This window comes from Pinus tabuliformis, chromosome 3_2, assembly GCF_031772625.1.
Source record: "Pinus tabuliformis cultivar Carrire ecotype Pingquan chromosome 3_2, CPIR1, whole genome shotgun sequence".
NCBI lineage: Eukaryota > Viridiplantae > Streptophyta > Pinopsida > Pinales > Pinaceae > Pinus > Pinus tabuliformis.
The window spans coordinates 515,278,922-515,351,010 of NC_142302.1; the positions used below are offsets into that span (position 1 = coordinate 515,278,922).

The 72,089-nt window shown below is 39.0% G+C and overlaps 1 protein-coding gene across 3 annotated transcripts; it reads right to left on the bottom strand.

Annotated features, from left to right (window-relative positions):
• Positions 1-22,369: 22,369 nt before the first annotated feature.
• LOC149181589 (uncharacterized) lies at positions 22,370-48,184 on the bottom strand. Of its 3 annotated transcripts, XR_016257015.1 has the most exons (4): positions 47,085-48,184; positions 46,360-46,653; positions 22,918-23,454; positions 22,370-22,773 (listed from the first exon to the last, which is right to left on the bottom strand). XR_016257015.1 is itself a non-coding variant. In XM_089416650.1 (3 exons), the coding sequence occupies exons 1-2, from the start codon at positions 47,287-47,289 to the stop codon at positions 46,370-46,372; spliced, it is 489 nt and encodes a 162-aa protein (XP_089272776.1). In that variant the 5' UTR covers positions 47,290-48,184; the 3' UTR covers positions 22,370-22,773; positions 46,360-46,369. The 3 variants fall into 3 exon arrangements, 2 of the variants coding, with proteins under 2 accessions (XP_089272776.1, XP_089272775.1); XM_089416650.1 differs by lacking the exon at positions 22,918-23,454; XM_089416649.1 differs by lacking the exons at positions 22,370-22,773; positions 22,918-23,454 and having other exon boundaries at positions 46,013-46,653.
• Positions 48,185-72,089: the final 23,905 nt, after the last annotated feature.

Here is a 72,089-nt window from a genome sequence, read left to right on the forward strand (position 1 = left end):
CGATTCTAATCTTCCCGGATTGGAAGAAGGAATTTCGTGTACATGTCGATGCGTCATGTATAGCGCTGGGATCAGTATTGACATAGGCTGGCGGAGGAGACTTGGACCATCCTATCGCATTTGCAAGCAGAAGGTTATCCAAGGCGGAGAAGAACTATTCCACCACCAAGCACGAAGGGTTAGCCATGGTATACGCGCTCCAGAATTTTAGACACTACTTGTTGCGAGGCCATTTTAAGATCATTCCATGCTGAAATACCTGGTCAATAAGTTTGTGCTGGGGGGGAGAATCTGCAGATGGCTATTATTGTTCTAGGAGTATGATTTTGAAGTTATTGTGAATCCTGGACGACTGAACGCGGGATCAGACCATCTCTCGTGCATCAAGACAGGGGAAGAGCCCACTAATTTGGAGGAAGGATTGCCCGACGTGCAGCTTTTTACAGTGCCCATCGCAGATGGTGATTTTGAGGATATCACACACTTCCTAACCACAGGACTGCCCCAGAGGGATACACCATCCAACAAAAGGAGTTAGTGGTGCGCGCGGCAGAATTTTTTGTCATTGCCAGGCATCTGTACAAAATGGGGACTGATGAGATATTGTGACGATATGTACCCAAGTTTGAAAGAAGCAACATCCTCACGAATGCTCATGGGGGTATCGTGGGAGGACATTATGCAGGGAGAGCAACCGCGCAAAAGATTCTACGTGCAGGGTTATGGTGGCCAACCATCTATCAGGGTTCAAAAGCTTACTGTAAAGCGTGTGATGTGTGCCAAATAACTGGCAGGCCATCGCGGAGGGATGAGATGCCTCTGAATCCACAGATGACGTTACAACTGTTTGACAAATGGGCGATATATTTTGGGGGACCCATCCAGCCCCAAGGAAAGACAAGAGCGAGGTACATTATCGCCGCAACAGATTATTTGACTCGATGGGAGGAGGCACAGCCTGTAAAGGATTGTACAGGCGCAACTGTTGCGAAGTTCCTCCTTGAGTATGTACTGACACGATTCGGTTGTCCAAAGATTTTGGTGAGTGATCACTGTACGCACTTTCTGAATGAGACTATCAACACGTTAACGAAGGAATTTCAAGTATATCACTAGAAGAGCACACCTTATTATCCGCAGGCTAATGGGACGGTGGAAGCATTCAATAAAGTGCTAGAGAATGCACTGACCAAGGTGTGCAACACTTAGTGAAGTGATTGGGACCTACGCATACCCGCGGTACTATGGGCCTATCGAACGACATGTAAGAAGTTGACTAGGAAAACACCCTTTAGGCTTGTCTATGGTGTTGAAGCGATAATTCCTATGTAATATATTGTGCCTAGTATGTGCATAGCCGCACTCACAGGTATGATGGATCGCAGAGCCCTAAAGGAGAGGCTCGTGCAGCTGGTTGAGCTTGAGGAAGAGATATTTCTCGATGGATTTCACCAATAGGTCCAAAAGCATCGCAAAAGAACATGGCATGACCGGCACATTAAGTTGCGCACCTTTAAGGTAAATGACATGGTTTTGTTATATGACAACAAGTTTGATAAATTTCCAGGGAAATTTAGAATGCACTGGTTAGGGCCCTATGTCATTAAGGGGATTACCGACAAAGGAGCAGTACAGCTGGTCAAATTGAATGGAGAACCCTTCCCAGGAAAGGTGAATGGCAGTCGATTGAAGCCATACACTGGTGGTCCGGCCATGTGACTACATGAAGGTAGCATAGTCTTAATGCTCCAAGCAGCTAAAAAGAGGCGCGAGACTATAAACTACACTGCCCAGGTTGGGGAGCTGCGCGATTTGAGGACTAAGAAAAGCAAGGAAGTGTCACAAGGTTCGCAACAACGCGAAGGGAGTTGTGCTACCTAGGGAGAAATCATGCAGGTCGGCAGGAAAGTGACCATTAAAGTCATTGTTCATGATTTGACGGTAGAAATGTAGCCAAATGGAGTGGGCGGCCAGCATTTAAGACAAAATTTATGGCTCAGATCTTTGAAAATTTGTCGCCAATACGACATTAATGAATCGAATTTTGGGGGAGCAGTCAGATTTGAATTCAAAATGTCCTATAAATTGCAAGTGGTTGTCCAGCGAAAAACACTTGGCATTTTGAGAATTGAGTTATTGAGCTCTCAGGCACACATGAACTGATAATTCTTTGAGGCTTTGAAAGAAACTCCAGTGTTTGCAAACTTACTAGAGGCGTCGCGAGTACTGTTGGAAAGTGTTATGTCGGCACCCACAGAAGCTATAGATACCGAAGTAGAGGAGTCGGTGCCAGAAACTGAGATGGAGGTAGAAGTAGTTGCTCCAGAGGTCGTTGAAGTGCTAGCCGAAGTCCCTAAATCACCAAGGATGCCGAGACCAAAGCCGACCCCAACCAAGGAGACTGCCAAGGATAAAAAGGGCAAGCATCCTGCCATACCGGTGCACGCATCACCAAGGAGAAACCCACTGAATCCCACTGCATAGGAGAAGGGCAAAGCCATCAACTTAGAGCCGGAGGAGAAAGAACCCGAAAACATCCCGATGGATAACGAGAATGTCGGAGTCGAAGTGGAGGAAGTTGAAGCCCAGGGTGTTGACCATATTACCCGGTTGCCTAAGTATGTCCCTTCACGCAAGGGCAAGACCAAGGTGCCGAAAGACATCGATGAAAGCAAGACCCCCTTGCAAACCCCCTTGCTACCAGATGAGATTGTTTTCGAGGGACCGCGCTTGGCGCAGGTGCCGCTGCTAAAACTTGAAGACTGGGACTTGGCTGATCATGAGAAGTTCTCACACCTGGTGACCGAGCAGCTGATGCGTTGCATCATTGATACAAACATCGAAATGACCACATTGGAGCCACGAAGGTGGCTCAGAGGAGTAGACAAGGCCGGGTTGCTCAACCTGCCTTGGGTGCGACACTACAACCACACCCCGGTTACAGTATTGTTCATCAAGCAGCTGTTATGCTTGGTGCATGATGGGTGTATGTGGTTGGAGGATCCAATACCCATCACGGATAGATTGATTCACAAGATAACGCGGTTGCCTTACACTGGAGAAAATCTAGCCATGATATTTGGCAGAAAAGGCGGTGAGCAGGCCCTCGCGGAATCCATGAAAGAAAAGTTTAAACTGGTGAAGAAGCCGCACGAATATGCCATATCTAGCATTTGTGACCCTGCTGTAAAGGTAGCCACGCAGATTCTAGCAGGGAAAGTGATGAGGAAGTGTTGCGTCGATGAGGTTTCGGCGCCTGTCATCACGCTAGCAGCCCAGTGCGCCGAAGGAGTCTAGTTCAACTGGTCGGACTATCTTCGCAGAGAGTTCCTAAGAAACTACCACGAAGCACAGGAGCTCAGCAAGATCTTACACTACGCCTGGCTCTTGCTATCAATTGTGTTGGTGGCATGGGAGCTGCCAAAGGATAGTCAATTCCCTTCTGTCGCGCCAGACCTCCCAGAAGCAGCAAAGTATGCTTCATTGTGGGCAACCAAGGACGCGCAGCGCGTCAAGGACAACAAGATCTTCTGGATCTTGATGAAGATGAATATCTACATGGCCATTAATCACAAACCGTGGTTGTCGCCTACGGTGTACGCCAACCTACAGGGCTATGCAGAATTTAAAACATACTTTCATCATGTGTCCATTAGGGCGTGGAATGACCTGCACATAAATAGTACAACTTGCCTTACCTGGAAATGGATGACGCCATTGATGTGGTACTTGATCAATGGCCGGCAGAGTGGTGCGCTACAACAGACTTGGCGGTGGGAGGAAGCAAGTCCGTCACGCAGAGAAAGAAGGAAGAGGCCAAGCTTAAGATGACATGGCCGGCCGAAAAGAGGAAAAAGGAGGATGTTGGAAAAGCCTGGGCGGAGCACGATGCCGCTCAGTAGACAGGGAAGCAAATAGGTGGCACAAAGCGGGGCTCTAACAAAGGCACGAGGTCGCCCTTACCTGAGACAGAGGAGGAAACAGAGGAGCAGACTGAACAGCACGGTGCGGACCCTCAAGAGACATCCACCCGCATCAAGCGCCAAAGAGAGCAGGAGAAAGGAGGGTCCAGGAAGAAATCAAAGGCTATCAAGACATCATTGGACCCTATCACGCTAACAAAGGGTGATCTACATGACATTGGTGACAGTGTGGGATGTCACCACGGAGGCCCTACAACAGTTTGAACAACAGCAGCAACTAGTATTGGGAGCTATCCAAACACGTCTGCAGGAGCTGCAGACCTGCGCGGCACAGGTTGGCACGATGTCTACTAGCCTGGCTATCGGCACTTCAGAGGCTGCCGAGATGTTGAGCGCAAAGGCCTCCAGTGCGATAGCGCTGCCTAATGGAGCACTGACCACGGAGAACAAAGCTAACAAACCCACTGTCAATGCCCTAAAGGGAGTAGGGTTGAATCTGGCAGTGCTCCCGGGAGAAGCGTTCCACCTCTTGCATGATGGAGTGATTGCAGAGTTGAGGGCTCGTGAGCACTGCACCCTCCAGGTAATTAGTGAACAGCGGATCAACAACGAGCAGATGGCACTACAGTGAGACTCTGCCATTGCCACTATGACCAACGCGACCAATCAGAACAAGCATATTATGCAGGTCGTCGATGAGGCATGTTGAATGGTTCCAGAGCTGGCCATTCTTGAGAAGGAGCTAGTCGAGGTGCGCATCCACAAGCTGGCTACAGGGGTGCGCGACGCTCATACCAAGATGGTGAAGATTCAGTTGGAGTTGAACCTGCAGATCACAGAATTACAGTTGAAGGCCCAACCTTCAACTCCGCCAAAAGTTAAGGAGCAGCAGGTGATCGTTGTCACAGAAGCAGTAGCGGCGTTAGACAATGTTGTAGCAGACTTCACGCAACTTTTGAGCAGTCGTTTGAGGTCCTGACAAGCTTGCAAGAGGACCCCAATGTACAATGACTAGAGACAAAAGTGCATGAGCTACAGCAACGCTATGATGACGTCAAGGGCACAGCGCGAACCGTCATGCTGACACAAAGACTAGCAAAGCCACAGGAGGCCAAGCAGTGGAAAGAACAGGTGGATGCAGCGCTGTACAAGGAAGTAGTGCTGAAGGCAAGACTAAATCCCTCGCTGGATGAAGCTTACATGGTGACAAGATATATTGAAGAAAATCTTGCGACTCTGCAAGCAACACAGCAAAAGCTTCAAGCCGATGGTTCAAGAGTAGTGACCGAGCAAATGGTTGAAGACACGAAGTAGGCAGCCGCACAGTGCACGGCTGAGGTTGTGGTCATACGATTTGAGCTGGAAGAGCTTCGCGCAAAGATCTCCATGCCTACTGAGTGACTCGAGGGCGAGTCACGATGTTTGTGTTGGGGGCTTGTTGGGAACAGGATCCCCCAAGGACAATTTTGGGGCTAAAAGCCCGTATTTTGGGTCGAATTTTGTAATAAACTTATAAAGACTCCGCATTTTGTGGTCGCAGAGCACAAAGGTGTCATGAGTCATAAAGGGTTGTCTGTCCTTATTTTTGTAAAGTAAAGTGGGTTGTAAAAGATCTACCCATGATTCACGGACCTTGGGATTGTATAAAAAGGGATAAGTAAGTAAGCTCTAAGTAGTTCAGATAAGTCAAGAAGAGAGTCGTAGCTCTGAAGTAAGAAGTCTAAGTTTCGGGTTGTAGCGTAGGTAGAGGCTTTACAGCTGAGTGCGTAGAGGCCTAGGGTGGAAGTCTGCAGCTGAGTGTGCGAACCCCTGCAGCTATGTGCGCAGGGCGGATAGAGTCTGTAATCACTTGAAGATATCAATGAAAAGAAGTATTCTACAAATTCTGTCTTTGTTCTTATTAATGCATCTTGTCATGTTGTGTATGAATTTCATTTCTAATGCTTATGTGATGCACGAATGTATGTAATTACGTTGGATAATTGAATGCAAATAAGGATATCTGCTTACGTGGTGCTAATGGTGATTATCTAATAAGATAAGTAAGATCCTTAAAATAACTTGACAATCTGTGCAATTCTTTGCCTTAGCAACACGAGAGTATCTAAAACAAAGGTTAGGGTTGCGCGAAGGTCAGTCATACGCTTTCGCGGAGGTATCAAAGAGAGGAATAGAGGGCTAGTCTGGTAAGCCTTAGAACTAAGTGACCTGCATGGAGGCAGGAGTAGAAGGAATAAACCGACATCACGACCATCTTAGGGTGCAAAAACTTAGTTCTAGCATCCCCCCACACTGCTTCGGGTGAGACTTCGGTCCGCGCTCTGCGCGCTGATGCCGAAAGGGCTAATATTGTAGGGATTTGTTTGGCTAATTAACGTTGAACCTGGGTCAGGCCCCCTCAAGCCAACACTAGGTTCGGTCTTCATAAATATAATTTTGATCTTTATATTTATAAAAGAAAAGAAATATTTTTTTTGTTATTTATATCAATGAGTTTCTTTCTCATTGGATAGGTCTATCACATGTCAAAGTGTTATAGGGAAGTCAAAGAGTCAAAAGAAATGATGAATACCCTTAAGGGCATGTTACACCATGTATATTTATGTATGAGAGTCCAAGAAATACCTCCAAACCAAGTCACAAGCCTCCTCCATGCAACGACATCAGAAAAGGAAGCAATCTGAAGCATAGAAGTTAAGTTGGCCTCAAGAAGGAGCAGACCTCTATATATAAGGGTCATTTCACCCCTCCAAAGCAATGTAATTCACCTATGAAATCAGCGAAGGAAAAGGACAAGTATAGGTACGAAAAAGGATGAAGAAGGAACCTCTACTGCAGCGAAGAAGGAAGGAATAAAACCGAAGTTAATAGGGTTGTCTTAGGGCCTATTACAGTCACACGTGCAAAGAAAAGGAGGCTCTCTTCGATGTCATAACAACCCTCCTATTACAGTCATAAAAGTTTGTTGGTTGGGCTAAGAAAGGAGTGCCTATTAGGCCTCTCACTCAAGCGAAGAAGAAGACCACACAAGTGAAGGAAGGAGAGAAATCTAGCATCAATTCCTTGAAGGAATCCCCTCACATGTTCGAAGAAATAGGGCCACACTATTGTTACATCAGACCTGCAACTATATCTCAAGGAAGAGCTCGATTGTAAGAGGGATAAGGTACTCTTCATAAGGGAAGGAGTCTACTCAGGAACAAAGAAAAATATCTCTTCTATTATAAGCATAACTAGGGTTGCTATCAGTGGCCAGAAGAAGAACAAAGTGTCAAAAGGAGGAGGACGAGTGTCGGAAGAAGAAGGAAAAAGACTTGACCTGTGCTTGGAGGATCTTCTTGTCAACAATCTAGGGTTTGGAATTTATCAATAGAAGCTTCAATAAGAGAAATTTCAAGAATGGTTTTCCTCTCTAAGAGAGAGAGGTTCTGCCCTGGCTGAGAGCCAACATCTTGTGTTCTTATCTCTTGTATTTTGGTAATTGTTTGATGAAGTAAGAGAACATACATTAATAATAATAAGAAGAATATTGTGTTAGCAAGAAAAGTAAAATTACTTCACAAATTGTTATCATTGCTAGAAGAATATCATTATAACTCAGGTGCCTTAGATTCTTCAACAGTTGGGGCATATAGTCTCAAGGGAGGAAGTGAGAATTGACCCCAAAAGGGTAGAAGAAATCAGTACCACCCCCCTGCCAAGAAACAAGAAAGAGATATATATCTTCTTAGGGAGGATAAACTTCTTGAGAAGGTTTGTGCCCAATTACGCTGAGTTTGTGAAGGAGATTACAGACATGCTAAAAAAAGAAAGGGAGGTCAATGGATTGGAGAGGTAAAAGAATTTTTTGCCATAATTAAGAAGGCCTTTGGAAAGGATCTAGTCTTGGCTAGCCCTGATTACCAAAATCCATTTCTTATCTTTTCTTTTGCGTCCCTTAACATTGTTGCAGTTATCTTATTGCAAAAGAATGAAGAAGAGAAAGAACAATTGGTGGCCTTTTCCAACCAAGTACTGAGGGATGCGTAATTGAAGTATGGCATCTTGGAAAAATAGGCCTATGCACTTTTTAAGGTCGTGAAAGCTTTCAAAACCTATGTTCTACAGTCCAAAATTACTTCCTATGTTCCTACAACAGTTGTGAAGGACATTCTCACAAAAGGGTACATCGAAGGAAAAAGGGGCAAGTGGATAGCCAAAATTCAGGAGTGTGATATGGACATCAAGCCAACTAAACTAATAAAGGGGCGGGGTTTAGCCAAGATATTATCAAAGGAAAATTACAAGTCAATGGGAATAAATATGTTGGTTGAGATTTCTGCACCAAACGTAGCAAGTAAGGAGAACCAATCTATTGAACAAAATGAAAAAATTCTTATGAATACCTTTGTTCAGATTGGTACAAAAACATTATCCACTATCTATTGTTTCTTAGTTGCCCAGCTGGTTTTGATAGAGAAAAATATAGAACTCTAAGAATGAAAGCCTGGAAGTATGTAATCACATATGGCTCACTGTATTGGAAGGATCATGTTGATGTTTTGCTGTACAGAAGATGAGATTCCTAATATTATTAATGAATACCATGGTTGTGCTTGTGGAGGCCATTATAGTTGGAAGGTTACAGATCATAAGATCATGAAGACTGGTTTTTACTGGAAAACCTTGTTTTTTGATGTTTACAAGTTGGTGAAATCTTGTAGGGAATGCCAGATTTTTGTTGAGAAGAATAAATTGCCTCCATTGCCATTGATCATTGATTTTGTGGAGGAACCTTTTAAGCAGTGGGGATTGGATTTTATAGGAGAGATTAACCCGCCTTCTAGTGGGCAGCATAAGTGGGTTTTAACAGCCACTGACTACTTCACAAAGTGGGTGGAAGTCATTCCTACTCGGACTGCAACTGATTCAGTGGTCATAAAGTTTCTTGAAGAAATTATTGTTGTCAGGTTTAGATCTCTGAAGAAGATAGTCACTGATAATACCCAGGTGTTTAAGTCTACAAGACTCATTGATTTCTGCCAAAAGTACAATGTCATACTTGGTCACTCTACCATCTATTATCCACAGGGAAATGGGTTGATCGAGTCATCAAATAAGACTTTGGTGAGAATTTTAAATAAAACCATTGCAGAGAATAAGAAAAACTGGGACTCCCAGCTTAAATTTGCTCTTTGGGAAAACAAAGTCACAACAAAGAGATCCACTAGGAAATCACCATTTGAATTAGTATATGGTATTGTTGCATTGTTCCCTAGTCAATTGGTTATGCCAATGTATAAGTTAATTCAGGATGCAAAGGAGGAGCCCAATCCATTAACCAGAAGGATAAACCAGTTGGTTGAATTGCAAGAGAACAAAGAACAGGTGACTCAGAATCTGCTCAAATACTAGGATAAGATGAAGGCCTTGTTTGAAAAAAATTCCAAAGATAGAATTTTCCCGTCAGGAGACCTTGTGCTTAGATGGGATGTCAGGAGAGAAGACAAAGGCAAGCATGGAAAATTTGATCCTTGGTGGTTTGGGCCATTCAAAGTAGTTGAATCCAAAGGTAAAAACACATTCATGCTGGAAAACTTGGAAGGTAAAGTGTTTGAGATGCTTGTCAATAGATAGTACCTCAAGCACTACTTTCAGTACTAAAGTCAGGTATCCATTTCCATTGTAAATGTGAGTGAGCCATTGTAAATACCGGAGTGTTTGTTTCATTTTCAATTTTGTATATATCTATATTACTCCATGCCCAACAAAAGGCTACTAATCTACAGGTTATTAGTGCCTTGCCAGCAAGACATTGTCCCCAGTTGGAGTCGATGTTATACCCTCCTCTTATGCTCTCTTTAGTTTCATATTACTAAGAGGTTGAGGTGCAAACCATAGTAGAGTTTGGAGCCATTTTCATAGCAGTAGATGAGCTGAAAGACCATATTGGACCCAGTTAATCATAAAGTGATATGGAATAGCTTTCCAACGGTATAAAGAAGTCTTAAAATGGCCTCCCGGATCAAAATAAGGGAAGTCAAAGTTGGTCCCATAAAAGTCGAAATCTCAGAGACCCCGCAGCCCCGAAATCCTGTAACTCATTGGAAAATAAACTTCAAAAGGCTCCAAGGACCAGGGACCAAGGATCTATCAACTGTTAGAGTCGGGGTCATCTACTGACGAAACTCCGTAAAAAAAAAATGGAGGCCTAGACCCCGCAACCCTGGAACCCTGTAAGCTTTGGTTAAATGTATTTTCGAGGGCACTGGGATTGAACCATTTACACAGAAACTCCCACATGACCAGGTTTGGGGACCCTTCTCTCTCTCCTTCAAACGAACAGGCGGTAGGATTTCATTTGGAAAAGGTGATGCCAGCAACCACCCACTGAGAAGTGGACACATGGCAGGCAGTTTTCAAGTACCAAAGGGCCCATATATGGATGACACTTGGACCAATCACAGGTCAACATGTGGCTTAGTTAACGTCAATGTGATTTCATCTCGACAGCATACCCCAGAGGGTCAAAACCCTGTAACAATTTCAAATTATATTTCAAAAGGAGACACGCTTTGGGGGACCAGGGGGTTAGAGCACGAGGGCATCCGGGTTCCAGCTCAACAATGAGGAATTCCTAAGCAGCGTCATTTTCAAGTGCACAAGAATCATTTAATTGTTTCTGCTGATGAGTAGAGTAGATTCAAGTCTATTATTTTAGTAAATTACAATTAGCAGTTTGAATCTACAAGGAATTTCTATATCTTGAAGGTTATTTCATAATAGACATGAAATGGTTTAGTTCACTACAAATCCATCAACACATCTTAGGTAGTTGGGTAAAAGTTTATGGAAGATGTGTTGAGTGGCAAAGCGGATAGAAGAGAATGAATGGTCCAAAAATGAAATTTTAAAAGTTGAGTTCATGTATTATATGCCTTCTTGCATGAGAACATGTGTATCACAAAATTATGTGCCATGTATAGGAACATGTGCCCATGCTCTATGAAACTTCTATTCAATTAATACAAGGAATTAAAGGGATTAAAATAATCTTTCTCAATAGACCCTCTCTCGTTTCCACTCTTAGCACATCTATTAAAACCATAGGCATTGGATACCTACAAGTGTAATATTATCATGCTTCAATGAGTGCCTACATGTGAAATTTGAGTAATCTTATAAGGAAATAAGTTGAAAATATGATAATCAACTTAAACGCACAATTAAAATTTCACCTATAAGCATCCAACATATATACTTCTCATATATGTGCTAATTTTTATTGCTTTCCTTTTGAAATTTATATCTCTTATTTTATTATTTTAACTATTATTTTATTGTTTTCCTTGGGAAGCCCATTTTAGACATCAAAATTTCTCTAACACCCCTACAATGGATTGTTAATGTTGACCATAATAATTCACAATCAAATAACTCACCAAGGTCATTTGTTCCTTGACCTATGACATATCCCCATTTAGAGCTATGACCTATGACCTATGGGGAATGTTCAAGGCTGAGGGGGTGCAGTTGTTGTGATCACTTCCCCATTTAGAGCTCGTCAGACAATTGCAAATTTTGGCAGCATGAGAGACTTCCTTTAGTGTACTTCTTGTTCTTCTCGATTATGGTGGCATTTCTTTTAGTTTTGTGTTTGATGGTTTCTATCTAGTCTGTTATATTTTGGTTTCGTAATTGGCACTCTAGTCTGTGGTGCGGCAACAACTATCAGAAACCCTACCCTACGTGAGTAATTTCATCTACCACACTATCTTCCCATTCTGACCTCTGGTGTTGATACAATTTGACCAAGCACCCCCTCAACCCTCGCATCAAACCTCTTCCTGATATCCCATGTTTTTGCCATTCCATATCCTTCTCTAGTACATTAACTCTTGCGCTCAGTAATTGTTGTTACCTTTCCCTGTGCACCATGCCTCAAAAACGCATGCACAGTAGCCCATGGGGAGGAGGCCAAGGCCCCCAAGGCAAAAGACGAGCCTAGTCTCATCCTCAAGAGGTTGCAGCCATCTACCATTTAGCTACCCCCCTAATATTCGAGATGAGATTTTCCATTTCAAGATTCTCACAACCGATGGTGGTCAAGCTTTCTCAAACTCTGAAATCCTTGAGGAGGTATCCCACTAAGTTCTTGACCCTGGTCACACTAAGGGGAGACAAAAATAGTGCCTCAACTCCATTATCTTACATTGGAAGATGGAAACACTCCTCGGCAAGGTCTTGAAGGAGAAACATGATGAGCAGAATGACATTATCTCTACTTTGAATGATATCATGTGTGCCTAGTGTTACCAGTTTTTGCGTCTGGAGAGATTGGATGCTAGGGTTGCCCACCTGGAGAGTCATCTCCAGGTCAACATTAAGCCTCCAGCTCCTCATGGATCTAGTGCCCAAGATCTAGCTCTTGTGACTTCTTCGAGTTTATGGCTTTCTGTTATGCATTTCAATAGCACTCTTACTTACATTTCAAAAGTTGTTAAGATGTCTTTTATACAATATTTTATTTTATTTTGGTCATATTTTCTCCTCTCTATGTGGTCAATAAATCTAGTTTCCCTTGTGGCAGATTAAGATTGCCTACAGTGAACTCAGTATACACATTGAATATCTGATATATGTAACTTGATACTTTGATATTTTGAGGTAATACTAATATGAAGTTACAAAAAAAAATGGCATTCCCTTTATCCATTAACATTTTATAGTGAAACTAATTTACAGAGCTCTTATGCAATTATATCTCAACATGTCTGGATTGATGTGCTTTTTGAATCTAGGATCATCTTTTAGAAACAAATAAAGAATCTAGTCATAACCTCATCGTCAAATTTAACGTTACATGAGTTGACAGTAGTGGGGTTGAGGAAGTCCCATGTTGTGTGATGCATGTAATGTAGCATGTTGTTGCATCCATCATCAATTAAATCCCAAATCATGAGGTGCTAGGTTGCACAAATTGGAAATAATGAAGCCAAGGAAGCCACATATTGTGTGGTGGAGGTAATGGAGCATGTTGTTGCATCCATCATCAATTAAATCCAAAATCATTATGTGCTTGAGATTTACTCACCTTATTAAATGTGCAAACATTGTCTTTGAGTCTATCCATGGGCTCATACAAAGAACCCATTGTCGACTTACCACTATTAGCCAATTGAATAACTTTTATCAAATGTTCCCTCAATGCCCCAACCACTTGTTGAGAATCCCAACAGAAAACTTTGTAAACAAGTGAAGTGTTACTCTTACATTCAAATTTGTGTTGCATTAAGTAGTATGCCACTCCACAAAAACAAACATCCTTTGCAACTCCTACTAACAATTGAAAATGGATTGAAAGAAATGATGTTGGTACATGGTGCACCAACTCTATTTTTTTCCTCATGATGTGAAGCATTTGGGTATAGTTATAAATGATTTTAATGATGTTGATAGCCTCCTCGACCAACTCTGTAACAAAGTATTTTTTCCCATTGTCTTCCCATATCAAATAAGTGTGATGCATTATGCATGGAGTCCAAATCATGTGTGTTCTCTCCATTGACAATTTGTTAATTGTCACATATCCACATCCTTATCTAAGGTGAACTCATCCATATTTTTTGAGCTCCACAACCTTAGCCAAGGTGAACTCATCCATATTTTTTGAATTGGACAACATGGTCCACAGCGTTATCCAAGGTGAACTCATATATATTTTTTGATTTGGACAACATGCTCCGCAGCCTTATCCAAGGTGACCTCATCCATATTTTTTGACTTGGACAACATGCTCCACAACCTTATCCAAGTTGAACTCATCCAAATCAAATCAATATAATGGGTTTTAAATGAAGTCCAAACTATTGTGGATTGCCTCCCCATTGGAATTTTTCCAATTGCAACATTATTTATCATGACTTGGACAACATGCTCCATGCCTCTTTCTAAGGTGAACTCATTCAACATGTTACATAATAATGTAGCATCTTTAACATAGGTAGATGAATCAATGAATTTATTAAACATTGTTCCTCATACACAAAAATTTAATAGTGCCCTTCCTTTCCCATCCATCCATTCATCCAGACTCCATGCTTATTTCTAAGGTTTAGGGGAACTCATCCAACATGTTACATAATAGTTTAGCATCTTTAACATAAGTAAATGAATCAATCAATTTATTAAACATTGTTCCACATTTACAAAACACTAGGAATTTTAATGGTGCCTTTCCTTTCCCATTCATTGAACACTTCTAACACATTTCTACCACCAACATTCTCCCATAATGCTTTTAACTCATCCAATCTAGTCGAAGAAAACAATTTTATTGCTCACTTTAAAAAATTCTTCCATCAATTCATCATAATTAAGGACTTTATATTCAAGGCCAACCACAGGAACAACAATAAACAATATTGACCAGTAAAACAAATTATTGTTGCCAATGTTGAAACACCTACCCACAATCCTATGTACCTCTGGCCTTTCATTGTTTCTGATAAAGAACAATTGAAAAGTTTCATTATTTTGACTTTTCATTGTTTCTAATAAAGAACAATTGGAAAGTTCCACTAGAAGGAATATTGGTTGTAAAACATTTTGATCTCATGTCATTCCCATCTCCTCAAGAAAAACTAAACTATATGGAGGGTTCTTTGCTACTCCAACTACAAGTTCAATGGCCAAAGCTTATTTTTCTTCATCAAATTCTTGAAGAGTAAGGTTAGCTTATGCTTGGACATTTTAATTTGGACAATGCTCAATATCTTCACTAGAGTCTTAGTGAGTGGTATTTTTAGATTAAAAACCTCTTTTGGATAAAATCTTTGGCCAAAGTTACATTTAATCCTGCAACATTACCCTTCAATAGTCTCCCAATATGCCCAAAAATGTCAAATTATTTCCATAAAAATTCAACCAAAGTGAAAAAAGGTCATTTTTCCTACAATGCATAGTTCTATGAAAACTTTTTATCCTAACAATAATAATCTACCAATGTTGCAAAAATCTGCATGAACGTAGAAATATCAAAACATAGGATATGTGTGTTCTATATAATGAAATTAAGGTCAAATTTAGAAAATAAAGATGAAATAAAATCCTTGTCACATTTTCTCTTCATTGATATACTAAATTATATACTAAATTATAGGGCATCCTTTTTGGGGAAAAACTATACACTAAATTATTGCGTCAACGAACACTCAACAACCCAATATGGCAGCAATGTTGTAAAACATTTTGTAATGTGTAATGTAATGTAATGTTGACTTGGTCAAATTAAAATAATAAAAGGAAAATTTCTAAGTTATGTAATATAATGTTATATCTCACTTTTGAATTTATATTAATTTTTATTAATTTCATATCAATTCACTTTTGAATTTATACGAATTTATATAATTTTTTATTAAATTTTGTTGGGTAGTTTAGGACCCAATAAGGCAGCAATGTTGTAAAACATTTTGTAATGTGTAATGTAATTAATGTTGACTTGGTCAAATTAAAATAATAAAAATAAAAATTCTAAGTTATGTAATATAATGTTATATATCACTTTTAAATTTATATGAATTTTTATTAATTTCATATCAATTCACTTTTGAATTTATATAATTTTTTATTAAAATTTGTAGGGTGGTTCAGGTAAACTTGACTCAAGTTACTAGTGGTTTTTGAGCTCCAAGTTTATGAGAACCCATGGTATTGACCCAAAGTATTCATATGGAATATAGGCTATTTAAAGGGGAAAAGACTCCAAGTAAATGTATCATTTGGTTTCGTTAGGTGAAAAATCAAAATTTGTAACTATTCTTTTGTGTTTTGGTGGGTAATCTTTTAAAAATTACTATAATAATTTTTTCCATAAAGTATATTCAAATATGAAAATTTTGTCATTTTAATTTTACACTTTATTTATAGAAATTAAATCAGCCTAGATCCATATTAACTCTGAATCTATCAAGCGCTAAGAGGGATCAAATCTCTTTAGGTGGAAACTTTTCTTCAAATTTTGCACTCAAAAAAGAGTTTTACATATCGAGCAATTTGATACCTCTCGGCACTTGATAGATCCAGAGTTAAGATGGATCTAGGCTGGTAGGTCTCCATTTCTGCGAGAAAAACCTATACACTAAATTATAGGTCTTCCTTCTTGTTAAATAAAAATAAAATAAAATAAAATAGCCCATGGGGTGTAGAATAGACGGTGATGTTTTGTGCTGTTAAGTCACTCCATGATGTGAAGGTCACCGGTTCAAAACTCTGTGGACAAAAATCCAATCATGTTAAGGGCTAGTGTGGCCCAGGCCGGGGGTGATCCATAGGTGATTTTGACGGCTTAGATGCCCCTGGGTCTCAACTTCTTAAGCCAAAGGTTAAGCCTGTAGTCATCTTTGGAGAACATGGACAACCTGACAAAAAAAAACTATACGTGAAAATGGACAAAAAGAGTGCAAAAAGATCCCCAAATTATCATTGATAACTTGAGTTCGTGACCACAGATAGTTCAGATGACTCTCAGCAAGGTTCAAGTCTTACCAAGTGAAATGCGAGTGTCTATGCTCACGCTTATGGATGCATGAGAGCAAATTTGCCAAAATAAATATCCCCCACTTGCCACTGAACCAAAAATAACCAAATTAGATAATGCTAATGGTGTCTGTGAAATGCAAAATCTACACATCCTGGCAAGAGGAAACCAATATATTATATATTAAAAAAAAGACAGACTCTAGCAACTCACAGTTTATTTCAAAAGCTCACCAGATCCATGAAATGGATCAACACAATTCCCAAATCATTACTTGACTCAGTTTCAAAACAACTTGGTGAAAATCAACAGCATACTATAAGTGGCACTTATATCACTCTGTTTTCAACGATCTCCAGAATTTGGCAAACCTGGGATTGCTGAAATCACAAAGCTGAACTCACAGTTTATTTCAAAAGCTCACCAGATCCATGAAATGGATAAACACAATTCTCCCAAATCATCACTTAACTTATACAGCATACTATAAGTGGCACTTATATCACTCGCTCTGTTTTCAACGATCTCCAGAATTTGGCAAACATTGGATTGCTGAAATCACAAAATTTATCGTTCAAACTGCAATTCCAACAATCTAGGTCGATTCAAAGACCCCATTATACTCTAAGATTGCCAATTAAAGAGCATGAGACTGCAAATTTTGGTTGCAATGATTGTCACAACCAGATTTCCCCAGATTCATGCCAAAATAGACGACAAGAAGAGGGGCAATATGAATGTCCCCTGTCCCACACCAAACTCAGCCAGAAGAATAATGATAACGGCCATCATAGTCAAAGGGTGGGTTTCATCTGTTTCCTGAATTAGGATTCAATCAAATCCGTCGGCATTCAAAACGTCCAAAAAACAATGTTAAGTCAAATTTGTCTAATCTTCAAGGCTTTGTAATGTTCAAGCGCTGAGTCAGATACGACGGCTTTATATTCAGCATTAAGGAGGATTGGCCCAAAATGATGAAATATAAACACTCGAAGTTGATTTTAAACGTCGGCCAAGTCGAAAATCCGAAGCAAGTGAACAATAAATAAGCAATATATGGAAAAAATGGTCATCGGCTTCTTACAAAACCACAATTCTCAAGGAAAAATCGAAGCAATTTGGTGCAAGTCCATTGTCCAGGGACAAGTACAATGCTCAAATTTTCCAATTCAATAAATTGAGTTTATAGTCTGTGCATAAGTTTATCACAAAATAGCCCTAGAGTTTGCCTGGTCGGTTTGAATACCATGTTGTCCTATTACAAACCCAGGTCCAATTCCTTTGATAAAGGTTGACGGGTTCAGTAGTAGGGGAGGTAAAAATAAAAGTCTGCTGCTAGGTCACAGAGAGGGAGCATACCACTCTACACTGACATATTTACTACAGAGGCCATCCACGATTGTAGAGAAGCATCGTTGGCTTTCCCTGTGGGATTGTTTCCTTGAAACACTAATAAAAAAATTAACTTACTTTATCAAGAAACAAATACTTGAATGGTTGAAATCGGACCATGTACTCATTAATATAGATTCCAATGAGCCCGAGAGGCTGAGCAATAATATACTGTTCATTGCAGTCCTTGCAAGATTTCTATGTCTTCGGGTATATTGTTTGCAAATTGATAATTGACATTCTATGTTGAATGAATATATTCAATTCTTGAATTGTTGTTGATCCAATTTGATAAGTCAGCTAGAACCAAGTTCGAACAGTAGCATTGCCATTAAAAACTTTGACAAGCCATGCTGAAGCTAAGAAATGAGTATAGCTCGATCCAAATTTACATTCGAACCGACAGAAGTCAAAGATTGACCACCTGAGGAATTCGAAGCAGTATACATCAAGACGATTGCAAATGACACAACTCAGCCATTAGTGTTAGACACTGACAGGTCTAAGCGTGACCTCGAAGGTTTAGTTATGGTATTATAGCCAATGCTTTGAACCCAATCAGACCAGGTGGCATTAGAACATACATCTTTTAAATCTTTGACATATATCACCATTGCAATGCTGCTATAGAAGTGAAATGTGGCAGTATAACCAAATACCCTATCTAGCTTGGCTTGGATATGATCCTAATCATTTCTATCGCGAGACCAAGATTGAACCATGCAGACATTCTAGCTTTTTGCCTGAACTTCAAATCCTCTATTTGGAGCAAGCTTTTACATCCCTCCCATACTTCTTGCTCATCATTCATGATCAAACCAAGCACACACCCTCTTTGTCACCATTCGACTCTATCATATTAAAATCTCTTAATAGCCCAATCAGTAGGGAGCCAAAAGGCCAACGATTTATGAAAAAGAAGCTCCCCTCTTTAATCATCAGGAGCTTACAGTAAGTAGAGAAAACTACCCGATTGATTAAAAAGGTGACCCATGCATATATGTTGTTTGAATTCACTCCTGAGCCATCTACAAGGAAACTTTCAACACAACACTCCCAAGGAAACTTTCAACACAACACTCCCTTTCCCTCCTGAATAGTAGGCCAAAACTTACAAACAAATTCCATAAATGATTTGATCTTACAACCATAAGTTCCAACTTCCTACAACATCATCACGTTTGCTTCACCATTCTAAGAAACTTACCGAGTAAATGCTCCCTTGCCTACTAAGTATTTCTTTCTATTGTGCCAAGCACCTCTCACTTCCCAAGAAAACGATTTAAATTTTGTGTTTAAGATATTTGTTTTTTAGGTCCATGAATGCAGTGTGCAAAGGAACTACAGAAGATTATAAGTGTGCCTTGGGATATGCATTGCATCCACATCCCGAAGTTTTCATCATCTACCCATATAGGATGAAGAGAATTATAATCATCACTCTTAGATCCTTATTCAATATCCCTTCATGGTGGTAGGGCTTGGTGCTAAGAGAGTCGTTTCTTTCTGCAGTAAAGAATGTCCTTATAGTGAAATAATGGGGAGTTAATTTCAGCGTTGTACAGCACTTTTTTTGGATTGTTCCTACATTTCTTTTCACTGTTCACTTGCCATTCATGTTCCCTTTTGGTCCCTGTAAGCTTCATGTTTTCATTCCTCGTTGGATTTTCCTGTTTTAATGGAGGCCCTTGTGGACGTATTGAACTTGGTTGTTAATAAGATGGTAGTGTTTAATTTAGTGCTCTTTTGATCTGCATTTCAAGCATAATTCAAAACAATTCAAGTAGTGCACTGCAACATGAGGCTTCAATTTCCATTTTAAAATGATACAAGGAAGAAGAGGATTTGACATGTCAAGCTCGATACAAACTCTAGCATGCACCTTGTTTGCTCCAACTTTTGTTGACTATAACACCAAGATTTTGCCCACAGTTTTGACAGTATGTTCCATCCAACCCCCTACGTAAATCATTAATGATGGAAAGTTCTATCCACAAAGGATATTTCTTTTGCATAGTGCTATTGTGATGGCACTCATATATGCATCAGCAAACACACACAAATACGAAGCAAGGGGCACCAGAAGTATATGCTCCAGAATTCCTCCAAAGGGGAAATTATATTCATAATATCATTCCTGAATGTGTGTTTCTATTGTACAAATGGTCCCTTTATATAATAATAGGTAATCATAACAGCCATATCTTAATTAGATAATTAGTTCAAACCATTTCCATAACTACCTCCACATAACTCTTTAAATCTTTCCATGAATCTCTCAACATCCCTCTTTTCCTCTGATCTTTAATTCTTATGTAGACTCCTAGAATTGGTCTACCTAATTACAAATTGATCATAATATTTAGATATAAACATCACAAGGAGTTATTCCTTCATACTCCCTTAATGAATATTTGTCATTTCAACAAGTATTCTTCAGCTTTCCTTTGAATTTGTCCCATTTCCATCTTCATCTTCTGTGCCCTGTCTTTATTTTCAGTCCTTTGCACTCATCTTCTTTGGTCTCTTGCTTTCATCTTCATTCATCTTCACATGTCATTTTGTACCTACAAAACATATAAACATGTTTGTTGAAGTCCATATAAAAAAGCTAACATCCACCAAAATACACAGTTAACCAGCTGCTGTATCCATCAGTTCTCTAGGAAACTTTTTCTCAGACTTGATTCATCAACCATTCACAAACATTTTCACTCCCCCACACATGTATGAACCAATGCACCTGCATCATCTTGACATTGAACTATGATTGCAACGGTTGTACATGCACCAGCACACCAGCTGTGTTCCACATCCCAGCTTGTAAAGCTGCCCTGGCACCACTATCTAGTTGAAGATCACACCAATGTAGCCTTTACCTAAGCCATACACTTCACAAGAGCTTGCCTCCAATCATTTTCCAATGTCCTCATTAGAGGGGCATTTTCCTCCAAAATAACCGCCTCAGACCTGCCTTATTAATTTGTAATTGATTCCTTGTACAATAAGAACAATAGACAAATCTACCCTGCAACTGTCCTGATCAACTGCTTCTTCAACAACTTCCTCGTCTAAATATTTGTGACTGCTCATAAGCCCTCCACTTTTAACTCATTTTATATATTCCTGTGCTACAACAGAAGCTCTTGCTCATTAAGGACATTTTAAAGGCCACCTTGCCAATTACAAATTTTTAAGGGTAAATATTTTCCCCACATTCAACAGATGACTTGAACAACTTAGTTTTTCCTTTCATGTCCATCAGGTCCTCTGAGATCCCAGAATCATTAGCAAATGTCAAATTTTTATTTAGATCTCCACTAACTGTGACTTCTTCTGTTGTCTTTCTTTTGTAAGATAATTTATTTTCGGACATGTCACAAATCTGTCATTCTTGCAGATAATTTTTTTCACAAATTCAATGTAAGACTGACTGACAAATTCTGTTGGAGTACAAGAACCAAATTGAATGCTTTCGATATTGTTAGATATAAGTATCCCTATGGCTGTTACAATGTCATATTTCCTACTAGTAGTTTGATCCCTTAGAAATGCTAAGCCTAGAGAAGGAACTTTCACCTTGCCCTGATTGGCTAAATAGACAATTGATTCCTCCTACTAGGATGTCCTGCAATTTTAGCTAAAGGTTTGTCTTACTGAAATTCTAGACTAATGAGATCAGGTGTTACACCATTTTCTATTTCCATCTTAACTGCATGTAGCTAAAGATAAACATGAATACCAAAAGCACTGACAAAATATACATTGAAAAATGTAGCCTGCAGAAAGAATCTTTGAAAGTGGCCCTATAAGTATGTGCACCTGCTGCAATTCATCTATTTTAGACCGTGCTATTAAATCCATCTATGGCGAGTTCTGAAGACAGAAGACCCTGACCGAGGGGGAAGATCACTGCAGAAATTCTGGATCTTCTCATTGGCTTCCACAGTGCAGCATAGGTAGCACAGGGGCAAGACAAACCTGCTCTGCTTGCCCTAGCTGTGCCAATGGCCTGGCAGCTCCCTTCCTTTGGCCTATAAAACACAGGTTGCTATGTTTTTCTTGCAGCCCTTGAACTTGAAGTCCATGATGTGTTGAATTATCACACACTTGATAGAGAGATCAAAAGATCGAAATCACTCTCTGACTTGAAACTAATACAAACCTGGACCAAACCCCTAAAATATTTAACTCCCTTTGTCTAAATTATCTGAAGACAGCAACTGTATGAAGCTCACCATGCCTCGGCAGAGTCTCAGCTTAGCTGCTGCAAATCAGATTGATTATGCATAATAGCGGTCTAGATTCTACATTGCTCATTAGTTGCTGTTGTTTTAGCCAAGTTTCATTGCCTTATTGACTTTTAGTTTTCCCCTCTAATTGGCATCTGTGTTTACTTAAGGGTAAGCTCATTGTCGCTTGTAAATGAACTTGTACTGTTTAACATAAAAAAAAATTCCAAATGATATCTGTTAGCTTGATCTCTCAGTCAAAACTTCAAAAGTCTGACTGAGATTATTTGGATTCCCTAAAATAAATTGTAACTATGCAAGCTACTTGAGAACTTTCTGAGAAATGGTTCAGCATGACTTGCAAAAGTTCTGAGATTACTTAAACAGTGGCTGTACGTAATCACTGCTCTCACATGCTCAACTTTGAAAGCAAAGAAAAAATTAGTAGCATGAATATACATTCAATAAACTAATTACTTAGATATATTTCAATTACTGTAAATCCTTTATTGGGCTGTTCAACCAATACTAGCATCTTCAAATTCTCTCAATAAAAACCTAACAAAAATTGAAACATAACTCTTTTAGGAAGTTAAACACTTAATCCATGTCGGTAAAGATCTTCTGCTAGATCACCATGTTTGGCTGCAGTCAATCTGAGAACCAAGGGGTGTTGTTGATGCCTATCCCTCGTATCATCTTTCTCCTAATAATCACAATTTACCAAACGCTTTGTGAGTTCACTTGGCCAATATCTAACTTGACCAATTTTTATGGGTGACTAGGACATGAATATTAAGAACATTGTACACAATAGCCTGCCCATGAGTTAATTTTGCCAATAGCTAACCTGTTGAGTCTTGACTTTTAAAATTCTGCAAAATGTGTTGGGGTATTAACATGACACATTAACAGTAAAGAGCATTCCAAACAATAGCCTGCACATTTTGGGCTCCTGGTCCAAGGTCTATTTTCCTAGCCCTGCACCAGGATGTTAAAATCATAAAATGGCACCTTTAATGGTATAGATTCCCTGTTAAACGACACTTCTGGCTTTCTTTCTGTTTTTTATTTGACTCTAAGCATTACTGAAATCTGTAATGAAGAAGGTGATCTCTTATCTGAGTTGTCTCGTTATCCTTCTACACCCTAACAACATTTTCTGTCATCTAATTTAACTAGTTCTTGGTATCAGTGCCGAGTTCTATAAGAGTCCATAATAGCCTGCCCATGAGTTAATTTTGCCAATAGCTAACCTGTTGAGTCTTGACTTTTAAAATTCTGCAAAATGTGTTGGGGTATTAACATGACACATTAACAGTAAAGAGCATTCCAAACAATAGCCTGCACATTTTGGGCTCCTGGTCCAAGGTCTATTTTCCTAGCCCTGCACCAGGATGTTAAAATCATAAAATGGCACCTTTAATGGTATAGATTCCCTGTTAAACGACACTGCTGGCTTTCTTTCTGTTTTTTATTTGACTCTAAGCATTACTGAAATCTGTAATGAAGAAGGTGATCTCTTATCTAAGTTGTCTCGTTATCCTTCTACACCCTAACAACATTTTCTGTCATCTAATTTAACTAGTTCTTGGTATCAGTGCCGAGTTCTATAAGAGTCCATTCCATTCCCTTCCAAGAGAACACAACAACTTCTGGTGTTCAAGAAGAAAGAAATAAAGAGCTGGTGGAATAGTTCAATATTCATAGGAGAACTAGGAGACAGCAATAAGAAGCACACATGACGCATAAAATAATTCTGAAGCTGGACCAATAAATTCATGTAGCTATAGAAAATGTTTAATGCTTGTTCGTTTGCTCTTTACGGTTTGATAATATTGTTTGATATGGAGATTCAAGGATTTTGTACCTTATTATTTCATTGTATAAATATCTCTACTCAACCATACCACAATGTTATATTTTTCCTAAACCCCTTCCTTTTACCAGCATTACATAGAAAACATTGCTTAAGCAAGACATGAATGACCTACATTTTTAGCAGTTCAAAATTGACACACCAGAGACAAAGAACTCCACGGATTAAAAACTTATTTAAGAGAGCCATATGTAAATACAATCAAAGAAGACCTTTGGTTTCATCTTCCCACGAGTCCGATGGCTATTCCTCTTCACCTGCCTCTTCATATTTCTCCTAAGTTAAATATTTACAATGTTATTTACAATAGACCATAATCCCAAGGATTAGACATCTCTAACATTTGCCCCCTTACTACAAAGGGGTGTTCACAAGTCCGAGCATATTTCTTCACGTTTCTCTTCCAAGAACTTTGGTAAAGATGTCTACAATTTGCTCACTTGTGGAATAATGTATCAGTTGAATGGTCTTGGCCCCTACATGATGTCAAATCAAATGGTAATTTGTGTTGATGTTCTTTGTTTGACCATGGGATATGGGATTCTTGGCCAACTTGATTACAGAAGTGTTGTCAATAAAAAATGGAGTAGCATTCACCTATTTTCCCTACAAATGCTCTAGTATCTTCGTAAGCCGCACAATCTCCCTTGTTGCCTTTGTAGAAGTTACATATTCTACCTCTGTAGTGGAATATGCTGGAACAAATTGTTTGCATGATCTCCAAGAGATAGTTGTTGGTCCAAGATTCAGGATGCATCCTAAAGTAGACACCTTGTTCTCTTTATCCCCATAAAAGTCTAAATTTATATCTCCAACTAGTTGGAATCCTCCATGGGTATTTGAGCCCAAAGTCTTGAGTTCCCTTCAAGTACCTTAGAACTTTCTTTGTAGCACATCAATGTCCTTCACAAGGTTTTTGCATGAACCTAGAAAGAGCCCAAACTACAAATGAAATATCTAGTTTGGTAGTAGTGAGGTAGATAAGGCTCCTCACAAGTTGTCTATATTTAGTTGCATCCTCAAATTCACTCGCTTTTTTTATGTTAGCTTCATATTTTGCTTCATTAGAATAGAGAGAATTACAATTAGTCATGCCAAATTTATTCAACAACTCTCCAATGTACTTCTTTTGGGAAATAAATATATACATGGGACTATGAGCTACTTCAATACCCAAGTAGCAATGAAGATGTCCCATGTCTATCAACTCAAAGCCCTTCTTCAATTATTTATTTATGGATACAAGATATACTACATTATTCCCTGTTATCAAAAGATCATCTACATACACCACAAGATATACAGCAATTTTTCTAACTTTATTGACAAACAAAAATACATAATCAAGATTAAAATGCTTGAAATAGATCTTCAAAAGATGCTTGATAGTTTTTCATACCATGCACGAGGTGCCTGCTTTAGGCGATATAGAGACTTGATTAACTCACATCCCTTATGTTCTTGACCCTTCATAACAAATCCCTTTGGTTGACACATTTAGACATTCTCTTTCAAATCCTCATGCAAGGAAGTTGTCTTTGCATCCATGTGATGAATCTTCCACCTAGTATGCACTATCAAAGTCAACAATGCATGAATGGTGGCCCATTTTACTGTGGGGAAAAGGCCTCCCTAGAGTCTACGGCTTCTTCATGTGCATATCCTTTCGCCACAAGTCTCATCTTATGCTTGTCAAGTGAGGCATCTGATTGTACTTATTCTTATAGACCCACCTATAGCCAATTGGTTTGGTTCCAAAGAGATGATACACTAACTTCTGTGTCCCATTCTTGATGAGAACATCATAATCCTACATAGTTTTTGTCCACTCAACATGAGAAGTAGCTTCTTTAAAGGAAGTTGGTGCAAAGTTAGTATATACATTCAACTCACAATGATATGAAACATCCATATCATTGTCATCACCTAAATCTGAATCAACCACATCACCTCCATTGCCTTGTCTTTTTGAACTTCTAGTTCCTATCTTTCCAACCTCATCAAGAGAAACACTTTCAAGTCGCCTTAAGGGCCACTTTGAACATTTCTATGATGGTCCAAGTCACTCTATTGACTGAGATGATATTGCATTCCCATCAATCTTCAGCCTTTCAATCCTCTCAATCACATATCCAACTAAACTTTTTGTTTTGATAAAGTGGTTGGATCTTCTACATGAGGAGGGCATGGCACTTCAAAAGGAGATTCCAAAGATTGATCCAATATAGGGATCCCCTCTTCAAGATGTGGAGTCTCATCATCAAACTCATGATATGTCTTTACATGGCTAAATCTATCAAGATAATCAAGTTGTCGCTCAAAAGTCTTGTTACTTTTGTAAATTTAAAAAAAATAACATCTCTAGAAAGATTGGACTTCTTGTTTACCTCAGTTGAAAGATGACATGCCTTGGTGGTATTTGAGTACCCCCAAACTAAGTTGCAGGAAACGTGGGCAAAGGGTCCGTTTCCGTACGGAAACGAAATGGAAACAGGGAAACCCATACGGTACGGCCCAGAAACACGTTTCCAGCCGTACTGGCCCATTTCTCGAGGAGGAAACGTGCCAGTACAACCGGAAAAGCGTTTCCGGGCCATACATTGGAGATTCCTCTTGCAACTTGACTTTTTCTTGTATTTTTTTTATTTCTTCGCTTCTAATGTTTTATTGGGTGACTCAAATATCCTATAGATGCTTCTAGATGTCTCTCAAGTTATAAAAAAAAAGGAGTTTTTTTAGTGGGGCAGCCGAATGTTCAAGCCTATGGCCCTAGTGTTGATATGCAGTTCATGGTAATGATATTCTCCTTTATTTTTCATTTTCATCTTTTTACTTAAATTTTTAACATTACCATGAAATGACTCAAGATGTTTGAGAGTGGTTTTGCCCTCATTGGATTTCATATGAAGAAAGTAGAATTTTAGATCTCACTCAAAATCCAGTAAACTTATCTGTTTTTCAGGATTTCAGGATTGGGGGGATCGCAATGTTTCCATTGGATTTTATCATGTACTAGGGTATGGAACTTGTATTTAATCAAGAGAACCAAGCCCTCTATGTAGGAGAGACTCCCGATAATCAAAAGCATGTAGGGTACTAGGGTAAGAAACTTGTATTTAATCAAGAGCAGTAAGGTCATTCGACTATGTAGGAGGAGACTCCCAATCAAGCACGAGACAAGAAATTAGAAATTTCTCGTGGCTGATTTTGGATATTTCTATTTTCATTATGTGATCATTCATGAGTAAATGTGATGTAAATTTAGAGACTTATAGTTTATGCATTGACAATTGATAATTTGATCATAATGTAATAAATTAGAATGTATCATATATGCTTTATGATTGCACATATTTCTTATATGTCCTAATATATCTATATATATATATATATATATATATATATATATATATTTGTGTTTCCCCATTTCCAAAATTTGGGGGGGTCACATTTCATACCCATGCCCGTTTCGGAAACTCGTACCCGTTTCCCCGTTTCGTGCAATTTAGCCCCCAAAAGATGCACTTTTGGCTTCCTTGCACCAAGTAATAAGGCATAACAAGTGGAACCAAAGACCCTAAGAAGGGTCACCAAAGGAGTGTGGCCATACCACATTTCGTAAGGAATATTGTTCCCAAGAGAATGAAATGTACAGTACACACAAAATTGCATTAGCCCAAAACATCAACTTCACAATATTGAAAAATAGCATGGAACACACTATATTCAATAGTGTCCTATTCATTCTTTCTGCTACAACACTTTGTTCAGTATTGAATGGAATAGAGGTTTGATGCTTAATCTCGTATTGGCAAAGATATCTTTCAAATCCATTAGAAGTATATTCCCTCGCCATTATCAATACAAAGAGTGTCAATATGAGATTGAGCTTCATTTTCAATCCATACATGAAAATTTTTAAATGTTTGAGATTTTGGTTTCATCAAATAAACTCAATAGAGCCTAGTGTAATCACCAATAAAAGTCATGATATATTTATTATCAAAGGTGGATGCAATAAGCATGGGGCCACACAAATCAAAGTGTATCAACTCCCATTTTCTACATTCTCTCAAGGTCATGAAAAGGCTACTTCTTGTGCTTACCAAGGAAAATGCCTCACATTGCTTCAAATTCCTTGGAATGGTGAACAAACCAAAAAAACCATTTTTCTTCAACAAACGAGATCTATCATAATTGATGTACTCATATCTAGCATACCACAAAAGAGTCAATGACAATGTACCTTCATCACAGTGAGAGAGGAATGCAAAATTTTATCCCTGTGTCGATGTCACTTTAAGCTTCAACAATTTCTCATCTTCCCATGTCATAATGACCATGTTGTCAAAAGGCCTCCTTATTACAATTTTTCCATCAAACATGTAAATAGAATGGCCTTGTAGAATGTCGAAAGTTTACTGCACCCTCTACATTGTCATTCAATTCCTCAAAGAAGTCTTTCAGAAAGTCATGTAGCAAGTAGCACTAGTGTCAGGCAACCAAGCATCTCTTCAAGAAGTAAATGAAGTTCTAAACAAATCTTCATTTGTGCCAATATTGCAAAGAGCAATACTAGAGTGAGCAAGTTAAATAGCTCCACCTTTTCCTTCCTTTTGTTCCTACTTGTCTTTGATCTTCTCCCATGGGATTGTACATATTTTTGCTTCATGTCCATTCTTGCAACAACAAACACAATGGAGATAAAATCTCTTAACTTGATTATGCCTAACCCCCTTAACTCTAAAATTGTTCTTTCCATGTCCTCTCCTACTAACTCAACATTGTCCACCAAAGGAAGTTTATCCAAACCCTACGCTACCAAATGTTCCAAAAGATAAACTCTAACCAAAAGGATATGGAGAGCTTCCACATGTTGTGTCGCTCCCAAATGATGGAGTAAATGCTACACCAAATGCTAGAGTCAAAAAGGTGCCAAACGACATTAGGCTAAATGGATCAATATTTGCAATGTTCGTTTGCCCAAATGCTCACTGTGCTCCAAAGAATCAAGCAAGCTATCAAATTCATAAATGGCAGTTTCCCCTCTCAAGGCCTCGAATCACACTAGAGAAACTAAGAGATGGACCCCATGTTTTATTAAATGCTCAACCTGCACTACATGTGTATGAAAAGGACACCATGGGAGAGAAAACCAACAATCTGTCAAGAGATACGCCACCTGTCGAATGCCAAATGTCAAGAGATAAGCCAATGGTCGACATTTGTCTCCAACTATGGTCACTTGGTCGAGAGAAGTTGGACAATTCTCGAAGCTAGCTAATGCAATTGTGCTAATGCCATCTACATTCAACGAGAAGTCGACCCAATTGGAATTGCCCAGTTAGCATTCAAGGACTGCTCATCCCTGTAAATAATCAATTACCTTCACTGGTGTGCTCAATTGATCCAAGAATGTATATACTATAACTCTAGTGTTTAGGTGTGTTTTTTGGTTATTCTATCAAATTGGAACCAAACGATCTTTAGAAGAATGACAATGGTCATATTAGGTCTAGGGATGCTCCTGATTTGAACTGTTACAATCCCAACAACACTCAGTTCTCCCTATACCAACAATCAAACGGACATGCTCTCACTCTGAAGCTATTCAATGGTTCAATCGATACATAGAACTTAGAAGCACCCTCTGGTTCAAAGGTTCAAAGATTGATTCTCCACGTAAAGCTCCAACAAAAGTAGCTCCAATGTGATGAGGAGACCAAGCTTGCAACTAAACATTGGTTTTGTCCCTCATGCAAATCACCCTCCGTGGTTTTTTTCTTACAAAGTTAGAGGGAATATTGTCTTCCTATTTGGCCTTTATTTCTGTTAGGATATCGATATTGAATTCGACTTCGTTATCTGTTTTGGTGAAGCAAAGCTAGGCTACACTTGGGATGTCATCCAGCATGATAGTGTAGGTCACAAAAATTGGTCGACATCGCCAGAGTTCTCACAATGTACCTCACGGTCACCTCATGGCTGGGTGTATCACATACATGGTAAGAGGCATCATGCCAAGAAGATTCGAAAGAACCAAAGGTAAGATCGTGGATTTATTTTAAAATCATCAAGGCTCCGACACCACTAATAGGGGAGAGATGAATAACTCATTAAACAAAAAAATTTATTAAATAGAGACATATATAAACACAATTAGAGATGACCTTTGGTTCCATCTTCCCACAAGTCCGATGGTTGTTTCTATTCACCTAACTCTTTATATTTCTCCTAAATTAGATATTTAGGATATTTACAATATATCATAATCCTAAGCATTGGGTATCTAACAAAAAAACAATACCCCACTTCACCCCAAGTTGACACTTGCACCAGAACCAAATAGCGCATGGGAAAGTAAAATTAAAACTTGCTTCCATTAGAAAAATAAGGATTCTTGGTTTGGTATGCTATGGTATGGTATTTTATAATCCACAGAAGAGAGGCTCAAATGGTGTGCATAGGATTACTGCGTTGATTTCAGGCTTATTTTTGTTTTTTTTCCTTGCTAGGGGATATCGCTGGTTATACATGCAAACCCTGTCCTGTTGTGAGTTCGACCCCAAGACGTTATGGGGACCAAACCCCACCAAGACCACCTCGGCCACAAGACAAGACAATATAACTCCTTCCTTTCTTTTCTTGGTTGATGTGTTAGAATCAGTGTTGATAATATCGGTATCGGCAAAATATCGACGAGGGTCCAGAAAACGCCTTATCGGCAATATCGGCGAGCATAAAAAATGCATAATATATTTATTTTTTTTAGATTTTAAACATATAAAGCAATAACAACATGAAATAAACACATTCGCACATAAATATGAAGAAAGCATTGATATATATGATGTCAAATAGAAATGATACAGCAAAGGCGATACCAAATCCTGCTAATCCCTGACAATTCTCCAATCAAGCACTCAAATGTGGAGAACCAATACAAAATAACATCACATATATAAAAGTATCTCATCATCATGAGTTATATGTAACAAAACAAATAAAACTAGCAGCTATCTATCTAAAATCAGTGCCCTCTCCCCCTTTTATGGGAAAACATGATGGGTTGTTTGCCAGGCCTACCCCTAGCAATAGAAGGCCCTGGGCCTGCCCCTGCACCTAATGTCAAATAATGAGTGCTAGGTATGGAGCTATGCTCTCCTATATCTATAGCAGATGGTGTTGATGTTGATGCTTCCACAGTCTCCACCTCCTCCTCTGCCTCCTACTCCTCCTCCTCATGTTGCTCCTCCTTTGAGTCCTCCTCCTCTTGTTGCCCTTGTTCTAATGGATCATCTGGCTCTAACCATGAAGGGGACTCCTCCAAGATGGGCACCTCAGACCATAGTTTTTAAAACCGGAACAGGTGACCTGACCGGTCCACCTAATGAACCGGTTTATTGACCGGAACCGGTCTAACCGGGGCTGGTTTGGTCTAAATGAACCGGTTTTAGAAAAATACATTAAATAATTAATTTTTAATGAAACAAAACTATTTTTAAGATTTAAAACCTTGATTCCAAGCCAACAGAGACAAAATATGAAAAATTCGCTCATTTATATACCATGTAAAGGTGAATATATCAAAATGGCACCGAGTGCAATACATATCATCGACAAAATAGCAAAATACATAAGCAATGAGGCTCTAAATGGCCTATAAAGTCCAAAACAATGTTGCAAGCAACGAGGCCATTGGCCTACTACAAGTCTACAGTGTACACGTGATCAATCATCAAGTTCATCACGACTACTAGCCACAAGATCATCATCAGGAGCTACATAGACATCATCTGGTTCAGAGTCTGAGGATGCCTCAGCTTGATCTGCAACCTCAGTATCAATGCCACCAATAATAATAGAAGTGGACCTAATGGAAGCACGAGTTTGTCAACCTGCATGACTAGTGCCTTCCATTGGTTCTTTGCCTTTCCTTGATGCCACTACTAATCCTGGTTCTGATGCCGCCACATAATCTGTTTCATCCCCCGCTAAAGCCATGTCGATATCAAAATCAGCCTCAAACATAGGTAGTCTCCTCCACCCATTCTGATGTTGGATCAATATTGTCCAACACAATGGGATCTAGATCAGAAGTTTTGCTCATCATTTGGAGCTCCGATTGCATTTATTGTTTACCCCCAAACCAAGAAATCCTGAAAACCATTAAGTCTACTGAATTTTGAGTGAAATCTAAAATTCTAGTTTCTCCATATGAAATCCAATGAGGTCGAAACCACTCTCAAACATCCTGAGTCATTTCATGGTAATGTTAAAAATTTTAGTAAAAGGATGAAAATGAAATTCATCCTTTTACTTTAAGAATTTAACATTACCATTAATTGCCAACATTGTTATGGTATTGCCAACATTGTTAGGGTTGAAATGTGTCAGGAAAATGAGAGGGTAGGCATGTTTTTCTTGGAGTGACAATTTTTGGAGGAAAACAACCCCAAATTTCCCTCAAAACAGCTTCAAAACTCACAAAAATGCATTTTGTGGGGGTTATACTTGCCTTGGAAATAAACCAGCCGGTTTAGGACATAACCGGCCGGTTTGACCACAAACCGGTCAGTTTGACCACAAACCGGTCGGTTCCGTCCTAAACCGGTCGGTTAGGACCGGTTAGCTCCAATTTTTGGCCAAACAGGGTGTCTGACCGGGTTTTTTGACCGGTTCCAACCGGTGGGCCTGCTAACCGACCGGTTAGACCGGTAACTGGTTAGCTGGGCCGGTTTTGAATACTATGCCTCATACTCCACCCTCTACTGAGAAAATACAGCAATATTGTCTAAGGAAATGGCATCTGGATCCATTGGTGCTTCTATTTGCTTCACTCGAAGTCGAATATTGTAATGCACATACACTAAATCATTGAAGCGTGCGAACTCCAACCTATAAGAGTGTCAAAAAAACTGAGTCTTGAGTCGTGACTATTAACACTTGAGGGTCATAAATTAAAAAATTTAAATTACAATAAATGTAATTGCTCAACTGAAGGCTGAAGCTCAAAATTATACCTATTGCGCTTTTTTGAGTGTATTTTCTCAAATAAACTCCAATTGCACTCACACCGTGAAAAGCTACATGTTTGACTCGGGATTCTTATGGCCAATTTTTGTAAATTTGGTGCCCTTGCACCATAACTTCGCCACCAAATATCTACAACAAAATAAAGAAATAAAAAAGTCAAAAACTTAAAACATAATTAAACTTTCAATAAAAGTTACATAATTGAATTTTAAAAATCTAGAATTATAAATAAGGAAATTCTAAATTGAAAATTCTAATGAGTGATGACTTGTCACTTACGCGGCATGAAGAGAGTCATTTCCCTAATAGCATCATCAAAGCCAAATAGGCCAACACAATCCTGATAACATTGTATCTCGCAATTGATTTTGCTACAAAGCTCAGGATCAAGTACCATCTTCTGAATACATTAATGGAGCCCTTCCATCACCTCACCATCAAAATCAAAGGTGCATTTGTATGAAAATGCGAGGTTGAGGAAGAGTGATGCTACATGAATGGGTCAATGAAGCATCTGTTGATTTTTGGGTAGCATGTTGGATTGTGTTATATTCTTTCGACGACTAGCCTCCCTAGTTAACCGGGGGGTTAGAAGGGAGCCGGGCCCCCCTTCATTGCGCCAATTACGCAGCGGGGCGATCATAGGGGGGTGCCCCCCCTTCGTTGCACCGATTGCGCAGCGAGGGGGTCACAGGGGGGGCGGTAGCCCCCCCTGTCCAAGGAGTTTGAGGGGGGCAAGTAGTCCTCTACTGGGTCCAGGGTAGCGCCCCGGGGAAAAAAATTTGGACTCTATATTAGGTGGGGCGAACCTACCTATGGTTTTGTGCATGGTTTTCGCACATGGTTTTGGGCACGATGGTTTTCGGTCCATGGTATTGGATGCTTCAGCATGTATATATATGTATTGTAACATTGAAAGGAACATAATGAAAAATCAAGCTGGTAGTCTCGCTTTTGGGATCCAGGGGAAAATCTTTTTGTGTATGTGCTTTATGTGTTATGCTCTCACCTTTGTTTATTTTCTGTTTTAGAATTCGTATGCAGGTAATTTTTGTACGGGGTTAAAACCTACATTTGGTATCAAAGTTGTTTTGGCTTCAAGGGGACGCCTTTGTTGCTGAGGGGCTTCGCTCGGGCCTGTGGTAGACCTTGTTCAGTGGCAGATCTGTGGGACCGATTCTGGTGGTGAAAGAAGATGGCGAGCAGTGGAAAGATAGAGATCGAGAAATTTAATGGTCAGAGTTTTGAGTTATGAAAACTCAAGATGGAGGATCTGTTGGTAGACAAATATCAGTGGATCGCAGTAGATCCAGGTACTAAACCAAAGGGCGTGTCCAATGAAGAATGGAAGAAGTTGGATCGGAAGGCAAAGAGTACAATATGATTGTGTGTCTCAGATTCAGTATCGTTGGATGTATCAGGAGAAGCTATGGCTAAGGCTTTGTGGGTCAAGTTAGGGACTTTGTACTACTCTAAGTCTCTGGTGAATAAACTGTTCCTACGGAAAAATAACCTGAGGATGAAAGATGGAGACTCAATGACAAAGCATCTGAACGCATTTAACACTATGGAAAGTCAGTTATTATCTGTTAATATTAAAATTTCAGATGAAGATAAGTGCATCAGTTTGTTGTGTTCTCTACCAGATTCGTGGGATAGTCTGGTTAATGCAATAGGTAGCAATGCAAATGCCTTGCTGTTTGATGAAATAGCCTCATCCTTGCTGACGGAGGAGATGAGACGAAAAAATATGGAGAGCCAAAATGGTGATGCCTTGTCTGTACAAGGACAGTCCTAGAACAGAAACAAAAATAAGTCATCGAGTGGGAGATCAAATCTAGAGGGAGATCTAAATCTCTAGGAAAACCTGTAAAGGTGTGCTGGAAATGCGGAAAGGAAGGGCACTACAAAAGGGACTATAAATCTAAAGCTCCTGACAAAGGAAAGGGATCTGATGATGCTCCTTCTACAAAGGCGAAAACCACCTCAGATGAAGGTGGGGATGTGTACTTGGCTTCTTCAAGTACACATGTAGATCACGAGGCATGGTTGATTGACTCCGGTGCATCCTTTCACTTCACTCCCCATGGAGAGTGATTCTGCGAGTATGAGAAATATGATGGTGGTGATGCCTTCTTGGGGGATGACAGGAAAGCTAGAATCGTTGGTCGCAGAAAAGTCAAATTGAAGTTGCAAGGTGGAAAGATTAGAACACTTCCGGGTGTTCTGCATATTCCTGCATTAGCCAGAAATCTGATTTCTGTAAGCAAGCTGGATGATGCAAGTGTAAAAACAGTGTTCGAGAAAGATACTTGCAAGATGGTCTGGGGAGCACTGGTATTGATGCGAGGAGTTCGAATTGGAACTCTGTACAAGCTGCAAAATAGCACTGTTATTGATGGGTGCAACAGTTCTGTGGTTCCTAAAAGTGGAGCAAAAAATCTAGTGGTCTCTGGAGAAAAGACCATGCTATGGCATCAAAGGCTTGGACATATTGGACAGAAGGGCTTTCGAATACTTCATGGTAAAGGTATGGTAGAAGGTATGACTAATAGCTCTCTGAATTTTGATTTATGTGAAAATTGTGTACATGGGAAGCAGAATCGGGTGAGTTTCCCCTCTGGTAGTAAGAGGGCGAAACAGATATTAGAGCTTGTGCACAGTGATGTGTTTGGACCTATGAAGGTTCCATCACTGGGTAAGTTTGTGTACTATGTATCATTTATAGATGACTTCTCAAGGAATACATGGATATATTTCCTCAAAAAGAAATCTGAAGTCTTTGACAAGTTTAGAGAATTTAAGGCTCTAGTGGAAAACCAGACAGAGAAGAAGATAAAGGTGCTAAGAACAGATAACAGTGGAGAATTTTGTAACAAGGAATTTGAAGAATTCTGTAAGAAGTGTGGTATAGCACGACAGAAGACTACTCCATACACACTTGAGCAAAATGGAGTTGCAGAAAGAATGAACAAGATATTGATGGAAATGGCAAGAAGCATGCTCAGTGGTGTCGGGTTAGGACAAGAATTCTGGGCAGAGGAGGTGGAGATAGCATGTTACTTGGTCAACAAATCACCTTCATTAGCGTTGGAGGATAAGACTCCACAAGAGGTATGGACTGGTAAGAAACCCTCTCTTTCACATCTGAGAGCATTTGGATGTAATGCATATGTACATGTTCCAAAAGAGAAAAGAACCAAGTTGGATAGTAAATCTAAAAAGTGCATCTTTATTGGGTATAAGGATGGTTTAAAGGGGTTATAAGCTTTGGAACCCAGTAACAAGGAAGGTTGTGTACAGTCGAGATGTGGTGTTCAGAGAGGTGAAAGATGTTATTAAATATGAAGTCCAACCAAAGCAACCTGAGAAAACAGAGTTTGAGCTTAAGGAGGAAGAATCAGACTCTACAGCAGAAGAGGAATCAAAAGATGAAGAGCCACAAACTCCGGGGGTGAGAAAATCAGTTCGAGAAAGAAGGCAGCTAGAAAGGTATAGTCCATCTGCTTTCTGTTCAAAATTTGCTTTATCTATTACTAATGATGATCCCAGAACTGTGAAGGAAGCAGTAGATTCAGAGGATGGCAAACTCTGGAAAGAGGCCATGGTTGATGAAATGGCATCTTTGCACAAAAATGAGGCTTGGGATCTGGTGGAGTTATCGGCTAGAAGGAAACCCATTGGCAGCAAATGAGTGTTCAAGAAGAAGACAAATGCAGAAGGAAAGGTGGAGAAATACAAAGCTCGGTTGGTAGTAAAAGGTTATTCCCAAGTACCGAGAATTGATTTTGGTGATATTTTTTCTCCTGTTGCCAAGGTAGCTTCTATTAGATTACTGTTATCTGTTGTTGCTGTTTTTGATTTTGAGGTAGAACAGATGGATGTGAAGACAACATTTCTTCACGGGGATCTGGAAGAAGAGATCTACATGAAGCAACCTGAAGGTTTTGCAGTGAAGCGTAAGAAAGAACTGGTATGCAAGTTAAAAAAGTCTTTGTATGGGTTAAAACAGTCACCAAGGATGTGGTATCAGAAATTTGATACATTTATACGGGGACTTGGCTTCACCAGAAGCAAAGCAGATCAATGTGTGTATTTTAAATTAATTTGTGACTATGTTATTTACCTGGTCTTGTATGTGGATGATATGTTGCTGGTTGGAAATGACAAAGAAATCATCCAGGATTTGAAGACCCAATTGTCCTCCAAATTCGACATGAAAGATCTTGGTGCTACAAACTATATTTTGGGCGTGGAAATTAAAAGAGATCGGGCAAAGAGGAAGCTCTGGTTAAACCAGAGGAAGTATGTTGAGACAATACTGCAGAGGTTTAATATGCAAGATAGTAAACCGGTGAAGGTTCCTATTCCTGTTGGTGTAAAAGTTATTTGCTGAACAGTGTCCCAAGACACAAGAAGAGGAAGAAGACATGTACCGTGTTCCATATGCAAGTGTAGTCGGTAGCCTGATGTATGCGATGTTCTGTACTAGACCAGACATTGCACATGCAGTGGGAGTATTGAGCAGGTTTATGTCAAAACTAGGAAAGGAGCATTGGACTGCAGTGAAGCGGGTTTTCAGGTATTTGCGTGGCACTAGTGATTATGGTTTGTGCTACCAAGGAAGACCAGGATTGCACAAAATTGGATATCCATGGCTCTGTTGATGCAGACTAGGCTGGAGATCTGGATCAAAGAAAATCTACAAGTGGGTATGTGTTTAACCTATTTGGAGGTGCAATCAGTTGAATGAGTAAGAAACAATCTGTAGTGGCATTATCAACTACGGAGGCAAAATACATGGCAGCCACTCATGCAAGCAAAGAATCAGTTTGGTTGCAAAGATTGTGTTCAAGTATGGGGTTAGTGCAGGGAGCTATATGGATAGACTGCGATAGCCAAAGTGCAATTTTGTTAGCAAAGAACCCTGCTTACCATTCAAAGACAAAGCACATTGATGTTCAGTATCACTTTGTGAGGGATGTGATAGAAGACAAAAAGGTGTTGCTAGTAAAGGTGGACACTTTGAAGAATACTGTAGATGCATTGACAAAATCTGTGAGTTTTAAGAAGTTCTCTTGGTGTAGAGAAACAATGGGCGTTGCAAGGCTGGATAAATGACTAAGCTCTCTTGTGGCCCCCTATGGAAAGAAAACAACAAGTGGGAGAATGTTGGGTTGTGTTATATTCTTTCCACGACTAGCCCCCCTAGTTAATCGGGGGTCCCTTCGTTGCGCTGATTGCACAGCGGGGGGGTCACAAGGGGGTAGCAGCCCCCTCTGTCCAGGGGGTTTGAAAGGGGCAGGTATCCCCCCTTTACGAGGTCACAGGGGGGTAGCAGCCCCCTCTGTCCAAGGGGTTTGAAAGGGGCAGGTAGCCCCCTTTACGAGGTCCGAGGCAGCGCCCCAGGGAAAAAAAAATTGGAGCTTATATTAGGTGGGGCGAACCTACCTATGGTTTTGTACATGGTTTTCGCACATGGTTTTGGGCGCGATGGTTTTCGGTCCATGGTATTGGATGCTTCGGCATGTATATATATGTATTGTAACATTGAAAGGAACATAATGGAAAATCAAGATGGTAGTCCCAGTTTTGGGATCCAAGGGAAAATCTCTGTGTATATGTGTTTTATGTGTTATGCTCTTGCATTTGTTTATTTTCTGTTTTAGAATTCGTATGCAGGTAATTTCTGTACGGGGTTAAAACCTAAATAGCATCGAATGTGCTCTAGCTCCGAAATTTTGTGGAGGGGCTAGAACACGAGATCTCCAAGACCCAAAAATCGTTTGGAGAAATTCCACCCGGAGTGCATGTTACTCAAATAATTAATTATTTTTAATGGTTCATAAGTTAAAACTTAAGAAATTAAAATAACTAGAGTGAATTAATGTAAATATGGGTGAGAAGCTTCTAAGTGACGAGGATAAAGTCTAATTTAATCTTAGCCGTTGATTAGAGATTAGATCACAGTCGTTGATTTCTCAATAGGAAAAGTATAAAGGAAGGCTTGGGGTCAGTTGGAGAACACACACAGGGAGAGCAGCACTTGAGCTAGATCGAAATTCTAGGGTGTGGTTTGCTGAGAATTTCGGAGTAAGCTTCTAGTGTAGAGAGGGGAAGTTTGGCAGCGAGACTTTCGTCTAAGGCTGAGAATACATAACCGAGAGGCAGCGTGGCACCAGGGAGAGACAGTGTAGCTCCAGGAGGGTGACACAAAGGCTAGAGGGTTGACACAGTCACGCAGAGGCAACGTTGGGGTTTCTGTGAGGCAGATTGGGCATCAATTCAGTAGATCGATTTCTGAGCCGGGAAGGCTCACCGGGAGGGTGACGCAGCTCCTAGAGGAGGTGACACAGTCCCAATAGAGATGGGAGCAGCCATTGCTGCATAGCACTGGGGACAGTGCAGTCACCAGTGGGGTTTGTTCATCCAATTTTTGGATCCGCCAAAATATCTGTCTCGGATAGAGGTACTTCTGTCGGGTTTATTCTCTGTTGGGTGAGTTGGATTTGGCAACCTAGTCATATTCAGAAAACTGCATAATAATAAAACCCTCATATCTGTTGCACCCGTTTTCCCACACTGGGTTTTTCCGAGGAAGTTTAGTCCAATAATAAGTGTGTCCTTTGTGTGGTTGTCTTATTTATTTTTTTAGTACTTGATCTATATATTGGTGTAGGCTGCAGTGTATTTGCATTAATATTTTCTGAATAATTATGAAAATAACTTGTTAAAATGAAGAACACAAGTGGGTAATGCAAATCAGTTTACTGCAGTAGGATTTCTGATTTGTTAGATTCAAAAATTTTCACATGGTATCAGAGTGATTGCAAATCAAGGAGGATTGAAGCCATTAGTGAAAGGACAGAGGAAAAATCTGTGTGAAGACATCTATCCCGAGAGACAGCGCAGAGGGGTGACATAGTCACCAAGGGAGGCTCACACAAAGCCTGCATCAACGTGATTGGGTGACGTTGTTGTTGCAGAGGGCAGCACAGTAGTTACTGGGCCAGCGCAGAGACCGTTGAGTCTCTGTTTTCCAGTTGTTGGGGGTGTAGCACAGATTTTATCTGGAGTTGTTGGTGGGGTGTTGATTTTGTTGTTGTAGAATAGTACTTAGTGGGACAGAAGCAAAGTAGAGGGAATTTCTTCCTCATGGGACTTCCAGCCAAAGAGTCTGAATTCTAACTAGCTGAGCCGCAGTGGAGAGAGGCAAATCTACAAGCTCCAGAAGGGAGTGCGTAGGCCAATCCAGTGTTGCACAGAGGAGAGAGAGAGCAATTCGATATTTTTTGGCAAATATGGCAACCACATCTCCAGGAGGGAGGTGGGGTGATCTAGAGATGTAGTTCGAAAGGACTGCAGAAGAGGGCAGGATCCTTGAGGTGCCCAAACTCTTGGATCACATACGACTACGGGAGCCCTTAATGACAGTAGCAAAATGACGAGAGTCAGTTGGTGCGAGGGATGATGGAGCAACAATGGCAAAGCTAGAGCGCCAAAGTTTGAAGTAGCGCAGTGGAGTGTTGCAGCTGTGCGGAAGGCACAGAGCAGATACAACAGCAGTGCAATAGCATCAGAGGGTTAGCACAGATTAGCAGCAAAGGTAGCTTCAGCATCAAGGGGCATCTAGACTGACCAGCATGTCAACTTTTGGGTAGCTTTTCAATTGCTTACTTCTCAGCAACTGAGTTGTAGTGCAGCAGTTAAAAGTGGCAGTGCTATGGGCAGCATGATCCAGCATATTAAGAGGGAGTTGCAATACAGATACAACAGTGATAGTGGCAGTGTCATGGGCAACAGTACAGATTGCAGCAATGCAATGGATGAAGGGCAACAGGGCGAGCATCAGCAACGCAGAGGACTAATGCCACGGATCCGTGTGATACTTCTGCTAGGAAGTATTGCTAGAGCACATTTTTCGCTAAGAGGGAGTGTTGACTTTTGGGTTGCAGAGGATGTGCTCTAGCTCTGAAATTTTGTGGAGGGGCTAGAACACATGAGATCTCCAAAACCCAGAAATTGTTTGGAGAAATTCCACCCAGAGTGCATGTTATTCAAATAATTAATTACTTTTAATGGTTCCTAAGTTAAAACTTAGGAAATTAAAATAATTAAAGTGAATTAATGTAAATATGGGTGAGAAGCTTCTAGGTGACAAGGATCAAATCTAATTTAATCTTAGCCATTTATTAGATATTAGATCACAGTCGTTGATTTTTCAACAAGAAAAGTATAAAGGAAGGCTTGGGGTCAGTTGGAGAACACACACAGGGAGAGCAGCACTTGAGCTAGATCTAAATTTTGGGGCGTGTTTTGCTGAGAATTTCGGAGTAAGCTTCTATTGCAGAGAGGGGTAGTTCAGCAATGGGACTTTCTTCCAAGGCCGAGAATACATAACAAAGAGGCAGCGCAGCACCAGGGAAAGACAGCGCAGCTCTAGGAGGGTGACGTAGAGGCTGGAGGGCTAACGCAATCACGCAGAGGCAGTGTTGGGGTTTCTATGAGGCAGATTGGGCATCAATTCAGTAGATCAATTTCTGAGTCGGGAAGGCTCACCAGGAGGGTGACGCAGCTCCTAGAGGAGGTGACGCAGTCCCAGCGCAGAGCTGGGAGCAGCCATCGCTGCATAGCACTGGGGACAACGCAATCACCAGTGGGGTTTGTTCATCCAATTGTTGAATCCGCCAAAATATCTGTCTCTTGATAGAGGTACTTCTGTCGGGTTTATTCTCTATTGGGTGAGCCGGATTTGGCAACCTACTTGTATTTAGAAATCTGCATAATAATAAAACCCTCATATCTATTGCACCTATTTTCCCACATTGGGTTTTTTTGGGGACGTTTAGTCCAAAAATAAGTGTGTCCTTTGTGTGGTTGTCTCATTTATTTTTTCAATAATTGATCTGTATATTGGTGTAGGTTGCAGTGTATTTGCATTAATATTTTCTGAATATATCTGAAAATAACTTGTTAAAATGAAGAACACAAGTAGGTAATGCAAATCAGTTTACTGCAGTAGGATTTTTTATTTGTTAGATTCAGAAATTTTCACAGCTTCCCTGTCCATCGACTATCAATCACATCCCATAACATCATATGTCTATCAAGCCCAGCAAAACCCTTGTCTGCATAATAAGAACGAATGGCCTCCTTGGCCCTATCCATGGCCTCATACAAATAAGCCATTGCAGGCTTGTCCCCATCTACCAATCTCAGAACCTTTACTATAGGTTCACTAACTGAGCATGCTTCTTCTACTCCCTGCCAAAACGTGTCAAAGTACACCATTTTTGCAATGGCCCTCCCGTCCCTTCCCTTGTTGTATCTACAATCACGCCACTCATCAGAAACAAACATTTGCTTCAACTCGAACTGACATTGAAGCAAAGACTGAAGAGTAATAAGGTTGGTGGCAAAACATGTGATTGCAAGACGCCACAACTCCTTATTTCTAGTGTACCTCCTCATTTGGATTTATGATTTGAAAATATTAATGCAAATCAGTTTACTGCATTAGGACTTCTGATTTGTTAGATTCAGAAATTTTCACAGCATCCCTGTCCACCAACTATCAATCACATCCCATAACAGCATATGCCTATCAAGCCCAGCAAAACCCTTGTCTGCATAATAAGAACGAATGGCCTCCTTGGCCCTATCCATGGCCTCATACAAATAAGCCATTGCAGGCTTGTCCCCATCTACCAATCTCAGAACCTTTACTATAGGTTCACTAACTGAGCATGCTTCTTCTACTCCCTACCAAAACATGTCAGAATACACCATTTTTGCAATGGCTCTCCCGTCCTGTCTCCTGTTGTATCTACAATCATGCCACTCATCAGAAACAAACATTTGCTTCAACTCGAACTGGGATCGAAGCAAAGATTGAAGAGTAATAAAGTTGGTGGCAAAATGTGTGATTGTAGGATGCCGCAACTCCTTATTTCTAGTGTACCTCCTCATGAGGCTAAGAACAAAAGCATGGTTATAAATAAACTTGAGGACACTCCTAGCCATATAAATCACCTCCTTGATGAAGGAGAGTTTCCCCATAATATCCTCAAGCAACAAATCGATACAATGTGCTACACACGGAGTCTAGAACAATGTGTGGTGCCTCTCCATAAGAATATTGTCGACAGACACATAATTAGTTGCATTGTTTGTTATGACTTGCACCACATTTCTACACACCAATCTCCCGAATGAACCCATCTAACAACTCACATATCGTTGCTGCATTTTTCATATGTGTTGATACATCCACTGATTTAATAAACATGGTACCTTGAGGACAATGTAACAAGAAATTTAGAAGGGTCCTACCCTTCCTATCTGTCCAACCATCGAACATCACTGTGCATCCAAAAACTTCCCATGTTTGTTTCAACTATGCCAATCTAGAGTTGATGTCCTGCTTTTCTACTTGAAGAATTGGCCCCGCAACTCCTCATATGTATCACTTTTGTACCCTGGGCCCACAACAGCAATAGCATCACACATTGGCTGCCAAAATGGATTGGTTTTGGTGATGCTGAGAGGTAAGTCACTCCAGAAAAGACACCTCCCCATAATTCTATCTGCTTCTTGCTTCTTTTTTTTAACAATTGATTTTATGGAAGGTTGTGCTCCATATCCTATTCATGGAACAAAAAATGATGACCTCGCACTAGCAGTAGCAGGTGATGCTGTGGAGCCCCTCCTACTACCCTCAGCCTCAAAATCAGAAGAAGATATCCCAAAAGATCTACCTGCACGTTCAACCTTGTTTCTTTCTGTCTTTTTCATCAATTGCTTCAAGAGCTTTTTGTATAAGCTCTGAACTAGAAACTGTACAAAGCCCAACATCATGTCCAGGGAGTCTAGCCAACTGGTATTTCAATCGCGTAACCCCTCCAGTCGTCCTAGTCCCACACAATTTGCATGATAGATATGCCCTATTTGTCCCACCATCAGGGTCCCCATACTCCCAAAATGGGTCCAAGGCTTTTGGTATAGTCTAGTGAGCTAATTCAAACCTAGGGCACCAAAAAAACAAAAAATTAGAGTTAATGATTAAAGTTACTCCACCCATACACAAAAAATAATGAGTAATAACCACCTCATTTTACAAAATATTTTTTTTGCTACATTATTTGCAATGTGAATTCAATGAAAAATGACAATAAGAGAGTGCATTTGAAAGTTAAAAAAAGAAATGGAGTTTGTTGTCCAAATATGGAGAAAAACATTGCATTGGCTCATGGGCATGAAAATCATAGCAAATGGAAAAGAAAGAAGAAAAAAACAAAATCTTGGTAGGCAAAGAAGCAAGCAAGAATAACCCTAAATCTATGAAAAAAATCATTAACATAGGGGTTTTTAAGAACATCCCTGTTAATGAAAGAAATGAAAATTGTCTCATTGTTCTTCATCATACAAAAAATTCGTAGTTGGTGGTGATAATGGCTCTTCGATCCTCAATTCCTCCTTGACAACCACCACAATGCTCTCCCCTTCTCCAACACTAAGAAGACCAAAATGAGCAAAAAAAAATCGTTTTTTCCCTTTTCTAGGCATGGGTTAAACGGACCGGCAATATTTACTATCGTCGCACGGTATTTTCACGAGATATCGGCGATATGTCGAAAATATCGCAATATTTTATCCGCAATATTTCGGCTCCCCGAAAATATCACGCTATTTCCGAATATGAGCAATATATCGCCGATATTGTCAACATTGGTTAGAATGTCCATTCTTTGAAATACTTAATTGAATTTCACTAGATCATTGTACATGTTAAATTTTATGTGGATCTTTTTCGGTTTCGTGGCTAGATTAGTTGAGAGTTTCTATTTGTTAACATCCAATTCAACGTGGTATTTACCTCTCAAAATGTCAGCAATCTGCTATTGAATTAAAACTCCGAAATTCAAATTATAAAAGGGACTAATTCTTGACAATTAGAAGATTCTAATTCTGAACATCCAGAGCTATGATATTCTGATTGTGAGACTACCTTAATTTAGAAATTTGCAGCTAGAAATCAGGTGTCATTGGGAAGCCCCAATGGGACATGGATTTTCCAAGAAAAGCATCAGAGGCAGTGGTTCTCTCTCTCTTGCTGCAGCTAAGAAGTGGATTATTGCTCTTCCCCGATAGATAGAAGTTTGACACCAATTTTCCTCATGTGCATAGCAGAATGTATGATTTTGAAATTACTCTCAAACTTGGGTCTGAATAACCACCAACAAGGATAAGCTGGTAATGTCATGGTGATGGAATAAGCAAGGGACTTACAGAAAAATAAAAGGATTCTGACCTGTCCTCCTGAGACTGCATTCCAAGAATGCTTCTGCAGGCTTTTAGAACTGCCAGAGGCAGCTATTATAATGAAGTGGCCAAACTGCCAAGCATTTAGATAATTAGAAGGATAGTGATGAAATCCTGACTAAGCACACTAAAGAAAATTGCAGACTGTGAGAAAATTTTGTAAGCACACAAAGTAAACTCTAGCTCCTATTCCAAAGTGGTTCTAAAAGCCCAATCTATGTAAGTATGCATCACAATCTACTCTGCCAAGCCCGCGATTAGCAGTCTAGACTCTATATGATGAACAATTTACCAGTACCCATGTATTAGATGTACCAGAATCCATGCATTAGATGACAGTCCAATTTCAAGTTTCCCAATCTGGTCATGCTTTTGCTCTGTTTCTTCGTGCAGGGATAGTTAGAAACCAGATATGAAGTCGACAAAGCGATGATTTTAGAAAACGACATACTTTTTGGCATATGCTTTATCTAAATCTCTGACAATGTGAAAAATATAAAAAATGCATATTAAACCAACTTTATGCCATCAAAAGCAATGTCACAAATAGCCTCAACGTGATTATTACATTTTTCTCATCAGAAAAACTGTATTAAGAGGCGTTCAAAACATTACAGCAATCGAAATAGTGTTCAAGAAAAACAGAAGTACCAATTGAATGCTGGCAAACAAGAAAACAAGGAAGACAAGAACCAAATGGAGACAAGACTAAAATAGAACACCAATAAAAATAATACCGCTATGGAGAATTACATTGATGAAGCTTATTTTCACAGAGGTTAAGTCCAGTAGCAACGGACCAATCCTGTAACATTCCTTTTAACAATGTTTCCCTTCTATTTTTCTGCACCTAAATTTGAATACCTAATTCAATTTGGTTTTCCTGAGGAAAAACCTGTCTTCTGCAGACCATGAACAGAAAATGTACAAGAACATTTTGTGATCAAGGTCCCGTCACTAGAGGAGCCCATCAACAGATCAACAGGATAAAAGTTTAAACTCATTTAAAATACCTATATAACCTAGAGAAAATCAGGAAAAAGGAAGAGCAAATACCTAAAACGTACTAATTGTTATGAATAATCCTAGTCTTTCTATGAAAAGAATTTTTCTTCGGCCTGGCTCTTCTTATGTCATGCCTGTTGCCTTTCATGAGACGACGACTGGTCTCTTTCTGCTGCTTAGGAATAACCTTGTTCTTTTTCTGCTGATGTTTCTGAACCTGCTGCAAGCTCCTATGGCTATACACCGAGAATGTCTGCAGCGCCTCCTCTTTTTTTCCCACTGGAATGCTTGCAGCCATGACCTCCTTTACAGGGTCTTTTTCAGGTACAGAACCTGGTATAGAACCTGCATTGCTATTACAAACATTAGGCATACATTCAGAACACGAATTTCCGACACAGAATTTGCAGTCATTATTAATGTTATGAATACAGTGACAACAATAAAAGAGAAGTGCCCTGGATCATCTAAGCCACTGTGAGCGAAATCCTAAACAGATATATTATGATGATCATGACGGTCAATATTTCCTGCTGGTACAGACTTTCCAACTTTCCACACTAGTGTGGGAATGTGGATGCATGAAAAGAAAGAAGTTGCATTTACGCCAAGCGAACCTCATATGGTGGTCTGTGTGAAGGGCATAGCAGAAAGCCTTCATTATTGTTATTATTGCTATGAATATATCCAAAAAAAACAATTTATTTTGGTTATGCATACACCCAGAACACATATTAATTGAATGGAGGGGAAAATACAGAAAATAGTATACTGACCTTCAACTGGAGTATAAGAGAAAATGTAAAGGACCAGAAGACATGCTAATAAAATGAATGGAATAAGGTGCACCGCCTGCTCTGCATTGCAACCCAACTGTGGATATTTATCTATTTCATCTTCCTCTTTCTCTTCCTCTCGTTCATATCTCTCCTCTGCACGGGCTCTTAAACCCAACTTGAACCTGGTACCAGACCTATGCATGGCTAAGAAATGCCTGTTAAATACTAAAATACGCCTTGGCAGGAGCAAAATATGTCATCAACTGATGGAAACAGTGAATGTCATTTCCAGGTTGTTGATAGGATAAACTAGAGAATGTGGGTTTTCTGTGAGGAGCATGGAAAATCAAATGTCCATCAAAAAATTCTATGCAGAAAGGTATAAGAGGGTAGAAGCCATGAGAAAACTCTAAGAAAAGGTGCAGAAGGGCAAAGAATTGATCAATGGAATGGAATAATGAATAAGTGGGTTCAACTTCTGAATTTATTACATAGCCCATAGACTAAACATACTAAACCACACAACTCCCATCGACAGTCTGCATGAGCACAGATATACTCATTGGAGAATGCAGACATTTTTGGGTTGGAGTTATCGAATACATCGAGTTCTTGTTGTTCAAGGTGTCAATTCCAGATAACAAGAACTCTCTCTATCCTCTCTATTCCTTTTTCTACGACTTTTTAATATTTTTTTCTCATTTCCAGCTTGGCATGAGCGCATTTCAGTGCATGGATAACGACGAGACATGTGGGTCGGGAACTGATAAATCTGCTAATAATGGGACATACCTAACGCTGCGCGCGTTATTGTGGCAAATGGGCCTCTGTTATTAGGGCACTTTCTTTTTATTACCTGGTCACTGAGCTTCATTGGCGTCATCTCTATCTTAAGGGTTGAAAACTTTCGTTGTATTGTTTATCATTGTTCCGGATGCCGTACGGACATCTGCTCTGGTCATTTCTCGTCACGCGTCTGTATGATTCTGGCCTGCCATGGCAGCGCAGCATTAGGGAGTCGTCTTCTCAATTCAATCACGAGGGATGATTTTGATGTCAGGCTCCTTATCGATAAAGGGCTTCAAGGTCCACCTGCCTAAACAAGCATAATCAAATCTTTAAGCTAAGCTTTTGTTTGGGAATCGGTCTTCGTCACGCTGGCGTATTTAAACTTAATAAGAACTAATATATATTAAATAGGCGACTTTGGGGCATCTTTTAATCAGAATCTTGAGGCTACGATGCTACTTTATCTAAATCCAGAAATCTCACTTTGGGGCATTTTTTAATCAGAATCTTGAGGCTACGATGCTACTTTATCTAAATCCAGAAATCTCACTGCCGAAAACGGATTTAGATTTTTGGAAATCCGTCTAGTATTTAATATAAAGTGAATAATTTAAATTAAAAATTAAAATTAAAATTTTTATAAAATTTTAAATAACATTACAAAAACTTTAAAAATTAAAAACTAAAATAAATTACTTACCATGTTATTGGGAAGGTTTTATCAAAATTATATTAAAAATGGTTCCTTGACCATACAAGTGGGTGGATGAAAGCTTACTTGTATGTCTCTCACATTTTAATTCAAAAGATATTAATTTCACTAGTTTGGTAAACAATTAGTTTTTAGTTATATAGGTTCAAGTCTATATAAATATGTTGCAACTTATTAATTTACAATATTTACGTGATTAATTAGTTGTAAAGTTTTTTGAAATTATTAATTCTCTAACAATTTTTTCTTGTTAAAAAAATAAAAAATTTCAACTTTTAATAATTATAAATTTGTTGAATTGAGCCTTTTGTGATTCATAACATTTATAAGAAGAGTTTCAGCATAAATCATATATAGAAAATCTTTGCCAACGCGTTTAGAACCAACTAGTGTGGCGATTACTTTTATATGTAAGTATATGATATATGCAGTTTCAAACTTTGGAATATATAAAATTGAAGCATGTAGTTTCAAACTTTGGAACATATAAAATCGAAGGATGTAGTTTCAGACTTTGGAATAGATCAAATCAAAGGATGTACTTTCAAACTTTGGATATGTTGGATGTGTGTTTATTCTTTCCACAACTACCCCCACGTGTGGAAACACCCCCTTCGTTGCGTTGGGTGGTAGGGGGCTCATAGGGGTGATAGCCCCCCTATTTGGGGGTTTACAGGGGGGCAGTATCCCCCCTACATGGGGTCTAGGCAAACACCCCGGGAATTTTTTTTTTGGACCCTATATTATGTGGGCATACCTACCTATGGTTTTGTACATGGGTTTTGCACATGGTTTAGCGCATGGGTTTTGCACATGGTTTTGGGCATGATGGTTTTATGCCCATGGTATCTTGTAGATCCAGTCAAGGAAACTACAGTTATGTTCTAATCCAGGGCTAATGGATTGGGGTTTAGGTAAGCTTCAGCATGTATATATATGTGTTGTAACATTGAAAAGAATATAATGAAAAATCAATCTCGTAGTCTTGGTTTTGGGATCTAGGGAAAATCGTTGTGTATTTATTTTATATTCTTGCCATTGTTTATTTTTCTGTTTTTTTTTAGAATTCGTATGAAGGTAATTTATGTATAGGGATAAAACCTACATTTGGTATTAGATATTTTTTGGATTCAAGGGGATGCCTTTTCCATTGAGAGGTTCTGCTTCGGCCTGTGGTAGACCTTGTTCAGTGGGAGATCTGCGAGATCAATTCTTGCAGTGAAAGAAGCTGGTGAGTAGTGGAAAGATAGAGATCGAGAAATTTAATGGTCAGAGTTTTGAGTTGTGGAAACTCAAGATGGAGGATCTACTGGTAGATAAAGATCAGTGGATCGTGGTAGATCTAGGCACTAAACCAACGATAATGTCAGCATAAGACTAGGTGAAGCTGGATCAAAAGGAAAATAACACTATACATTTGTGTATCTCATATTCAATATTTTTGAATGTATCAGGGGAAGCTATGGTGAAGTCTTTGTGGGACAAGTTAGGGACTTTACAGTACCAATTTAAGTCTCTGGCGAACAAACTGTTCCTAATGAAAAATTTGTACAACCTAAGGATGAAGGATGGAGACTCGGTAATAAAGCATCTGAATGCCTTTAATACTATTGTAAGCCAATTTCAATCTATTGATATTAAAATTTCAGACAAAGGTTAGTGCATCATTTTGTTGTGTTCTCTACCAGATTAAGGATAGTCTGGTTGTTGCAATAGGTAGCAATGCAACTACCTTGAAGTTTGATGAAATAGTCTCATCCTTATTGTCGGAGGAGATGAGACGGAAAAATATGGAGGGCCAGAATGGAGATGCTTTGTCTATATGAGGATGGTCCTAGAATAGAAAAAAAAATAAGTCCTTGAGTGGGAGATTTAAATCTAGATGGAGACCTAAATCTCTAGCAAAACATGTAAAGGTGTGCCAGAAATGCGGAAAGGAAGGGCACTTCAAAAAGGGTTGTAGATCTAAAGCTCCTGAGAAAGGAATGTGATCTGATGATGCTCCTTCTACACAGGTGAAAACCAACTCAAATGAAGGTGGTGATGTGTACTTGGCTTCTTCTTCAAGTACACATGTAGATCATGAGGCATGGTTGATTGACTCAAGTGCATCCTTTCACTTCACTCCCCATAGGGAGTGGTTTTGCGAGTATGAGAAATATGACGGTGGTGATGTCTTCTCAGGGGATGAAAGGAAGGCTAGAATATTCAGACATGGAAAATTCAAGATGAAGTTGAAAAGTGGAAGGATTAGAACACTTCTAAGTGTTCTGAATATTCTTAGATTGGCCAAAAATCGGATTTCTGTAAACAAGATGATTGATGCATGTGTAAAAATAGTGTTCGAGAAATATACTTACAAGATGGTTCAAGGAGCACTAGTACTGATGCGGGGATTTGAGATTGAAAATATATACAAACTTCTAGATAGTATTATTATTGATGGGTGCAACAGTTCTATGGTTCCTGAAAGTGGAGCATAAAATCGAGTGGTCTTTGGAGAAAAGACTTTGCTATGGCATCAAGGGCTTGGACATATTGGAGAGAAGGGCCTTCAAATACTTCATGGTAATGGTATGCTAGAAGGTATGTCTAATTTCTCTCTGGATTTCGATTTCTTTGAACATTGTGTATATTGGAAGCAGAATCAGGTGTGTTTACCCTCTAGTGCTAAGAGGGCGAAAGGGATATTAGATCTTGTGCATAGTGATGTGTTTGTACCTATGTCAGTTCCATCACTAGGTCAGTCTGTGTACCATCTATCATTTATAAATGACTTCTCAAGGAATACATGGATATATTTCCTCAAGAAGAAACCTGAAGTCTTTGACAGGGTTAAAGAATTTAAGGTTCTGATGGAAAACCAGACAGAGAAGAAGATAAAGGTGTTGAGGACGGATAATGGTGGAGAGTTCTGCAAGAAAGAATTTGAAGATTTTTGTAAGAACTGTGGTATATCACGAAAAAAGACTACTCCATACACACCTCAGAAAAATGGAGTTGCAAAAAGAATGAACATGACATTGATGGAAAAGGAAAGAAGCATGCTCAGTGGTGTCGGGTTAGGACAAGAATTATGGGCAGAGGGAGAGGAGACTACATGTTACCTGGTCAATATATCACCTTCATTGGAGTTGGAGGATAAGACTCCACATGAGGTATGGATTGGTAAGAAACCCTCCCTTTCACATTTGAAGGTATTTGGATATGATGCATATGTGCATGTTCCAAAGGAGAAAAGAACAAAATTGGATAGTAAATCTGAAAGGTGCATCTTTATTGGGTATAATGATGGTTTAAAAAGTTATAATATTTGGAACCCATAAACAAGGAAGGTTGTGTACAACCGAGATGTGGTGTTTAGAGAGGTGAAAGATGTTATTAAACATGAAGTACTACCAAAGGAACCTGAGAAGATATAGTTTTAGCTAAAGGAGGAAGAATCAAACTCTACAACAAAAGATGAATCAAAAGATGAAGAGCCACAAAATATAGCTGTGAGAATATCAGTTCGGGAAAGAAGACAGCCAGAAAGGTATAGTCCATCTGCTTTCTATTCAAATTTTTCTTTATTTATTATTGATGATGATCCCAGAACTATCAAGGATGAAATAGATTCAGAGGATGGAAAACTCTAGAAAGAGGTCATGGTTGATGAAATGGCATCTTTGGAAAAAAATGAGGCTTTGGATCTCGTGGAGTTATCAGCTGGAACAAAACCCATTGGAAGAAAATGGGTGTTTAAGAAGAATATGAATGTAGAAGGCAAGGTGGAGAAATACAAATCTCGGTTGGTAGCAAAAGGTTTTTTCTCCTGTTGCCAAGGTAAATTCTATTAGATTACTTTTATCTGTTGTTGCTACCTTTTATTTTGAGGTGGAATATATGGATGTGAAGAAATCATTTCTTCATGGGGATCTGTAAGAATAGATCTACACGAAGCAACCTGAAGGCTTTGCAGTGTAGGGAAAGAAAGATCTGGTATGTAGGTTAAAAAAGTCATTGTATGGGTTAAAACAGTTACCAAGGATGTGGTATCAAAAATTTGATACATTTATACGTGGACTTGGCTTCACGAGAAGAAAAGCGGATCATTGTTTATATTTTAAATTAATTAGTGACTGTGTTATTTATCTAGTCTTGTATGTGGATGATATTTTGTTGATTGGAAATGACAAAGAAATTATCTAGGATTTGAAGACCCAATTGTCCTCCAAATTTGACATGAAGGATCTTGGTGCTACAAACTATATTTTGGTCATGGAAATTAAATGAGATCAGGAAAAAAGGAAGCTCTCGTTAAGCCATAGGAAGCATTTCGAGACAATACTGTAGCGGTTTAATATGCTGGATACTAAACTATTGAAGGTTCCTATTCTTGTAGGTGTAAAGTTATCTGTTGAACAGTGTCCCAAGACACAAGAAGAGGAAGAGGACATGTCTTATGTTCCATATGAAAGTGCAGTTGGTATCCTGATGTATGCAATGGTCTATACTAGACCAGACATTTCACATGCAGTGGGAGTATTGCGCAGGTTTATTTCAAAATGAGGGAAGGAGCATTGGACAACAATGAAGTGGGTTTTCAAGTATTTACGTGGCACTAGTGATTATGGTCTGTGCTATGAAGGAAGACCAAGATTGGGTAGAGTTCTGGACATATGTGGCTTTGTTGATGCAGATTTGGCTGGAGATATAGATTAGAGAAGATCTATAAGTGGGTATGTGTCTAACCAATTTAGAGGTGCAGTCAGTTGGATGAGTAAGATACAGTCTATAGTGGCACTTTCAACTACAAAGGTAGAATACATGGCATCAACTCATGAAAGCACAGAATAAGTTTGGTTGCAAAGGTTGTATTCAAGTATGGGGTTAGTACAACGATCTATAAGGATAGAAAATGACAACCAAAGTGTAATTTTCTTGGAAAATAACCTGCTTATCATTAAAAAAAAAATCACATTGATGTTCAGTATCACTTTGTGAGGGATATGGTTGAGGACAAAAAGGTGTTGCTAGTAAAGGTGGAAAATTAAAAGAATGTTGCAGATGCATTGACGAAGCCTGTGAGCATTGAGAAGTTTTCTTGGTGTAGAGAAACAATGGGAATTTCATGGTTGGACCAATGACTAATCTCTCTTGTGACCCCCTGTGTGGAAAAGAAAACAGCAAGTGGGAGAATGTTGGGTGTGTGTTATATTCTTTCCATGACTAGCCCCATGCACAGAAGAGCCCCCTTAATTGAACCAGATGCAGCAAAGGGGTGGTAGCCCCCTTGCACAAGGTTCGATGCAACACCCCGGGAATTTTTTTTTTTAGACCCTATATTAGGTGGGTGGACCTACTTATCATTTTGTGCATGGGTTTTACACATGGTTTTGGGCATGATGGTTTTCTGCCCATGGTATCTTGTAGATCCAGTCAAAGGAACTATGGTTATGTTCTAATCCAACGTTAATGGATTAGATTTTATGAATGCTTTGACATGTATATATATGTGTTGTAACATTGAAAAGAATATAATGAAAAATCAATCTGGTAGTCCCAGTTTTGAGATCCAGGGGAAATTTCTATGTATTTGTTTTATATTCTCGCCATTGTTTATTTTTCTATTTTTTTTTTTTAGAATTCGTATGCAGGAATTTCTGTATAGGGTTAAAATATATAAGATAAAACCTTCTTTTGGATTCAAAAATTTCGCAGCCTGGCGATAAGACCTCAAAATGGAAACTTTGGATAAAACCATTTTTTTAATAGAATGTTCTTAAAAACATTGGTTAAATGAATTAGTCAACTAAACTTAATATAGATTCAACGTTGAAGCAAATGTTATAGTCTTGCAGAATGAAGGGACTAACAATTTGGTTAATTTTTACTTGTTATGATGGCTCTCTAATATGGGAATTCATTCATTATTGATATTTGTGTTATTATGTTGAAGATATGTTCATGCAAATTTATAATCATATAAATGAAGTATCCATTTTCACCAATATAAGACTTGTTGCATGAGAAAGAATTTTTTGAACTTTGTTATTTCAATGTTGACCAAGTCAATGATTATTTCATCTAAGGAGTTGATGAATAGTGTTTTGAATATAAAGAAATGTTCCTTCCCTTTCTTGGGCATGTATGTAACTGAACATGCATAGTTGTGTTACAACATTGATATTAATATCAATATTCTATAAGATTCTAAAAGTAATGTTGCTTATGCTAAACAATATTTTGTTTGAATACCACTTACAACTTACTGGATTGATCTCGATTGAATCATTATGTTTTTTTTCATCCATATTGATTCTTTTAGAGTGAGAAAAGTGGAGGAATAAGCTCACAAGGCTATTTTTACCTGTGGTATCCAATTTGGCAAATTATGATATGAAACCTTTTGGGAATAATTTGAGGCATTAAACAAAAAAATTTGGGGGGGGGGGGGGGGGGGGGGGGGGGTAAAAATTTCCCACTTAAGCATAACACATTTTCCCCTATTCTACACACATAGACCTTTCCAATGACATAATAAATCACCTCAAACAGAGTCTATATGAAAAATTTATGCCAATCAAAAGTTAACCTTCCTATTTTAAATACATAATTTAGGAGGATGCCACGTTAGCCACCATTACCCATGGAAAAGGGGCTAGCCATATGACCATGATAAAGAATGCTCTAGAAGAGTCAATATTGTAACTCTAGTTAAGAGTTGAAAGAGTCAAACTTAACCACTAGTAGGCTATTAGGTTGTGTTGTAATCAGGCCACTAGGAGGAAAAGGGGGTTCCACTCTATTTGAGTGCATTTTGTTCCATATATGATAAGAATAGCCACGAGAGATAGGGAGAGAGAAAATTGAGAGGATTCTTACATTGTAGCAATCCATTGTAAAACTCCCTCACACCCCATTGTACCTTCTCGGGCTATGGAAGGTGTTCCTTATGAATTAAATTGACCTCTAAGGTCTATTATGAAGATGGGGTTACTAAAAATCCTTATTTTCCATTTTTTTTAGAATTCACTTTTGACATCAACATCATGTCTGTCTCTTTGAGAGCTTTCTAACGATATACATTTTATCTCAATTCGACTCTTGAATTGAGAGTTATGCCCATTTGAAGTTTGACCATTCAAATGGTGTCACCTCAAAAAGGGGCCACCATGTGTGACCCGCATGTGTCCTATGCGGCTCTTCCACTCCACCTGAGCATTCCTCTCATCACATGTGGAACCAACATATCATCTCCATGGCCAACAATAAGCATTTGTGGTACTTTCTACCTCACCCCAACTCATGGGTCCCACAAGGCCCATGCCCTTTTATGTTTTATCATTGTTCTTAGTTATATTTAGATCAAGGGAAATCTAAGGTGCACAGAACTGTGTCCCTCCTACACACCCCTGGATACCATAGATATATTATGTCTTAGTGAGGAGACTCAAATCTAGGGTTTTGCCACAACGAACACCACGTGCCACTCTCGAACCCTGATGCCCTAGATCACTCATGATTCTAAATAAGCATCTAATATGAATCTAATCTAGAACCTTTTCTCTTGTACTTATCTCTACCACTCCCAAACTCTATAGATTCATATAAAATATATTTCTGTAGGGAAAATCTGATGTTGCAACATGGCTTCTCCCAAGCAAGGATCACCCCAGATCTCCTATACAATTCAACCATTCTTGAAAATATATGATGTAATTGGTATCCAATTTTTTTTTTTTTTTGAAACTACACAAAACCTATCCAACTGGATACCCTAGACTACCTGATACAATAAGCACTACGAGGAATTAGTAAAGGTATCTGGTCTAGACACCAGTTTACCAAGAGATCATCTGAACCAAAATTCCAAGTCTGGAGTTCACTTAATCTTGAAATAAATTGAGAAATCAAATGATTTTAACATAATTTCTTTAGATTTGACTTCTACCCAAGACCTCAAAATTTCAGGGATGATATAAAGGCTTTAAAATCAACCTTTAGGGGTGATTACGCCAAGATTGTAAAGTATTTAAAGGGGCTAGTAAACCTTATTCACACCAAATCTCGATAAAGGGAAGAAATGACTTCTAAGACCAATTTTATTATAAATACTACAAGCCATGCCTACTTTGTGAAGCTCACAATATCCCACCATGCAAATAGGTGCATAACCATGATATTCTCATAAATCCCTTAAAATAAATAAATATTAGAGTTTAATTCATTCTTTATTAAGTAAAAATTTCATGAATTATCTCCTCGGCTTATAAAGTAGTCTACAGACTCAAGCTAAAATAATGATCCATCAAATTCATAGCCACATCAAACAATTGGAAACACTTGCAATAGAAATTCACTAAGAGGACTCAGGAAACCAATCACATTCATGTAAATAACTATGTAGTTCATGAAATGTTAACAATCACATAGATCCATAGGTTCAATATAACCATGAAAACATATAAATCAAATCAATAACAATGAACATACAAAAAATATCAACAACCTCCCATAGGTGATATCGATCCATACATTTACACAACTCACATTAGACATTTCCATAATTCATAGTTCCATGAACAAAAGTAACTTTTACTTATATGTTTAACTTGAAATGGTTGGAAACTTAAGGAGGAACTTCAACTCTCCACCTAACCATAGGCTACCTATAATGAAGTCTTTCTTAACGCTAACCACCCCCAATACAGATTCAAAGTCTGAGGAGTTATTTTCTTTAGGTAATTTCACACAGATATTCAGTCAAATAGACAAGAGAGGGAGTACACTATCCAAGTGGTTTCTAAACTTCCCTCAGGTAGTAGGCACCACAATGACTCTTCTTCCTCTCTGAAACCAATCATAGGGATTCACCCAAGGCTCAATTAAGGCATTATTTAGTTCTAGGAGAATGAATGCATGACATAGGTGGTTTATCAACTGGATTTTCAAGGCAAGCATTGTAGGAATCTAAATCCAATTATCTAGTTGGTTTATCAACTTACTTAGAAAGAACTAAATGGTTTATTAGCTTCCTCAACAAGCACTCATTGGTTTATCAGATTCATAAAAAATCATGGAATGGCTTATCAACTCTTTTCAGCAAACACCATAGTCGCTCAACTCACCTTCCTAGTGGTTTATTAACCTTCCAACAAGCACCCAAGTGGTTTATCAACTCAATCAACACGCACTTCATGATTCAAATATCCACTAAGCTCCCCATTGGCCAATCAAACAAAGGCACATAGTTCAATCTTTAAAACAATCACAAGGAATCTTGCCTAATTAGTGTGGTGGCTATAGGATATTGTTTCTACCTTTGTAGTTGCTCGTGCACTCCCACTTCCACGTGCTTTATTCTACCATAGTCTACTTTCTCACCCACTTGTGTTCTACATACTCTACCCATTATTTTTCCCCGTCATGATGAATTTTGCTCTGTTGTAGGTGGTCCATTCCATCCCATCCCATGGTGAAGGGTACAATATAGGCATTGTCCTCAACTCAAGCTACCCATAACAAAATTTAATGTCTATTGTATAAACAATTTAATTCAATAGGGGGTAGGTAAGGAAAATTATGTGTATGTGGTTTCGATAAAACACTGCACAAGAAATGTATCCTCCTCATACTTCTAAATCCATGTCCTCTCCTCCAACTTAGTCCTCCATTGCATTTTTACATAAATTACATAAACAAATTCACATAGTGATTTTTATGCGGAGTGCAACAAAAAAGGATATTATAGACCCTACTCCCTAAAGGAACATCACCTTTGGTGTTCTATAAATAAAACACAAAATACAACAGTGAGATTTATATTTACAACTCTTACATTCATTCACATAAAAAAAAAATGGGTAACATACCCTCATATGATCAACCAATTCCTAGGTGGCTTCATCTGGTGCAAAGTCCTTCCATTGCACCTTGAACCACTCTATTAATTAGTTATGATGTGCATCCTGCCTCCGATACAAAATTCATTATGGTTCTGGTTGGAGATCTCCCTTAGATTCCACTTGTATCATAGACCAATCCAAAACATGATTAACATCACATACATATTTTTTAAGCAAAGAAATGTGAAAACCATCATGTTCTTTCATTTTGGGTGGTCAGGCCAATTAATAAGCCATTAGCCCTACTCTTTCCTAAATATGAAATTGTCCACAAAATCTTAGTGCCAAATTAGCACGAGACCGTAATTTCAGTCAACTCTTTCTTGGTATGATGTGTAGATATACATGCTCTTCCACTTGGAATTTTTTGTGCATTCTTTGTTGATCTACATAGCTCTTCTTCCTATCTTGGGTTTCCTTCAATTTATATTTGATATTTATTACCTCTCATTCCATTTTGTTAAACATATAAAATCCAAGAACCACCATGTTTACTGCATCATCCCAATTGATGGGTGTGCTACATTTTTTGGCATATAAAGCCTCGAAATTAGTACTTATCTTTATTGACTCTTAATACCAATTGTTGTTGGAAAATTCAAATAAGGGTAGGAAACCTTCCCACCTATTTTTCTAATCCATGACATACATTCTAAGCATGTCGTATAGGACTATGCTTACTCTCTCAGTTTGTCCATCCATTTGACGATGATATGTTGTATTGAATGTTAGATGCATTCCAAAACTAGAAGATAGTGCTTTCCGAAATTCCAAGGTGAACTTAGAATCCTGATCCAAAATATCTTCTTGGGTATTCCATGCAATATAAATATATCATTCATGAAGATTTTATCTATGTCAATTGTGTTGTTGGTGGACTTGATAGCTATAAAGTGAGCTTCCTTGCTCAATTTTTCCACTACCACCATTATAGCATCATGTAATATAGAATTTTTTGGAAACCTTGTGATGAATTCCTCAGATTTTATCTCCCATTTCCACTTAGGAATGGGGATTAAATGCAATAGTTACATTGGGTGTTTGTATTCCACTTTAACTTGTTGACATTCTAGGAACCTAGAAATGTAATCGACAACTTCCTTTTTCATGCCTAAACAATAGTACCTTTTCTTCATAGTTGTTATCAATTTATGATAATTAGGATGACCTAAATAAAGTCTTTTGTGAAATTTATCCATGATGAGCTTCTTCAAGTCACCCATGCAAGGGACATACCATTTATCCTTGAATTTCAACATACTATCATTAGTGAGTGAGTAATTGTTGCTCAATGATCCTTCTAGCTCTTCCTACAAGCATTCCTTCATATGCTAGTAATTATCATCCTAAAGTCTTTCCTCTTTTATTCTTTCTTTGATATCAACTTCACAAGTGCTTATGGCAGCCAAATGTGCCACTTGCGGACTTCTACTAAGTGCATCCGCTACTTTGTTCTATTTTCCTTTAATGTACTATAATTCAAAGTCAAATTCACTTATCAAGGTTAACCATCTAGGTTGTCTTGAATTTAATTTGGGATGATCAAGTAAATATCTCGTCCATCCATGATCTTACATTAAAACAAACTTTCTTCCAAGAAAGTAGTGGCTCAACATTTTCAATGCATGCACTTTTTCTGCAAGCTCCAAGTCACGAGTGACATAATTCCTCTCATGATCATTTCATTTTTTCTATTCATATCACACCACATGTACTGCTTGCATTAGGATACCACTGAACCCTTCCTTACAAGAAATTGTGCAAACCATAAAATGTTTTTATGGATAAGTTATTCTCAATATAGGTGCATGAGTGAGAAGGTATTTTAGTTGTTTAAATGTGGTTGTCAACTCTAATGTCTATTGGAATCTAACTCCTTTCCTCTATAAGGTTGGGATTGTATGCCAAATATTTGAAAAATATAAGATGAACCTATGGTAATATATGACCAATCCCATGAAATACCTAACTTATGTAACATTCAAAGGAGTAAACCACTCCATGATGGTCTTGATCTTCTCAGGATCCATTTCCACTCCTTCCTTAGAAACAATATGTCCCAAGTACTAAACTTTTGACTCGAAGAAATCACATTTGTTGAGCTTAGCATAGAGCTTGTGCTCTCTCAGAAATTGTAATACAAATTTCAAATGCTCTGTGTGTTCTTTTTTTTTTCTGAGTAGACTAGGAAGTAATCTATGAATACTAACTATTGGGTCATGAAAAAGGTATGATTTTCCTCCTCATTTACTTGAAAAATCATATGGTTTTCATGAATTTACTCTCACCTTGAGCACATTCTTGAAGAAAGATAGTGAAAAGAAAATAAAAAGTAGTGTTGAACAAATTACATGCTTTTAGTATTAAAAGCCTAAGTTTTCACTTGTTTATGCACAGGTTGACTGGATTGGACAATTGTTGTTCCTTTTGGATAAGACAACAATGCCAATAAAGGAAGATGTCATTGTTACAGCTATGCGAACCACGCTAAAGGCAGAGGAAAAATACAGAGTTGATGTGGAAATTCGATTGTTCAACCGAGTAATCCTGAGGATCTTCTGATCCCTAGGATAAGCTACGATTTTGCTAGCATTTCATAGAAGATATATAATGCTAGTAAATAAAAAGGAAAGTAACTTTTGTAATCATTGTAAAATTCTAGAAAGACTGTGAATGCAGATTGAACCTTAAGGGTTGAAGTGATTTTGTAATTGCTTTTTACAGTTAATGAAAGACTTGAGGTTTCACATAAAATCTGCGTATTGAGTTTCTACTTCTAGAGGCTCTAGGCCTAGTCACTCGAAGGCTTACTGATCATTTGTAGTATGATTTTTACAGTTTACTGTCAAGATTTGTATTGTTGTTCCTTCTACATGTTGAGTTAGAGTAAATCTCATAGCTTAGTCAATATTGTTTTTATAATTTACAAAAAGTAAGTTTTGATATGATTGTTGTTTCCTCTTAGTATATTCTTGTTGCAATTACTTCCAGTTTTGAATGTTCCTCGTGATTAGCATGATTTGAACAGTTTTCTTTAATACATGTGGATTTGGTTGTTCAAGTTGATTTCCTCTTTTGCATTAGGATATTGGATTAAGATCTTTGTTGAAAGTAGTTTGCAAATGATTTATCTTTTCGATTTCGAATTATAGAATAATTCCTCTTCTGCATTTTTAAGAGTTAATGAGTCGTTAAGAAATTGTTTATTTCTACAACAATTAGTTAAGATTAGCTACCTACATTCCAATCTCTGATTGTTATCACACAGATAGTGCTTACAACCTTGAAATAGAAAGACGAATCCTAGGTTGACATATTAATGTAGGATTAAGATTGATTTGTGAAGTCATCTTAGTGCACCAACATTTTGGTGCCATTGCCGGGGAGGTTGTTAGGACAATAGTTAATTTGTGTCTATGAAAAGAATTGGGAATTGAAAACGGGAGGTAAGACCCTGCATACACAACATGAAAAAAGTTTGTTCCTAGTGCTCCCTCTTAGTAGATACGCAGAGGTTGTGTAGTTATGAATGATTAGGAGAAGAAAGACAGCAATAGATCATAAAGGAATACCAAAAACCACAAAATCCCAAGGATCGATGACCCTTGGGAGACCAACCTTTATAAATGAAATCATTCAGAGAGCTGAATCTCATGCATTAGTAGGACCCCAGACAGTATCTAGAAAGGGCTTTACTTTGGTCCCTTAAGCAGAAGAGTCACAAACTGTAGCTTATGCCAAGATCCATAACAAAAATGAAGGATCTGAGCAAAGTTTCCAAAAACAAAAATCTATAGTCTAGTTCTTCACAAGAGGGGAAATTGTGTAATTTGAAAGAAGGATAGGGAGAAACTAGTGGAGTTGCTAAAGCAGACCCATAACCATGTGAATTGGGATCTTCTGTGATCCTGGCTGAAAAAGAAGTACATAATATCCCAAATCTGATTACTGCAGTAATTCCCCTTCAAATTTTGAATACTCCATCCACCTAGATAACACCTCCTAACCAAGAAATCCCTAAAGATTATTTACACATCTTCGGCCAAATGGCGAATCACGCACCTCAAGGTCATAACTCGACATTGGAATACCCTATCGTCGACCCAATAGCCAATTCCCCAATGGATGTTATTCCTTTACAAAATATCTCGACCTTTCAAAGGATGACCTCAAAGGATCTGGATGCTTTTTTTTTTGAGTTTGATGTCCTGTGTAGAGGATATGATTACACCACTGATCCTTAGAATTTGAAGATGTTCCCCTCTAGCTTAAAGGGAGTATCTTTGTGATGGTTTATGGGATTAGGTGGAAGTACCATTAACTCCTAGGATGACATGAAAAACACTTTTCTCACTAAATACCAGGACTATTGTTATAGACATAGTTGGGCACTGCAACCCCAATCACATATGTCAATAAACCAAGGGATCTCAGACCCCTAAAAGTGTTGTTTCATACCCTAAAGGATCAATGTCAACTGATTACATCATTCCCTAGAAGTTCTCCCTGAAAAACTACTCAGAATTGGTCAAAACTGGACCATACAGATTGCTCCATGCTGAGGGTGTGATGCATCTCACCTGCAACACACAAAGGGTGTGATGCATACTGAAAATCCCTTCTGTAGGGTGCGATGAGCGAGAGTAGACAAATGGCAGAGGAAGTTTGCTAGGTGGAAACTCAAGGAATCTTCTAGAAACTGCTCATATGACACTTGCCTCTTTGAATTCACCCAGGGATGAGTAAGAGATCATGAAATCTCCAAGTGGAACCAAGAACTATCAGTGAAATGACACTAATAAAAATCCCAGAAGCTGACTCACTCCCCTGCAAACATCTATATATGGATCCCTCATCCTAGAGATCCCGAGGCTGGAATTTTGTAATTTGTAAGGAAGTGCTATTGGTTTCTCTTTGATACATTGTATTGTTGGGTGATCTAGATTTTCATGAGGTGAAGAGGGCTTTCATGCTGGGAGGATGATGCTGGATTAGACAACTGGGTTGTAATCCTCTCTTCTACTACTTCTATCAATAAAGCTATTTGAGTTTTCCTCCATATACTTTTATATTTCTGAATCTTGTATTTGTGTATGCATTTGTATGGTTAATGTATATCTGATCCTACATTGTTTATGGTTATACATCTCTATGCTTTCATGGTATTTTGCTGCTTTGACTCTACAAATGTTCTTTGAAGCGGGACAAATGAGAAAGGAGTGGTGAAGCTCTATCAAAGGAGAGAGGAAACAAGCAAGGAGCCAAGTGAAAGACTGAGGTTGGTCCTCTCTGCTTCTCTCTCATCTATCTCTCATAAAGGAAAACACAAGTTACTTTGAATTGTTTGTTTCTAAGATAGCTACCTGTCTTAGTGGGACTAGCAGGTCTGAATGGACACTAGTTTTCCCAGAAACAAAATGGTGACTCCGCTGGGAAGCGAATAGTTTGTTTGTTTGTTACTGTTGTTTTCTTTATAAACTACAACGGAGCCTAAAGTTAAGCCAGCTAGCCTTTGAACTACTTTTGCTATGCAACTGCAAAGTAGATCAACACTGCTTCAGTCAATCTCTGGGTTGGTTTATGAACTGAACATCTGACTTGAAAACATCCTAAGTGCCCCGGTGGTAGCTCAATAACCTCATTAGATCAGCCCCTATACTTTGTGTTTATTGTCTATCATTAGCTCGGACCAAAACCTTGAAATTAGTTGCAAATTGTGGGTGAAAACCAAGCTCAGTCTCATCCCTGGACCATCGCACTATCTCTCATTGGCAGTTTGGATGCATTGCACCTCCCGTGTGTTGTAGGTGAGATGCATCCCTATTTCCCTTAAGGACAGGTTCTATGAATGAATGAGACTGTTTCTGCCTCCAGATTTTGGTTTTTTCTTCATTGTTTTCAGCTTTATTCAGTAGTTTTACTGTCTATGATCAGTATATCACTATTGAAACCTTCTTCCTTCACATTATTCAGCCTCCATTGATAATGAATTGTGAATGTTTTTAATGTATTTTTCATCATTTACAGTCCTCCTTTGCAAACAATAGCTTAATTGAACTGTCGTCTTTTGATTCGAAAGTGTCGCAACTGTCGTTTTCAGTCAAGAAAAAGAGTGTTGTAAAGTCGTCCTCTTTTAGATAGTTGATTACACTTTTTCCATTGTATTTGATTTGAATTATCGATTCCTTGAAGTGTCGAAAAAAGTTTTCCATTCGAAAGAGAAAGTTTCATCTTATTCTTCCTTTCGTTTTTTGAAAAGAAATTGTTAAAGTGTCGCTTCGAAGAAAAGTAGTTCAGATTTATACTTAGTTTTCTTTTTGTCATTCTCACATTAAGGGAATTGAAAAAAAAAATACATGCATGTGCATTTGCATTTAGACTGCATGTGGAAATTGATTTAGGAAAAGTGAATTTAGTGTGTGCTCTCTGCTCTATGTTGAAAGAATCATATTTTACTTTCCTTAGTAGCTAGGATTTTCATTGCTAAAAGAAAATAAATATTGTTTATCATTTTAGATTGCATATTTAGGAGTTGTACATCTACATCATGCGGTGAACCTTGAAAGGAAAACTTCTTAAGAAATATCAACTATAAAATAAGCCTCAATGAACATAAAAATGCTTTGGAACCTAACACACAACATCTAGAAGTCTAGGCTAGAGATGTATTCTGGTGTCGTAAAGCCTGGTAACTATCATTTTCATCGTAGGTTGGGTGATTCCTCCTCTTTGATACGAAAAGTGCCAGTATGGACTTGTGCTCCCACGTACCATCGAGTATATATTGGGAGACCACAATAGGTTGATATCCTTTATCCTTAGGAAGCCGTGTCTGTGGCCTTGTTGATCGCAATGCACTGAACACAACATTCGAGAAGATGGACTGTCGTACGTAAAGTCCTCAGTAATTTCTCTATAATTTACCACCGAGGTGTGTATTGCAGTTTTGCAATTGGTTTGGTAATCCCTTTGTCTAGATTTCTAGAGTAGTCACTTTCATTCCTTTTTAGACTCTTAAAAGAAAAGGTCCATCTGAGCACTTGTCACTTCAGGCTCATTAAAAATCGAAGGCGACTAGAGTCATCTTTAGCTTTTTCTCAACTCTTAAAAATTGAAAAAGCAAGTTGCGTCAAAGCATCATAAAATTCATTTAATTCAAAATAACATTTTCCCCTTTTTATTTTGAGTTTATTGAGTAATCAGCAATCATGGAAGAAAGTCAATCAAAACCCCGTCATTCACAGAGACTAACAAGTCAACCGTCTTTGACTCTGGAAACGAAACCATTCCGGGCCAAGCGATCTCGTTTAACTGGGTCGAAGTCTCCTAGTTTATTTGGAACTTGTGTTTCAACATCCTTAGAGACTCCAGTTACTCCAATTATTTCTGGTACCCCTACCTCTACAGAAGAAGTTCCGCAGTTAAAATAGGACATTAGAACTAATCCTAGCATAACGGTAAACACTTCTATTCCTGAACTAGCTCCATCTAGGGCTGATTCAGAAGGTGTCACCCCTCCAATATTTGTCGTTGCAGAGTCTATACCTTCTTCGACACCGGAAATATTTTACAGACCCAACGGTCTACCTCTTCCACCTAGACTGATTACTATAGAAGAGATTGTAGAGGATCTTCCATCCAGTAGCCCATTGCATTTTGGAACTGGGATCCACCTATTTCCTTCTACTACAGAAGTTAGTTCTTTTGATCACCATACATCGCAAGTTCTTATCGAATCGCTAGGAAATCTTTTGGATAGACTCAATATGTCTGAACAACCATCGACATCTAGGACTGTGTCCTCTGATACAACAACAATAGAACTTCCTGCCGCTACTCCGACAATGTTTGCTAGTATACCATCTGTCCCAACTAGTTCTCAACCACTAGATGGAGTCCACCCAGGGACTGTTTTGACAGCATGGTCTGTTCCTATTTGTTCATCTGGAATCTTATTTGGAGTTTCTTATGTTGAGACTTAGCAAATTGATCCTTCACATCAGTATCAATTTGGGTAGTCAAGTCTCCAAAGACCAATTTACCCTTTGAACACTGGATTTCTGCCATGTGGGAGGCAGTATGCCTTTCCATTGTTCCATTCGGGGGAGAAACCATATGAGAGTTTACAATAAATTTTGGGTCAAGCTGGAGTTACATCCAGTGGTTAGGTGCCAATACTGCCTCAACAACCAAGAATTGTATATTCAATGCAACAAAATCAACTTATGTTGAACATTCCCACTACACCAGCTATTGTGATGGTGTCGCAAGTACAAGCATTGCCTGTTGTATGTCAACCTCAAGTCTCTCAGGTCGTAATACAACAGCCTCTTGTCCCCACACTCAATCACAACTGCTGATTAGTGGCTCCCTAACTAAAACAACTCAGGCTCAAATGGGTAGTATCACCCCTCATCTTGGTCAAACATCCAGTATTGGACAACAGCAAATGGTCTCATAACTATGGCTAGTGGAATATCAACAACCGCAATTCCAGCAAGCCTACCGAGGACCTGAGCAACAAAGCTTTGCAGGTAATGAGCAGTTGTATATTCAAAATGGTTACCAACAATCATATTATAATGGTTATGCCCATCAACCTTATCAAAGTTATCAGCATCAAATACATTATGCTGGTATGCAAAGACCCACTGCTCAAGCGATCGCATCTTATCCTGGGTATGCTTCGCCAAACTTGAATCAATAGTTGCCCTTCGTAGCAACTTTAGAATTACCAGATCTGAATTGGCTAACGAATGATCCAATTGCTTACGCCCTTGGTGGCCAGCAATTCCTCATAAACTTCCGTCAGATATTCCTAAATTCAATGGAAATCTAGGTGAAGATCCATCGAATCATGTGATGACATTTCATCTGTGGTGTTCGTCCAACACCCTCAATCATGATTCGATTAGGTTTCACCTTTTTCAGTGAATGCTAATTGGTACGGCAGCAAAATGGTACATCGAATTGCCTAGAGCTTCATTCGATAACTTCAGTGCCCTTGCCACCACCTTTTTAACCCATTTTCAGTTACCCATAAGGTATGAAACAGAAAAGAACTCCTTACCAATTTTAAACAGACAACAGCCACTCACATATCTGATCATATTCATGAGTGGCGACGTCATCGTCGAATGGTAAAGACATATGTTCCTGATTAGCTTCTAGCTGAATGGTTTATTAAGTCATTGTTACCTTCTATTACAGAAGATGTGGCCAAGGGAGGAGTCGTCACTGAAGAGCAAGTCATTGCTCATGCACAATATCTAGACTTGATCTATACTCAGTCTAGCACGCTCTATGAAAAATTCCTGATGCTCCTAGACTAGAATTTTTCATTCCTCCCCCTCCTAAATTGAACAGGGACTCTCATGCCGATGATGGCATGATTGGCACCTCAAGTACGCAAACCGCAAAGGCCCCATCTAGTAAAGTCCTTGCAGTTTCCAGTAAAAAGGCAAATGAAAAACTCCCTACCTCGGAGGTTAATGCCATGTCGACCGACAAAGGCAAAGAACCAAAGCAACTAGGGGGCAAGAAGAAAGGGAAAAACAAAAAGAATAAACAGGAAGATTCAACTCCTGAAAAATCTTCTAAAAACCCTTCTGGGCAAAAGAAACCTAATTGGCCATGTCACATATGCGATGAGGACCATTGGATGAGAGATTGTCCGCATAAAGTTGAGATTAAGGAATTCTTTAAGAGTTCAAATACCTCAGTGGTGTTGACTAATCCGTTTCCAAACCCAGAAACCAATCTGGTTTCTAGTGACAATGCTGCCCCATCCCAAGTGCTTATGTTGTCCATTTCGAAACAACAAAATGATGCTTTTATATTGACAAGGAATAAAGATTATGGGAATCTACAGATGTCGAACAACAAGGCTATAGATCCACCTAATAGTTCGACAACAACTTCGACAGAAGTTGTGCTACCCATCATTCCTGAGCTAACAATAAAGCCGTCAAAGGGAGTAGTACACAAATCGACATTTAATCCTTGTGCTCGAGTAGCACAAAATTATAATATAGTAGAGGATCTGGCCTGATCACCATCTGCTATGTCGAGGCTTGAAGTACTGCAAAATTTCCCCTCCCAAAAGTAGGCTCTATTATCAGCAATAGGTGGGATTGACCTAGTGGATTCCAATCTTGTGGCCTTTAATCATAAAGGATATGAACCTCAGTTACTAGCTCAACTCGCTTTCCTCATACAAGTGAAAGCCCTCAACAAAACTGTTCCTTGAACAATTATTGATGAGGGGGCATCTACCTGCATTATATCAATGAGTTGCTGGAAAACTTTAGGCTCACCACCCTTGTCAAGATCATCAACAACATTAAAAGCATTCGATGGATGAACATACACCCCATACAAGATTTTAAGTAACTTGCAAGTTGAACCAGGGGGAAAAACAGTTGAAATTGATGTCGAAGTTATCAATGGAAACCTCGATTACAATATCCCAGTGGGAAGGCCCTGGATTTATGCTATGGCTGCTGTTGTTTCAACATACTTTAGAAAGATTACATTTCCCTTTCAAGGAGGAATTACAATCGTTGATCAACAAACCTTCCTCGCCAACAGTTCACAGGTTACGGGAAGCATTTCGATGAGCCATGGAAGCTCTCATTCGCTTCAAAATGTTGGAGTAGGCCTCCTAAAAGACCCTGCCTTAATGGGTACTTTTTCCCTACCGCCTCCAAGTAATCTAGCGGAAGTGGCCAAGGTGGAAACCTGCAATATGATATCTTCCATTCAGAAGATTTCCGAACATTTTATTAGCATGGATCATCAACAGGTATTGCCTCCAAGCCCAATAAAAATTTTGTAGCAATCAATTTTCTTGGCCTGGGTGGCAAACCCAAATCAACGCTCATCGACTGTTTGGATAGATAGGTCTAAGGAGTATGGTACCTCTTCAAATACTTGGTCACATGTACATTCTACAGACAAAGGAATCATTCAATCAATGATGATAGGAGAGGCACCATGGGATGATTACCACCATTGTTCCCATCTTCTGGATTACAACTAAGATTATTCCAGTGACCTTAATCATCCTTCAGTTTTTGATTTTCTATCAAATACTGTAAATGCGGTGGGTTCTGAGCGAAATCTATCCAATATTGAAGAAACTATCACCATAAATATCCCGACCAAACCTAATGTTGTAGAGAATATTCATGTCAGCAAATCTTGTTCCTTTACAGAACTAGAAATATATTGCGCTCTCTATCGCAAATTCAGAGATGTCTTTGCATGGTCATATGAAGAAATGCCAGGCATAGACTCGAGTATAGTTGAACATGAAATCAAGATGTATCCATATGTCAAACCGGTACGACAATGGCTTCGGTATGTACACCTGAAGAAAGTCGTTGCCATCAAGGCAGAAGTTGAAAAACTTTTACATGCTGGTTTCATTTACCCGATTCCTCTAACTGATTTGGTATCGAATATTGCTCCTATGATGAAAAAGCAAGGAACAATTAGAGTATGTGTTGATTACAGGGATGTAAATCAAGCTTGTCCAAAGGACAACTACCCTACACCCTTTATCGACCAGATAATTGATGAATGTGCCAGATGCGAAATCTTTTCATTCATGGATGGATTTTCTGGGTATAATCAAATAAATATCCGCCCACAGGACCAGTTGAAGACTGCATTTATATGTCTGTGGGGCACATTTGCGTACTGCAAACTACCTTTTGGTTTAAAGAACGTAGGGGTAACTTTTCAGAGGGCTATGAACTACGCCTTCCATGACATCAAGAACATCATTCAACCGTATCTCGACGATCTACCAGCTCATTCACGAAAGCGAACTGACCATCTGCAGCATTTGAGAGTTATATTTCTATGTTGCCAACACTACAAGATACCACTCAATCCACACAAGTGTGTGTTTTGTGTCGGTTCTGGTCGTTTACATGGTTTCATGGTTTCTAAGGACGAGATTCGACTCAACCCATGTAAGGTTCAGGAAATCATCGACATGCCTCCACCTTCAAATTCACTTCAGATTCAGAAACTACAAGGGAAAGCAAACTTTCTGAGGAGGTTCATTCCAAATTATGCCGAACTTGCTAAAGGTTATACACATCTTTTGAAAAAAGAAGTGCCCTTTAACTGGGATTAGGTTGCGCAAGCTTCCTTTGATGCTCTAAAGGAATCCCTAATAAAAGCATCATTAATGTACGGTCCTGACTATCAAAAAGACTTTAATCTGTATCTAGCTGCAGCATATACAACCATCGCAATTGTTTTAGTTCAAGAAGACAATGGAATCGAACATCCTGTCTATTATTTAAGGAAACTTAAATGATACAAAAATCAAGTACTCCTATGTTGAAAGGCTGGCTCTTGCAGCTGTTCAAGAAGTACAATGATTTCGACACTATATCCTCTTTCGCAAAACTACCATTTTGTCAGATTGCAACCCTATGACTTACATTTTGTCGCATCAATTACTTGGGGGAAAATATTTGAAATGGATAGCCATTTTGTAAGAGTTTGATCTGGAATTCATAAAATCCAAATCAAAGAAATCTCTAGTATTCGCAGAGTTACTATGCAACTTCCCATCATCATCCAACAATTCAACATCCAAAGCATCAATCGTGGATGAATCTTTGTTTCTGATATCGTCAAACGATCCGTGGTATGGAGATATATTGATCTATCTCCAAACCCAAACATTTAGGCCTAATACCTCTCACTCCGAACAATGATGTACTCGATACCAAGCAAAAGACTACATGATCATCGGTGATATACTTTACTGTCATGGTATCGATACAGTTCTGCGAAGGTGCCTTACCCATGAGGAGGCTGAAAAAGTCCTGAATGATTTCCATTCAGGCGCGTGTGGGTGGCATCAATATGGTTACACTACGACCCAAAAGATCTTACGAGCAGGTTACTTCTGGCCTACTATGTTCAAAGATTGCATAATTGTAGTCAGAAGTTGCCATGCTTGTCAAATCTTCGACCACAAAACCAGAATACCACCCGCACCTCTGCATCTAGTAGTTGTTGTTGGGCCATTCACAAAATGGGGCATAGATTTCATGACATGTAACCCCACCTCAGCTGGAGGGCATGGGTATATCATAGTCGCAGTTGACTATTTTACAAAATGGGCTGAGGTGATGCCTACATTAAACAACAATGGTGAAATGACTGCTCTTTTCTTTTTCAATCATGTAGTCTATAGGTTTGGTGTTCCATAGGCTATAGTCACAGATCATGGATCGTATTTTCGCAATCACATGATGGTTGAATTAACTGCCAAATTAGCACTGTCCCATGATAGTTCTAATCCATATTATCCGCAGGCTAATGGACAAGTTGAAGTGATCAACAAAGTCCTCAAGAGCATGTTGCAAAGAATGATTGGAGCCCACAAAAGGGATTGGCATTTAATCATGTACTCAGCTCTATGGGCATACAGAACCTTGGTAATAAATGCGATCGAGTTTACACCCTTTCAGTTGGTGTACGGCCTGGAAGCTGTCTTACCAATTCAGTGTGAGATTTCATCTCTCAAGCTCGCAATTGACCTTCTCCCCAGAACTTCAGAGGAAGAGGCTCATTTCTTGG

What these genes read in the sequence shown, in the direction of transcription:
- LOC149181589 (XM_089416650.1), bottom strand. Translation starts at nt 47,289, where the DNA reads ATGCATAGGTCTGGTACCAGGTTCAAGTTGGGTTTAAGAGCCCGTGCA. An exon ending in CTCTTATACTCCAGTTGAAG is followed by an intron (nt 46,654 to 47,084) that starts GTCAGTATACTA and finishes ATAGCAATGCAG; the next exon opens with GTTCTATACCAGGTTCTGTA.